The sequence below is a fragment of the Nicotiana tomentosiformis genome, chromosome 11, assembly GCF_000390325.3.
Source record: "Nicotiana tomentosiformis chromosome 11, ASM39032v3, whole genome shotgun sequence".
NCBI lineage: Eukaryota > Viridiplantae > Streptophyta > Magnoliopsida > Solanales > Solanaceae > Nicotiana > Nicotiana tomentosiformis.
In genome coordinates this window covers 124,090,439-124,162,069 of record NC_090822.1, presented here as the reverse complement: position 1 = coordinate 124,162,069, position 71,631 = coordinate 124,090,439, and the positions used below count along the sequence as shown (strand labels likewise).

The following is a 71,631-nucleotide window of genomic DNA, read 5'->3' as shown; positions in this document are numbered from 1 at the left end:
TTTAACCTACTATAACATAATAGATCACACATATTGCGCAGAACGTTTTTACATCGTCTGTGTATATAAATTAAATCCCATGCATTGTTACCAACTAACTTGATATGTGATTGATCCAGGGACTGGTGATCATGTCAGTTACATCTTGGATTTTCTTGATAAAACCTGAAGGATGTGGAGATGGAATATTGAACTGTGTACCCCCATCTCCTCTTGGCACTGCATTATTTTACTTAGCCATTTATTTAGTAGCTCTTGGCTATGGTGGTCATCAACCTACAATTGCAACTTTTGGATCTGATCAATTTGATGAGGCAAATCCTAAAGAAAAAATCTCAAGAGCAGCTTATTTTGGTTACTTTTACTTTGCACTTAATGCTGGATCTTTAATTTCCAATACTATTTTGGTATATTATGAAGATGGTGGTAAATGGACTCTTGGTTTTTGGGCTTCTACTGCTGCTGCACTTTTGGGCTTGTTTATTTTCTTGTTGGGCACTCCTGGTTATAAGTATGTTAAATCTTTTGGTAATCCTTTGCCACGTGTCGCTCAAGTATTCGTCGCCGCGGTTCGTAAATGGCGTGTGGCTAATGTTGAAGGGGAAGAACTATATGAAGTTGATGGCTCAGAATCAAGCATTAAAGGGACTCGGAAGATCCTCCATAGTAATGATTTCAAGTGAGTAGCTCTAACCCTTCGATCCATACTGTATGTCTTTTAAGATTTTTATACCACTCGGAAAGAGTTTAAAAGCTTTCGGTATAAAGTCAGACATCTCTATAATAACATTCCTATATAACAGTCATTCACTATAAATGTCAAGTTTTTTTCTGTATCGATTTTTATGTTATGTTATAATATATGTCCTTTATTACAGTACTTCACTATATCCAACCAAAATATATCGGAACAAATGAGGTTGTTATAGAGAGTTTTGACTTTATAATATCTTCAGTGTCCAGGCTAGCTTGTGTGTGCATCGACTATTCTATCAGATACATATTATCTCCCACTAGTATTACCGAGTAACTATATTCACCAAATTCACCTTTTCTATCTTTGCTAGAATTTGAACCTCGGTCCCGTGATTTTTATCCACTTTATTGACCGTTAGACTGCGTCCTTAGGTGATTTTAATGTTTAAATAACTTCTTATTTTGCCTTGAAAATTTGTCCAGGAAACTAGATAATGCAGCAATAGTGACAGAAGAAGATAGACAAAGACCAGCATTTAACCCATGGAGATTATGCACAATCACACAAGTTGAAGAAGCAAAATGCATAATAAGAATGTGTCCAATTTGGCTATGCACAATAATGTACTCTGTTATATTTACACAAATGGCCTCTTTATTTGTTGAACAAGGTGAGGTTATGGATGCAACAATTGGCCATTTTCGCCTTCCAGCAGCAAGTATGTCAGCATTCGACATATGTAGTGTGTTAACCTGCACATTTCTGTATAGGTTTATGGTCGTACCATTAGCTGGGAAATTAAATGGTAATCCAAAAGGATTAACCGAACTTCAAAGAATGGGAGTTGGATTAATTATCGGTATGTTATCGATGATTGCAGCTGGCGTAACAGAAATTTACAGGCTTAAACACGTAATCCCTGGAAAAGAAGCAAGTTCACTAAGTATTTTTTGGCAAATTCCACAATATATTCTTGTTGGTGCCTCAGAAGTTTTTATGTATGTTGGACAACTTGAATTTTTCAATGGACAAGCACCAGATGGAATTAAAAGTTTAGGGAGTTCACTTTGTATGGCATCAATGTCACTTGGGAATTATGTTAGTAGTATGCTTGTGAATATGGTTATGACAATAACAGCAAGAGGAGAAAGACATGGTTGGATACCTGAGAATTTGAATAATGGACATATTGATAGGTTTTATTTCTTGCTATTTGGTTTGGCTTTGGTTGATTTGTTTGCATTTGTGGTGTTTGCAAAATGGTATAAAGGTATTCAACATGAAGGAAGTGATGAATCTTGCACAAAGGATGGAGAAAAGGAGAGTCAAGTGTTTGATAAAGTTTGATTATCGGAAGAAGGACATGACAGCCCGTTGCACGAAGTATTTTGCATTTTCGCAGGATTTAAGGAAGGATCGCACCTCAAGGAAGTGTGATGTAGACAGCCTACCCTAATGCAATCATCAGCGGCTGATTCCACGGTTGTCAGAAGAAAGTGATCAAGAAATTCAAGTGCTCTCATTTCTATGTTTTTTTTAAAAAAAAATTCAGAATAATGTGTTTTGTTAGTGAAATAAACTGAAGCATGATCCTCTTATGTGATTATTATAAGGACATGATTGCTTCTAATTTTCTAAATATTATTTATGCTAGAATTTTCATTTATGTGTTGGGATTTTCCATTGAAGTTCAATTCAGAAAGTGTTCACTGGTGCTGCACTTGCAATTACACGTCTTTGCTTTAATAATTTTTTATGTTTGATAAATTCTCGTTAGTTTATGTAAATTGGAAAATAAAAAGCTAAGTAATATGACCAGTTCTCACCTCCCCTAAAGCAACATTCGATTAACATCACATCACGAAGATTCTTAGGAAAATCCAATTAACATGCGACAAACAATTTATTTTTGCGGTATTTTACAAGGCTGCACTTTTTTTTAATTACATGTCTTTTGTCGAAATCATTACATAAAGTTGTATACAAAAACAAAGTTTTAAGTTTTTTTTTTTTGTAAGAGGGTAAATCCGCAGCCGCTACAATCTCTGCCCTTCAGCTGAGCACTTTGTGCGCATTGGGTAAACCTCCCCCTTGTGTAATAGTCTGCAAACCGTGCGACAAGCTCAACTCAGAAGGCATTGAGGAGGAATCGATCCCAGGTCATCCGTATGGATGACTGGATGACTGATCTCCAAACCAACTGGACAACCCGAAAGGTTTAACGAAGTTTTAAGTTGACCTATATATTCGTAGAGTGGATATCATTCTCCTTTCCCTCTCTTTTTTCATTTCTAGTTGATGGAGATGTTGTTCTGACTTGCAAATAGTAGGATGATAGTTTCCCAAAACATATTATAAACCTAGTATATGATGATTGATGACAAATGAGAAGTTGCTTGCCATATGATTATTAGCCTAATTAAATAATTCTTTTCTAAACCTTTTAGGTTTTTCTAAATTATTAATTTGTATATATTAATTAAAATTTTGACAGCATGCTTCAAATTCTGACAGGAAACTTTAAAATTCTGGCGCGGGGTTGTTTTATTAAATTTTTTCTTAACGGGATCAAAATATAAATGGTAGTTCTAAGAAGTTCCATCTAGCATAATTTCGGGGGAAAGTACACAAACGGGCATTCTTATGGCTGCTACTTAGGGATAGCCAATACTTATTTTTCTTAAAAATTTAAACTAAAAATCTTAATTTCAGGATAATTTAGGATATATGTGTCTTGAAAAGTTGAATCAAGATACATTGGCTAATTCTTAAATAGCATCCCTTTAAACGGGCTATATGGTGTCATTTCTACCATAATTTCCTGCTTTCAGATATTAAAGCCCAACAACGATCTAAGCCCAGTGATATTGTAGGCCCATAAATACGACAGCACTTCATTTCCCTCTTTAAAGACTCCAACAGACAACTACTACTACTGTTAATGCTGACTCAGTTCTTCTCCAAAGGATAGCAACAAAAACCAAAAACCCCTTATACCCACAATTCTGTCAACTATTTTCGCATTTGTTCAAGGTTCATATCTTTCTCATTACCCTCTTACAAGTTTCAGTTTTTACTGCTTATCTTTTTTTCTGGGTATTGATTTCTTGAAATTATGCTTAATTTTTTGCTGCATTTGGTATAAACATTAGTCTAAAGTTTGTGTTATGTTTTAAAGTTTTCATCTTTGAGGGTTTAATTATGTAGTAATTCAAATGTGTACAAGTTTCAGTTTTTACTGCTTATCTTTTTTTGGGTATTTGCTGCTTGAAATTATACTTAATTTTGGCTGCATTTTGAACAGAACTGAGCTTAAGAATGTGTGTTGTGTTTTCAAATTTTCATTTTTAAGGGTTTAATGATGTAGTTTCTGGGGAATGTAAGCCCTTGCCATGGGTCTGTTTTGGATGAGATACTTGTCAAGAATGTTACCGTTATTAGTATGCTTAAATATTTTTTTTTCTAGTTGTGGTCTTGGTTTTATGTTTTGACGGGTGATGGACATAGGCGGATCCAGGATTTAAATTCTATAAGTTCAACCTTTAAGGTTATTAGCATTGCACCCCTTGTATTTTTAAAGTTATGGGTTCATATCGGCTAATTGTTACACATTTAGTGAATCTTTACTCATAAATTTATGCCTGCGACGAAAATATTGGGTTCAGATGAATCTGTGAACAATATGTTGAATCCGCCTCTGGTGATGGAGGGTGGAGTGTAGGAGATGATTTGGTCACTTGTGTAGTCATTGGTGTACAATTTATAGTGTTTACTACAAGACTGAAAATACAAAAAAAAAAAAAAAAAGAGAGAGAGAACTACGATATGCATGAGATGTAGCATTTGGTTTCTAATTTGTATGCATGAGATATTGAGAAAGTTGTTGAAGTTGCTTCTCTTGAAGTAATTAAGAGAATTATTAGTTCGGTTACCTACAACGGAAAAGAAAAAAAAGAACTTTGTGATGTTGGTGTTAGCTACAATCTATTTAGGTTTATGTATCCAATTTCATCTTCTTTTCTTTAACTAAAAAAACAGAAAGATGACTAGGATATGTAACTCATGATGGCAGATGATATATATTTAGGTGTATGTATCCTGTTTCATTATTATTTTTGTTTTATTTAAGGCAAGAAAGGGGTAGTATTTGTAAGGAGTGCTAAAAACAGGACATGGGTTCAAATGAGCTGATTTTACTTTGATTTTGAGAAAAGGAGCTTAGCTTTGGGAGTTCCAGGATTTTTACTTTTTCATATTTCTGGAATTTGAAGAAATAAGGCTAGTGATTTAGCTAACTGCTATGTTTTTTTTTGGTATTTCTATCATCAAGTGAACTGACTGCTTTTAATAAAAGATTTGAAGGTGTAATGTGCTATTGATGTAAGAGAATTCAGATCAGAATTGTCCGAGACGAAAACTGCAGCTTGCTTTACATTACGTTTCTTTATAAACCTACATACAGCTTGTACATTTCTGAATTTACTTGTGAAAATATAAGGTTGTAGCTTTCTGAGTGATACCGTTATGTTTTTGTCTGCTAGAAATGGCAGCAACTGCAGCTTCAAGCTTGCAAATAACGATAGCTAGGCCATCCATATTCTCTACAAAAAGAATTTCCAGTGTCTGCTCAATAAAGTTTAGTGCTAATACTAGAAAACAGTCATGGAATAGACTTGCCAGTAGCTCTTGTGTTTCATCCATTCAAGATTTTTGGCGCAATTTCACATCGACGTCTCAAAAGTTAGAGAAAGTTGTCACCAAGGCAAAATCAGAAGCTGATGAAAGCAAGGCTGCCTCTGGTCTTCCGATTGATTTAAAAGGTCAGGTTCTTTTGAATTTTTAGTTTTCAAAAGCTTTTCTAGATTTTGTGTGGTTTTAGATCTTAGGAGTGCGTGGAAGAGATGGTGGATGTTCTCTGCCGATCGACTTATTTTTTCTCCTCCCCCCCTTTAAACTTGGGATCTCCATTTTATTGGTAAAAAATAAAACTTGAGATCTCCATTTTAAATGCTCTTTGCAGGTAAAAGGGCATTTATAGCTGGTATAGCTGATGATAATGGATACGGGTGGGCTATTGCTAAGTCCCTGGCTGCTGCAGGAGCTGAAATTCTAGTTGGAACCTGGGTTCCGGTAAGTGAAATTTACAATTTCTTGTTGGATTTTAGCTTGAAGTCTCCTTATATATATTCAAAGATTTTGATGTTTTTGCATTTCCTTGAACAGGCCTTAAACATTTTCGAAACAAGTCTGCGACGTGGGAAGTTTGATGAATCACGCATGTTAGAGTCTAAACTTGTGATTATTTTGTATCATTGCAAAAAAGGCTTTATAACTAACATCTCTCTAAATGCATCTTTGTCAGTTTGCCAGATGGCTCTTTGATGGAGATTACAAAAGTATACCCACTGGATGCTGTTTTTGACAGTCTTGAGGATGTACCTGAAGATGTAATGTCAAAGAATATGGTTACGTGAAAATTTCTTATAGTGTTCCAATTGCATCTCCCTAAAACTGTTTTTATTCTTACCTTGCAGATAAAGGCAAATAAGCGTTATGCTGGTTCTTCTAAGTGGACAGTTTCGGTATGTAGTTCTCCTCATTCACACTTCTTTGTGCATGCCGAACGAAATGTGTAACTCTTGTTGCTTTGGCTCAGCTTTCTTAAGAACTAGATTTGGACGTTCAATTAGCGTAACTACCGTGGTTATTATTAATACTTTCCTTAAACAAATTAAAAATATCCGTTTTTCTTATCTCTATATCTGGTAGTTTCATGTTTGTGTTGGTAATCATTTTAGGCTAGTATCAAGACATCTTCATCTTCCTGTTATTAATTGTTATGTCCTCTAAAGTTTGTATAACTCAGTTGCATATTTCTCTTGTTTATAGGAAGTTGCAGAATCTGTTAAGGAGGATTTTGGCAGCATTGACATTCTTGTACATTCACTTGCCAATGGGCCGGAGGTATAGCACTTTTTGAAATTGTAAACACTGCTTCTTCATATGTGATCTTTCTCATGAAATCATTCAACCATTAGGTGACTAAACCTCTTCTAGAGACATCGAGGAAAGGATACCTTGCGGCAATATCAGCATCAAGTTATTCCTATGTGTCTTTACTAAAGCATTTCCTTCCAATTATGAACCCAGGCATGTATTTTAGTTTGCCATTTCATTTATGTTTTCCTTCCATTTCTTGCTCCTTGTTTGTCCATCTATGCATTTATGTACTTCCCCAAAATGTTCCTTTTGAAATAAATGATGGTTTTATAACAGGTGGTTCCTCAATTTCTCTTACCTATATTGCGTCTGAGAGGATCATTCCAGGGTACACACTATTCTTCCCCTCTTCTTGCTTTATTGTTTTAAAATTTTATTTGTCGCTAGAGGAATCATTGGTTTGAAATATGTCATTCGCAGATATGGAGGGGGAATGAGTTCTGCCAAAGCAGCACTCGAGAGCGATACCAGAGTGAGTTGTTCTATATTCTCTGCCTGGCGGAAAAAAAAGAGAAGAGGAGAAACTATATGGTTTTCTCCCCTTGAATATCTAATATCCACCCAAATTTTATTGCATTTTATCATTGAAAGGAGTCATGCTAATGATGTAGGTGCTTGCTTTCGAGGCCGGAAGAAAAAAGAAAGTTAGGGTGAATACAATATCTGCCGGTATGTGTCCATTTATTGTCTTTTGGATTATGATTTTCTCTATATGATAACACCTCAACCAAGTTATAGAATAACCTCGGAAGTCTACCAAGAAGCAAAGCAACCACTACTCCAACTTTTTGTTCCAACTCATTTCTTTATGTAATGTTCCTTTCATGCAAATTCTTTTATTGACTAGAGAAACATATCTCTATCCAGGCCCATTAAGAAGTCGAGCCGCAAAAGCAATTGGTTTCATAGATATGATGATTGAGTACTCCATAGCCAATGCACCTCTACAGAAAGAATTATCAGCAGGTAAATCATCCGCAGAAGTTATTTCTTACTAAAAATGTTTTCTTTACCGCCTCTCCCTCGGCTGTTGTTAATATGCTTTCTGGAAAAACTTCTTCTTGTATAGATGAAGTAGGAAATACGGCTGCATTCCTAGCATCGCCTCTGGCTTCAGCGATTACTGGTGCTGTTTTATACGTTGACAACGGTTTGAACGCAATGGGTGTGGGAATCGACAGTCCTTTATTTAAAGACCTCAACATTCCCAAGAACGAGGGATAGAAGATATTCCTTCTAGGTGAATTTGTATTTGTGTACAAGTCATTATGTTTTTTTTAAACTTGTTATGGTCAGAGCCAAGAATGGCTAGGCCAGCGGCCTCCACGAAATCATCTATTGTTGTATGATTGATATTTTATAGAGTAAATAGAAGTAATGAGTTTCCAGTAATCTTCTTTCACTAGGTCCCTAACCTGAAGGGGAGTCTTGGCGTAACTGATAAAGTTGCTGCCATGTGACCATGAGGTTACGGGTTCAAGCCGTGGAAACAACCTCTTGCAGAAATACAGGGTAAGGCTGCGTACAATAGACCTTTGTGGTCCGGCTCTTCCCGGACCCCACACATAGCGGGAGCTTAGTGCACCGGGCTGCCTTTTTTTTTTAGGTCCCTAACCATGTTTGCTGAAACAAAACTTTATTCTCCTTTTCTTTTGTTGATAACTTGGCATTATGTCCTAGTTGCTCCTTCTGTAGGCACATTCTAATCCACATTGAGGCTTGAAACAAATAATATATTGTGTAGGCACATTCTAATCCACATTGAGACTTGAAAAGGTAATATATTTTGTCTAGGATGATTCAGCCAAAAATAGTAATAACAATTTGAAGCAGAGTATGTGTTTACGTTTGCGCCAAGGCTTTGGTTCAGTGGTAGTACATTGTGATATGTGAATTTAGCGCCCGTCACAAGTTTGAACTCTGCCTCGGGACAAGCCTAGTATTTAAGTGGAGAAAGGGTTATGGATTAGTCCATTATCCTCTGAGTTTCAAATCGTGCACCAATCGGCCCTTGGGGATTTCTCGATGGTAATTTATCGGTTATCAAAAAGAAAAGAAAAAACATGTGCATACTTTTTTGCCATTGTAACTTCATATTTTGGGCAAAATTTAACTATATTGTTCTAATGAGCTCAAAGCTATTGGGTCCTCTCAGTACTTCATAGCTAATTAGCTTTCAGCTTTTTAGGGGCCTTTATTTGCAGCTACTTTCAAATGCTTGTTAAAGAAATAAGAACCATATGAACTAAAAATTTCATATGAAAAGTGCAATTATTTTCAATTTTCTCAAATATTAATTATATGGTACAAAATGGAAAGAAAGTAACGAGAGATGGCAGAAAGTTCAAAATAAAACAATAAAAGAAATACTACTATGATTAGAAAGGGTTAATGATTTAAGAACTTTTAACAAGAAAATATTGATCAGTCCCTGTGATATGAAAGCCTCGGATCCAGCAGCTTTACATCCAAAAGAAACCACTCATTAACTAACTCTACCTTACCAGAGAACAAGGCAGCTAAAATTGATCCTAAGCAAATTAATGAGGTCTGCATTTCTTATGTACACCAAAAATAGCCTATTTGGTATATACAGAGATATCTCCAACCTCATAGCAACTTCCTCTTCAGGCTGACATTGCAAATGTTTGCATCACCAATTTCAGGGGAATCATCAACTTCTGAAGTTTTGCGTAAAACATTGCCACGGTTCCTTGAAAATTTCTTGACCCAAGTGACATTTAAAATTGGTTTGGAATTGTCGATTAGAACTGGTTTAGCTTCAGTAATGCCTGGATTCGCCGATATGTCCCTGTTTAGCATCAGCTCTTCTCCTTCTGCTACTGCATTCTTCATCAGCTGCATGCACATGCAATTTTGACACAATGTCAAACCGAGAGTTGCTCGAGTAACAAAGAAATCAATCTGGAAGCTTTCAAATGCACGCCATAGAAAATGCTAGGATCCTACTCTCTAAGTACCTAATATGGACACAGAAATATGATTTAGATATAATTCCCTACCTCCCAATCAGCAAAATCCAATCTGAAGACAAAGTGGTTGTATTTAACTTCACCAGACTTAACTGCAGTGGCATCGGGACCGTTCCTAGGAGCTGAGAAGGGAAAAACATTAGAAAGGAGAAACACACTATAGACCTAGAGGAATCAAGAAAGAGAAGGACAAATATAAAAGGAACTCTCAAAAAAAGATTCAGAAAGGTATCTTACAGACAAAATGAGATCCACTTTCATCCACGTCTATGAAAACCCGTCCATCTTTCACTAGAAAAGATAGTGCAAATAAATTCTCAATGCTTTGCGCAAAGGATTTTCTGTTCATTATGAGACTCTCAAGCTTAACTTGCTTCTTCTTCCTAAGGATCTGAAACATTGTTGATATGTTCTTGTCTGTATCTGTTTTCTCCTCAGCGTTAACTTCAAGCTGTGACAAAAGCAGATTATTGCATCACATTGGAATGTCATAGTAGCAACAAGCTAAATGAAATGCAAAATCAAGAAGTATTAGCCTTATTTCAGCTCCATTTACTAGATTCGATTTTATTTCATCTTTCTGTTATTCCTACTTGTTACAATTACCTTTTCTTTTTCGGTCGTTCTCTAGCCGAGGGTCTATCGGAAACAGACTCTCTGCCCTTCCAGGGGTAAGGGTAAGGCTACATACATCTTACCATCCCCAGACCCCACACGTGGAAAACTACTGGGTTTGTTGTTGTTGTTGTTATTTACTATATTACCATATATATCGACAAGCTCTACACATGAGAGCTTTAGGAGATACTCATAGTATATCGAGTATCTACATGTATAAATCATGGAGTCCAGCTATGAATATCAAGTAAGGAAATTTTCTGAATGCACTCTAGTGTCGATATCATAAAACCTACTTTAACTCTTGCCTGCACATGTCTGCAATGTTAACTGCATTTAAACACAAGTCATGAGATAGTTACACATACCTCCTTTGGACGAGCACGTGAGTGCACCTTTGTCCGTGGTCTACGTGTAACCTTCCGTTGCTTAACTTCACAGTTCATCGGTCCGAGCCTTCAGAAAAAGCAGAAAAGAACAGCACATAAGAATGCAAGAGCGTCTCATGCAACCGAGTAGTGTGCAGATTGTAAGAATTAGAAGTTACAAAGGAAAGCTTACATAGTGAGGCAACCTCCGGCGTTCCTAAAAATTGGTGAAACAGCAAGCCCAATATGTTTCCAAAGTGTATTAGCATTCAAAGAACGACCTTTTGAACCTTGACTCCCAAAAACATCAAGCAAAGAGGAAATGAATATATAAGGTGTAACACCAGTGGAATGTGATCTAACAGAAGCCGCCAAAGTTTTGGTGAGATCAAACAATGCCTCTGCATCTGCAACTTGCTCTCTTGGCTTTTTCACTAGCAATCAACACAACAAATAAAATTAATAATCCATCCCAAAAATAAGTTTGCAAACAAACGTTCAACAAGAACTATTCAATTCAGCCTTCTAATGTTGTAAACTATACAAACTCTAGCTTATAAGTTTAAGGCCTCTCAAGGATACAATATTAAACAAGATAGTAGCACCAATCAATACTTCATTTAAAAAACTTGAACTTGAATTTTTCATGCTCGATTATATATAGGTAAAGCACCCTACATTGACAAACACTAGAAACATAACCGATTATATTTACCAAAATTTAGCTTTAGCTCCAGACTGCAAAAGGGAAAAAAAGAAACATGAACAAAGAAATAGTCTTAAATGTTAAGGACACACTTTTAAATTTTCGCAATTTTATTGAACGGTACCTCATACCACCAAAAAAAAAAATATGACAAGCAGTGGCGGAGCCAGAATTGTCATTAAGGGGAGTCAAAACATAAAGAAATAAACTCATCAAGAAGTCAAGGGGTGTCATTATATAATATATATATATATATATATATATATATATACATATTTTTTTAAAAATTACCTAGCTCTACGGTGTAATTTTCCGGCGAAGGGGTGTTGGTTGACACCCCTTTGGTGTATGTGGCTCCGCCACTGATGACAAGGTAAAAAACAAGTAGCCCTGATATCTAAGAGTTTCACTTTGAATATTCTTGAAATATGTAATCCTACTACGAACTCCATCACCTCCTTATAAGGAAAGCTAAAAGTTGTAATATTGAAGCGAGGACTTCCAAAAATCTCGATGCTTCCTTACCTACTGCGACATGTCAAGATTTTGTGTAACCTTTTTAGTTATTAATTTGAAGATGTACTTAGGAGACACTTTAAAGATTCTTCCAATGCCTTCAACTAGTAGCTCGCCATCCACCATGCCGGCGAATCCAGGATTTGAAGTTTATGGGTTCCTATTGTAATCTCAAATTAATATACAATAATAACTGAGTTGACAATTATATATTTATAGATATTTAATGAATTTTTTAATAAAAATACAGGGTCTCCGCAAAAGTTACTGAATTCTTGGGAACCCAGTAACTATACTCTACATCCGCCACTAATGCCATCAGCTCCTACCCTCCCCCCTCCAAGAAACAAAAAATCCAATCCCTCATCCTAAAGGACAATGTTTTAACTTTTAAGTATGAACAAAGGCGGATGTGATGCATAAGGTACGGGTTAATCCAAAACTAGAAACTTTGGCTCAGATCAAAGTATGTGCGTTAAAAAGTATGCTAAATAAGAAGGAAAAAAAACAATAAATCAAATGGAATGTAGTAGAATCCCAAACTCAAACTCTTAATGTTCAAAACATCGATCGGCCTCTAAGTATGAGAACCATTGCATCTATATTCAGTATGAACACTAAACATCAATTTTTTCCTTTTTTAAAAATAAAGTTTACATATTTAAGCTACATTAAAATCACTACTACAATTGACCCCCAAAAAAAGTCACTACCATAAATCACAAAAAGAATTCCTGTTAAGATATTTAACATGTTTGTGACAGAAGAAAAAACTCTTTTACTCTCAAGATTGTAATAATGACATTCTTTTTTTTCTTTTTGCATGGCAGCGTAATCTTTATGGACAATGTTACAATGGTGGCTAACTACCGCACAATCACACACGAAACAAATAGAAAAAAACATAACAAGATTCGGATTTTGAGTCACACCACATGCTTATTAGGGTCAATCACAGTTTATATTTACTAGAATTCAAGATACAAATTTTTTTTTTTTTTTGGACCCCCAAGAAAACTCGCAGCCGCCACAGCCTATGTCACAACCTCTGCCCTTCGGGTGAGCACTCTGTGCGATATAAACGGCACTAGGCAAACCCCGTGCGACAGGCTCAGACCCAGAGGGCATTAAGGGGAATCAAACCCGCATCGCCCGTGTGGACAACACCCTCTAAACCAACTGGGCCGTCCCTTCGGTACAAGATACAAAGTTAACAGACAACATTCTAAGTTTTTTAGCAGTGTTACCATAACTGCAACAAATGTAACTTAAGTTAAAACTTACTAGTTACTACTATTGTTTTCTTAAAATAAAACTTTCAAGCATATATATGCAAAATCTTGTCAATATTCAACGTAAAGATAAAACCTTTAACATCTAAATATCACACACACTCAATACATAATCATAATACAAAAAAAAAAAAAAAAAAAAAAAAAAAAACTATCCATAATTATAGTAAACAAAAACATAGAGTAAAAAGGAAAACCAAAAATACCTTCATAATGAGAGTTTTCAATATCTTTCATAATTTCCTTAAACTTCTCAGAATCAACATTCCCTATTTCATCTTTTCCCTCTGCATAAAAATAAAAAACAATATTGTTTATATAAAGAGAAAAACAAACAGAGCAAAACAAAATAAAAAAACAAGAAAACTTTTCAAAAAAATTACCACAAATACGGTTTTGAATATCAGAGTATTTGGAGCGAACTCCTCTTGCTTCTGAAGTTGGTTGTTGAGTCAACTCGTTCAACTCATCATCATGTACAACAGTTTTTGCTGTATGTACTTCTTGATTTTTCTCTATTTGCTTCGCCATTGTTTTTGCTGAGAGAATTTGATCAACAAATTGTGGTGGCTTTTTAAAGGGAAACTTGAGAGTCGTTTGGTTTACCTTCTCAAGGAAGTTTATTTTAACAATCCAACTTCTTAAGCAAGTTTGGGAATAGTAAAAAATCGGGGGGAGAATTTCCCGCTTGTTTGTATATTTACCACACGTCCACAAAAACCGCCAAGGTAAATTTTGTAGAAATTTTTACTGCCTCGTCTTATTTTAGGTTTTCTCCTTTTCTTGTTTCTTCAAGTATTTGTAACCCTAACCCTTTACGAAGAATTAACCCCCCGCCTACCCAATTTTCTTAAATTAAAATAGCCGATATAATATATATATATATATATATATATATAACTATGTATAATCTATGAATACCGAATAAAAAAAGTAAATAGTAAATTTGACCGATTATTTGTGTAACAATCCCTAATTAAATTTATCCAACAAAACTATGAAATAATGGTTTAGATATTTTTCCACATCCCTAATTAACATATTTGTATAGTTTTTTGAATAACCAAATTTTAATTTTAAAATATTGAATTTATCTAATCCAAAATGTTTCTACTCAATGTGAAGAAAAGGCTATGTTTAGGAGTAGATATATATTAAGTAAAGGGTTATCAAATGTTTGATCATATACTACTTATATTAGCTCTCTTGGTCAAAACAAAAGAGAGGTTACGTTTATGCAAAAGTTTAGGCAACTATACACTACTAAAAAAACAGCTCTTTTCCGATTAAAAAACGACCGAATGCGATCGATTTTGAACGATTATTGACCAAAAATCAATCGAATCAGATGGGTCCGAAAACTATTAGTCGGTAGTAAAAATCAACCGAACTCGATCAGTCAATTAAATTTCACAATCGGCTAAAAGAAACACCAAAAAAGCAAAAAATACTCCACTCTTTAACAACGGTTGAATTGAAAGAAAGCAACAAAAGAAAGAAATGTCTTCTAGGTCGAGCTAGCCTGTCGCACATGGCTTGTCTAATGCAGTTTACATCCTCTGTATGATTTGCAAGTTATTATACAGTAGGGGTTTACCTAGTGCGCACAAAGTACTGATCACCACATGGTGCTCACCAAAAAGGCAGAGTTTGTGACAGAGAGTGCATGCATCGACTACTAGTTTTCTTGTAGTTCCAAAGTAAAACAAAAAACAAAGTAATTTTATATGGTTGGAGCATTACACAAGGAAGCTCCACTATTTCTCTAATCCTTTTTATTCATATTTTCTCTTATCCTCCTTGATCTCCTTGGCCCTCTACAATCATAATATTCATAATCAGGATCATTCTTCATTTCCCAATCCATACTTCTCACTCTCTCGCTTCTCCTGACTGATTCATCAGTTTCTCGAGCTCTCAACTTGTACCTTTTGCGCATCCTTTTCTCTGTCTTTTCTTTGACCAACATTGTGTTACCTTCTGCAGGTAATCCACACACAATAATGTCGCGACAAAATAAGGGTTTGGCATTCATTTCTCTGCGGACAATGTCTCTAAGTTCAAGTGCAGCAGAATGTTGAAGAGTTTCTTTTGGATAGTAAACTATGGCGTTGTTGAACATCAAAAGAAGATCTCTAAAGAAGGCAATTTCAAAGTTTGAATAAACAGCTTGTTCTAACTTGCTTTGAATGATTTGTAAATCCATATGTTGTCTAATTTGTTCAGTATAGTCTTTATTTCCCTGAAAAACAAACAAACACTTATAATAAGGAATAACCTACGTTTATGAAATTGTGTATTGTTTAAGCTATCAATGCATGAAATTGCATGGTATATATACTTATAGTTATAAATGTAACGACACTTATTTCCTAGCGCTAAAATGTTATTCAATAAATATTTATCTGCACGCGATGTTTTAAAATAAATAGAAAATTAAATAAGGAAAAAGAGTTACCTGACTGCGGAGGCGAGATTCAAAAAGACAACAATGCTTGTGAGATCCAAGCAAATCGAGGATTTTTGTTAAGCCTTCATCAATATTATTGGATTTTCTTTGAATTTCCTCCATTTTGTTAGATTTATCACCATCTTCTTCCTCCTTTAACTCTATTCTTTCTTCTGCTTCCAATTGGAACAACAGGAGATAATTTTTTCTACATAAACATGCATAAGTAGAGAATTATTAGTCTTCACTGTGTAAACGAGGATAAAACAAAGAAATTTGAAGGAAAAAAGAGGGCAAATGCATCATTTTACGGGGCTATTGATGGGTGACAATTAAAGTTGTAGAGACGATAAATCTAATAGCCACTATAATTTTATAAAATCGGAGCCTAGAACCAATGTTGCTCCGACTCTTTAGAAGCCGGATGCATGTCGAATCCTTCAAAAGTAGTGTATTTTTGGAGAATTTGGTACAGCTGCGGAAGCCCAGTTTTAAAGAGTTCCAGTAACATAGCTAGAATATTTTCGCAGAGAACACTTTTTGAAAAGAAAATGCCATTGATTTAGTAGTAGATTGCACCAAAAATGAAAGGACATTCAAATGAAAACTTTATTTATTGGACATACAGAACTAACAGAAGTTATAAATAATCTTGCATAAGAGTACCCATCTCGATATATATATATATATATGAAAATTTCCAAAATTTTGATCTGGTACTTTGTTTAGTCATGTGAAAGAAGAACTAAACTAATCCTTAATATTAGCAATTGATCATAAATTAACAAGAACATGAAGACAACAATTCTTCAAGCTTCACACACACACACAACTCCAAAAAGAAAAAGAGGAAATTCTTTTCTTTTTTTTTGGGGCGGGGGGGGGGGGGGGGGGTTGAAATTAAAAGTGCAACTATTTCAAATAATAAAAATAAAAAGATTAATCATACTGAATTGAAGCAGTTCTGAGTTTCACGTCCTCTCTCAAAGCAACTATATAAGTCTTTGTAAGTTTATCCACCATAAACTTTACTATCACACTCTCATCATCTTCTTTATAATCCATTTGATGAATACTCATAAAACGGTCTCGTAAATCTTGATACATAACCTGACATTCTGTAGGTGACAAGTCAAGAATACAACGACGACGATGAAAAACAGCGTCAGAAAACTCAACAGCCACCATTTCCCAATTGTTTAATCCATGGCGTTGCACTGAGCATGCTAGCCATAAATCATCTTGAAGTTTCTCCATTTTTTTTAAAGAAAAAAAATGTTTTTTTGATTGTGTTTTAGGAAAGTATTTCTTGGTGAAATTTCATGATTAATTTTCTACTTAAAAAGGTGATGATTTCTTGTATTAATGAGTAATGGTTAGATTTTGTGAATCTGATTTTACTCATATATGAATGAATCAAGGCCAGCTAATACAAATGTGAAAAGAAATAAGTGCTTTATTTTTTCTTTGTTTTCTTCTAAGAAATATATAATCGTCTAGATATATACTTTACCGTTCTTTTTTCTAATCTTATTAAATATTTTGTTCTTATTAAATGTGAGAGTAGAGGTTAGATTTTTGTGAATCTAATGAAGAATTTATGGATATAAGACAACTAATTAGTGGGGATGAAACTTCTTTTGACCTTTTTTTTAAAAATTTTAAATGAAATTTTTTTAACTGCACCTATCAATATTAGACAAGATAGGAGGATGTACTTTTAAGTTTCAACACAATCTACAAACACCTACCAAATACAAATTTTGAAATTCTTTTTTACGAGGAAAAATTCTCGAAATTTAAAGGTGCAAGGTTAGATTTTGGTGGATAACTAGCTTTTGTCTATATTAATGTTGTAACTTGTGAGTTGTGACGCACGGAGATTAAATATTTAAAATATTAAAAATTAATTTATGTGCCAAAGGTCTCTCGAACCTTTTTTTCACAAATCAAACAACAACAAAAATCACCCTATCTTTCCCTTTCTTTTCCTTTCACTCCTATCTTCCTCACTTCCTAAACAAAGACTAAAAGATTATCAAACAATTATATACATGTATCTTTATAGCAGTCCCTATATAAGAACATTACGATAACGGTTAAGTTCTTTGTCGAACAGAATTTTTATGTTATATTATAATATATATTCTTTATAATAGCACTTCATTACAGCAGCTAATAAATGTCGGACAAACGAGGCAGTTATAGAGTAAACAAACAAGGTTATTATAAAGAAGTTACCATCCCTGGGGAGCATATAGCGCCATACGCTACAAAACTCGAGCACAACTAAGGTGCAATAAATGGCCTGCATATCGGGAGCCATCCTGCTCATATAACACCACAAACTATACGGGATCTCAATACGAGTGCGAATAATCAAACTGCCTCACAACCCACATAGCACAATAGAGACTAGACGGAAAGGCCGACAACAGAAATATCATCCAAGGCCCAAAGACCACTCCGAAAACAACGCTATGCTGAAATGAACACATTCGGCCTGATATAGAGCCCACATTCACATTTAGATCCATCCACGGACCTCAAGCTGATTCTGATCGTACCGCACCGTGCTAATAACCTTTCAAGGATCCACAATAACCCTCGTTCCCCCGACACACAAGAACAATCGTCAAATCCGGAACAAACTTCCACAGTCCGCAACCAAATGAACCAAGCGCCCTTCAGGCATAAATTCTCACATTAGCGATAGTACCATAATCTCCATACTTGGTTTTAAATCTTTAATCAATCTAGTGACTACAGGTCACACGTATACCGTCTTCCCGTAGGATACACTCCCATGACCTTCCGCGCCAGGTAACAAGTCTGCACATCCATACCACCGGCCACACTAATGTTGTAAAGCAAATCAAGAAGCCACAAATTAGTACACGAAGCCTCTTACATAGGACAACGATCTCAGGTGACGCTAAAGACAATACCAGCTGATTCTAACCATCTGAATTCTTCCCTGATCATCCGAGCTCGTGACATTCTTGTCAACACCGAACCACAACCTTGATCCTCAGCTTCCAATTTCCCATGCCGCTCACTGCACCTAACATGCCAATACGTGAGAGTACTAGAATTCCATAATAACCCCTGATCCACTAATAGGATAAACACTTCATCATATAGAAACCTTTTACTTAGCTCATTTCAGAAGAACCAATGTAATACGCAACTAAATTTCAAAACCGCAGAAAATACAATTTCTAGTCGTAATCTAAACTGCCATAACTCTTCCGGAAATCCCTTTACACAACAAAGCCATACGAATCGAATACCTCCTAAATCAACCAAGATGTGGTGGTGCTCAAGCCCAAGTGTACAACCACAAACTACATGTATAACTTCACGCTGGAGAAACTGGCCGCTGCCATAACCGTGTTGATTCAACCATTACCAACCGAGCCACTTCTTTTAATTTACTCGGGACTTGCCCTAGAAATAATAATAGCTCCATTCAAAACATCATGAACCCAAATCCGCACTCATCCTGAGTGATCTTATTTCACGAGACCACGTTATCTCCAAAACCCATGAACTATCTCATACCCTCCTTATGCGCATATTCGCATCTTCAACTAGTACACCCATTCTAAAAATCCCTCTATGAATCCGAAGTTATTTTCTCCCATTCCTCAAATGCCACACCGCATACCGAAGAAACGTAGAACACTCCAAGCTACTTTTCATAATCCACTGCAAAGTTCAATACTTAACCATACTACTGGCTCGAAATTCTTAGGCACCGCACTTTGAATCTTTGAACCCGCTAGAACCATTATTGAGAGTCACCCACTCTGACTTGTTCCCAATTATGATCAAACTCCAAGGCCATGCTAGCACATGAACACCTTCTCAAAGAAGTACTCGGCTGACTCACTTTCCTTGTACATTACATCTATACGAAGCATAAACTCCGAGTCTTCCCAAAGTCTGAACATGAATCGATAAGGCCAATCGTAGCACACATTCCTCAAATCCTTGGCTCAAATCACCACTAATTTTCTCTTTCCTTAGTCATAACAACCCACCAATATGCTGATAACCAGAAACCTCACAAGTAGACAACCATGCAATCCAATCGTAGGCAGTGGGGCTCTCCCACTTAAGCTTGAAGCTACCATTATATGACCCTGGAACCTACCAAGATTCCTTCTCCCTTACCGACATGACATTACGCAATCAACCTGCCAAATTCCTCGAAATCCTTATGTTAACCATTTCATGAATGCTCTGAATCACTAGCCATATTTGCATATTCAACCTCTTACCAGATAGCCAGTAAAATTCTTCGTAGAAGCTTCATCAATACCACGCAATAGTTAACCTGCTCGTCGAAAATAACCCACATGTGGAAATTCTATGCCGACATCTTCCAACAACGCTGCACCGAATACAATTACTACGAAATCAATAAACCATCCTGAGCCCGTGCTCGTTCACCAGTTGTATAAGTCCGTTCACTCCTCATGAACATCAACTAAAGGTGCGGCAATACATTCCAATCCAAAGTCATGTTGTATCCTTCTTCATACCATGCAATGCCTTTCCGTCGTATCCAACCTCTCTCTGTATAGCAGCCAATATTCCAAATTAAGTTCGTAGGCTTAGTCACTGTCCACCATAAATCCCAAATCACTCTAACTTTCCCCCAGGGCATGTGTCTACCCCACCACAGAACCCGTATGTTGCTCTACCGCTCTCCCACTTTGGTCGAGTTTTATAGATCGAAGGCTACAACGAACAAGAGGCAGCTACAACCGGGACGCATGTACATCTTCAATCCAACTCCCATCGAACACAGCAACATCAATAGCCAACATCTTCATGCAAGGTGCGTAAGTGTAGTATGAGTACAACCGACCACATGTACTCATTAAGTAACAAACCTAACCTTAGGTTGGAAGTAGTGACGAGCTAACAGAAAGGTCGTATCCAACACCAATATTCCATAACAGTTCATAACAGTATAGTACAATAACAAAAGAAGAATCTCAGAAATAAAAGGCTCAGTTCATTCACAGTTCCAGAAAAATAGGCATTTCTTTTCAAGTATCTTAGTGAAAATCCAAATCTTTTACCGAAAAGCCAATATACGAGTAAGTTTGAAAACTGTGATTTTTTCTTAAAATTTCTTTCAACAAATAGTAAGATGTTTCATTCTCATATAGCATGGGGAAGGTACTTCTCTATGCCTACATGTCAAGATACAGGTAAAATCATAAATGTCCCCAAAACTGGGCAGCAGAAGGAAATGCACCTCTATGCATGTATCTCAAGTACGCATGTCAAATGCAATGCATCTCGATGATGAGCTCATGTACTCATACTCTCAGAGTACTCAATCTCATTGTCTCGCATTCTCTCTCACTATGCTCAACACACTCACTCAGTGTTGTACCATACCCGCTGCGGCGTGCAGCCCGATCCCTATTTATAGTCGACTGCGCTCACCGGGGGTGTGCAGACTCCAGAGGAGCTCCTTTCAGCCCAAACGTTATAATATGCACGGACAACTCACGTGTTTCACGGACAACTCATGTGCCATAATATCAATATCTAGAATCGCACGGACAACCCACGTGCTATAATATCAACATCCTCACAAACAGGCCCCCGGCCTTACTAAGTCATCAATCTCTCCAGTCTCACTCATGGGCTCACAATGTCATGAAACTAGCACGACCACAATAATATGATGTATCAATAAATAACTGAGACTGAGATATGATATAAATGTATGATTATGATTGAGTACGAAATATCAATTAAATCAGTGAGATGACAGTAAGAAACAACCACTATGGGTCCAAACAATATCGCTATAATGCCTAAACATGATATCTAGCATGATTGACCACTTAACTACTTTATCACATGGTGAAAACACGGATATCAACAAAGTAAGACCACTATATTGTGCCATGGAAACAACAGAGTCCCAATTCACATGGTGCACGCCCACACGCCCTTCACCTAGCATATGTGTCACCTCAATACCAATCACATAATACGTATTTCGGTGTTTCATACCCTCATCACTAAGATTAGAAAAGTTACTTACCTCGAACAAGCCAATTCCAACACCGAGCAAGCCAAGCGATGCTCCAAATGCCATACCGCGCGTTCCGACCTCCTAACAGCTCGAAACTAACCAAAAATAACTCAAATACATAAACAATGCTAAAGGAACCAATCCCGATCGAAAAAGATTAAATCTTGAATCCAAAGCCCAAAATCGGCCAAAAGCCCAACCCGGGCCCGCACCTCGGAACCAAACAAAATTTATAGACCCGATAACTCATTCAATTACGAGTCCAACCATACTAGTTTCACTAAACTCCGACTCCAATTCGATATTCAAAACTCAAAAATTCATATTATGAAACTTTAGGCCAAAACCCCCAAATTTCTCTTTAAAATTCATAATCCAATTACCAAAAACGAAGGTAGATTCATGAAATATAACCAAAATCGAGTAGAGAACACTTACCCCGATCCTTGTGATAAAAATTGCTCCGACAATCGCCTTCATCCGAGCTTGAAAATGTAAAAATGAAGCCAAAATCGTGAACCCTTGTATATAACATTCTGCCCAGCACTTCCGCATTTGCGGACAATTCGTCGCACCTGCGACCACCGCTTTTGCGGAAACACTTCGCACCTGCGTTTCCCGGCTTCCTCACCATTTTTGCTTCTGCGACTCCCTACCCACATATGCACAATCGTAGGTGCGAAAATCCCATCGCACCTGCAACCTCTGCTGACACCCTACAACTCTGCACCTGCGCTCGAGCTGTCGCACCTGCGGCATCGTATATGCGCCCAAATCTCCGCTTCTGCGGTCTTCATCATCCAGCTCTCATCTCGCATCTACAATGCCTTTGTCGCTTTTGCGGCCATCGCACCTGCGCAAACCAACCGCATGTGCGATCATACCAGAACCAGCAGCCTTCACCTTTGCACATGAAGTGAAAATAATCTGAACCTCGTCCAAAACTCATCCGGGCCATTCGGGACCCCGTCCGAATATACTAACAAGTCCAATAACATAACACGGACCTATTCGAGGACTCAAATCATGCATAACAACATCGAAACGACGAATCACACCTCAAATTGAAATCTATGAACTTTGAAACTTCAATTTCCATAACCAATGCCGAAACCTATCAAATTACGTCCGATTGACCTCAAATTCTGCACACACGTCATATTTCACATTACAGACCTATTCAAATTTCCAGAATCGGATTCCGACCTCGATATCAAATAGTCAACCTCCGGTCAAACTTCCCAAAAATTCAACTTTCGCCATTTCAAGAATTCCACTACGGACCTCCGAATCACAATTCTGACGCACTCCTAAGTCCAAAATCACCCAATAGAGCTAACAGAACCATCAAAACTCCATTTCGGGTTCAAATTCACAAAAAGTCAAACTTGGTCAACTCTCCCAATTTAAAGCTTCGACAATGAAATCCATTCTTCCAATTGGATTTCGAATAACCTAAAAATCAAAACCGACGATTCACATAAGTCATAATGCATCATATGGAGCTACTCATGCTCATAAACTATCGAGCGAAGTGCAAATGCTCAAAATGACCGATTGGGTCGTTACATTCTCCCCCACTTAAACATACATTCGTCCTCGAACGTGCCAGGAATTGTTTCCAAGCCACTACATCACTATTTCATCTTACCACACACGTACCCGGGGGTGACCCCACGTCACCCTATCCCATATAGGCCTGATAACACCACATAATTGAAATTTTTTAATTCAACATAGCCCACAAGCCTTAGAATCCAATTTCCAACATCCGGAATTTCTTATAAGATCTGAAGCCCATAACCTACACACTGTATAAGTCTGAACAACCTATACTAAAAATCGTAACCATAACTCAAATACTCAAAACTCAAATACCATATAGCTCAAATGCTCGAAGCAATGATTTCTAATCACAGTAGCTGCTCAAAACAACCCAATGTCGGTAATAAACCTCATATCAAACAAGACTTCATTCAAAAAACTTCGTACACTGCCAATGATGAAAGAAACATACATAACTCATAACCATTGATGAGATCAACAAGTCATGGTACTCTGTCTCCTTTGACAAGAATTATAGCAAATTTCTAAGCTGACTTTCGACATTATCCTTCCAACCATCCTGTAATCAATTCTGATAGTATCCTTTCTAGGTGTGACGACTTCATCTTATCAAATACCAGCTACTCTACTGACATGCTACACCAATACTATCTAAAGCCATAACCCGTGCAAGTCATGCACCAATAAGCAACATTCCAAATGTACTCAGTCATGGAAAAATGACTCAGACAAGAGAACCGTTCCGCAAGCTCGACGGTTACCACCCCAACGCAATGCTAAGAGCCCATCACATACCGTAGAACTATAACACACGAATCTAACACAAGGGATCATATCTCAACATAACTCCGTTGTAATGCGTGACCCCATCCAAACACTGATCCATATGAAACACCTCAGCTACAGCGCTCAAAATTAATAACCACGCACAATCCGACATCAAGTACTCAAAGTGCACTATCATAACTATGGAGAAGCAAATGACACAATGTCACACAAACCCGAAAGAACATAACCAATGCGCAATCAATCATGCATCACCCAAATACCCATCTCGCGTAAATTCCGCCATAAGGCCCCAATAAAACTGCACCGGTGTGCTTATAACCAACGAATCACAACTCCTCGTAGCATAGAAGAGTAACTCATAGATCATTTCAGGACACGAATAAGCTCAGCAACAACCGAATGACACATCCCTCAACAATAACATTATGGAGCCAACCAATCCAACTCGGTGTAGAATACACACCCTAATTGGGACTACCAATGAACCCCCAAATCAACTCCGGGAACCCATAAATAGATGAATAAACCTCTAAAAGCCTACAATTGACTGAATCATAACACATACTATCATCTGTCTAGCTTCGGCTACAACTTCACAGTCCACAACCATGAAACAGTCTGCTCCTGAGAACTCCAGTCTCCAAATCTATAGAATACGCGAATTACCATATCTGATCCCAACTCCACCGCCAGAATGTCTAATTCATCTCTCATACACGATCATCCCACAAGGAATACTTCTAAAATTCTTCCGTGCCATATAGCAAAATTTTAATATCAACAACCGATTAACCAGGAGAGTGACGCAGTACCAGTGAAGTATTCATAAATCAAAACACATTGCCCCTTCTGAAATGTATACTCTCATCAGGCCATACCGATTAGTAATATCATTTGCCTAGTCATCTGAAACCGTCCATGCTGCCTGTGAATTTATGTGCTTCCCTTCAAAACTGAACTGTGACCTTGCACATTCAAATCTCAATTCTATGCAATACACCGCGTCTACCATGCCATCCTGCGAAGAGTACAAAAATTTCATAATCAACTCTGAGTCACAAGCAGAATACATACCCGATCAGTCAAAAACTTTCCATTTGATCTCAACCCCAGAGAAAATTCCAATACGCACCATATTCCCCACGCCGGTAGGAAATATACCCCTCGAACCATGATAAAAACCATTGAGAGCTCTTCGAAACCCATTTGCACACAACCAAGATATCAGAATCAAATCTCTTTAACTCAATCCAGCCACGCAGGTCGCAAAAACCCAAGAGCATTGCCATGAATCACCTGTGGAGGCTAGCCACATCATAAGTACCCAAAGAACCGATTATACCCGTTACTGTGCTGATCCAACCTTCCACCACGCTATCCTATTTCTCTAAGTCCCTTCCAAATTGCCTTCAAATTGATACTTCTCGTTGCTGGAACACCACGATCCTTAACCAAAATTCACCACACAAGAGACCTTAGTATAAAACCACAACGCCCTAAGGCCCATAAGCCGTTGACTTCCCTCTTAAGTACCCCAAAACACCACAACCGCGACACCCACTTTAAAGAGACCTAATGTGAACATAAATCTGCTTCGTTTACCTTCTTGATGCTGAAAAGCATAATCCACAATGGTATAAAAATGCCACAAGTATCGATACCATCCAATGTAACTCTCAGTTTCTAGCCATATACAATTCTTGAAAAATTCAAATCGCTACATATAAATCTTGAATCCATTAGAGCCATTCTCAAGAGTCATCCACTCTAATCAAATCTCAATTAAACCGACCAAACGACTTGTGCCCCATTAGCACAACAATACCCAAAGAAGTAACACTGCCTTAATACCACCGATTGAATTCATACTCCGTGTACACTACATCCTTCGCGAATAATCACTCAATTGTTTTATGATTCCCATGATTTTCATATACTCCTAAAGTGACATAACCCGCATCCAGAAATTTTCTTACTCGAGTCATTCTCGAACTCAACCTCTGTAAGTCATAACTAATCCACAAGTATACCTCAGACCAAAATTAAAATTTAACACATAACCATAAAATCAAATTGTCAATAGCAGGCTCCCTCACTTGGCTCAAAGCCATAAATTAAAACACTCTATAACTCACAATACCCATACTCTATTACTGTCATAATACCGTAGTCAGTACAATAAAAATTCTTTTCAAGCTCATACAACGCCAACTATAAAGATACCTCAATCGACCGTTAAGCTCGCATTCATTCTCTTAACACTCAGGTTAACTTTCTCAACCAGATTCAAATTCAAATCCCAACACATACGCCCTATCGGCAGAAAAGAAACTCTCTACTCACATTATAAGGAATACACATAGGGGATAACCCACCTACTTAACCTTAAATCGGTATCTTGCTAAACCCTTTTGCAGTTACGATTACTATGAAATCACTTAATCTTTCTGAGTCTAACTCATTAACCAGACATGAGAATTTAATTTGCCCCAAAATTTAACAACGTGAAAGATCCTTCAAAGCATTAATACTCAAGACTGTACGTCACATCAAAACGAAAATCAAACACCCAATGGCCTTTCCTTTACATTTCAAATAAATCCTTCTCGTCACATTCAAATAATCTGAACACATCTCGCAGTCACATCACACTCACCACATAGTCATTCCACCGCTCATCGAGCCACAAATTCAACTCGTAGGGACATTACCGGACATATGAGTCTAATTATACAAGTTACCACTGAGGCAACCGAGCTCAAGCTGCGGTCTAACCATGGCCTCAAGTCCTCTAGACTGGCCCTTCACCAAAACACAGAATACACATCTCGAACCTCGTTCATAGAATCACAAGCCACCGACGCACAACCGATACTGAGCGCTCACATGCGCATACGAATGCGTGGAAGGAATTCAAAGAGTTACGCTTCAAGCTAAATCAAGGCCGCACGATAAGGAAATAAAGATGGGAAGTATATCCTAAATATCCTGTAGCCTCTCGAAGATAGGTATGGACGTCATCAAACCGATCCGCAAGACTCTACTAGACACTTGCTCATGACTTGTAGAACCTATAAACCTAGAGCTCTGATACCATCTTGTCACGACCCAAAATCCAACTAGTCGTGATGGCACCTAACCCAACTCGCTAGATAAGCTACTTAACTACTAAACAATTCTAATAACAATAAATAAAGCAATTAAGTAAAGAAATTATCTGAATCTTATACATTCCCCAAGAACTGGTAGTACAAATCATGAGCTTCTAAGAATAGAGTTTACAAAGCGGAAATGCAATAAATACATCGTCTGTTTGAAAAGTACATAAACAGAGTTTTATAGATCTAAGGCTACCACGAACAAGAGGCAACTGCAACCAGGACACAGGTACATCTTCAATCCAGCTCCCATCGAACACAGCAACATCAACAGTCAATATCTGCACGCAAGGTGCATAAGTGTAGTGTGAGTACAACCGACCACATGTACTCATTAAGTAACAAACCTAACCTTACGTTGAAAGTAGTGACGAGCTAACAGAAAGGTCGGGTCCAGCACCAATATTCCATAATAATTCATAACAGCATAGTACAATAACAAAAGAAGAATCTCATAAATAAAAGGCTCAGTTCGTTCACAGTTCCAGAAAAATAGGCATTTCTTTTCAAGTATCTCAGTGAAAATCCAAATCTTTTACCGAAAAGCCAATATACGAGTAAGTTTGAAAACTGTGATTTTTCCCAAAACTTCTTTCAACAAATAGTAAGATGTTTCATTATCAGATAGCATGAGGAAGGTACTTCTCTATGCCTACATGTCAAGATACAGGTAAAATCATAAACGTCCCCAAAACTGTGCAGTAGAAGGAAATGCACCTCTATGCATGTATCTCAAGTACGCATGTCATATGCAATGCATCTCGATGATGAACTCATACTCTCAGAGTACTCAATCTCACTGTCTCGCATTCTCTCTCACTATGCTCAACACACTTAAATACTCAGCGTTGTACCATACCCGCTGCGGCGTACAGCCCGATCCCTATTTATAGTTGACTGCGCTCACTGGGGTGTGCAGACTCCGGAGGGGATCCTTTCAGCCCAAGCGCTATAATCCGTACAGACAACTCACGTGCTGCACGAACAGCTCACGCGCCATAATATCAATATCTGGAATCGCACGGATAACTCACGTGCTATAATATCAACATCCTCACAAACAGGCCCCCGGTCTCACTAAGTCATCAATCTCTCCAGTCTCACTCACGGGCTCACAATGTCATGAAACTAGCCCGACCACAATGATATGATGTATCAATAAATAACTGAGACTGAGATATGATATAGATGCATGATTATGATTGAGTACGAAATATCAATGAAATCGGTGAGATGGCAGTAAGAAATGACCACTATGGGTCCAAACAAAATCGGCATAATGCCTAATATGATATCTAGCATGATTGACAACTTAACTACTTTATCACATGGTGAAAACACAGATATCAACAAAGTAGGACCACTATACTGTGCCATGGAAACAACAGAGTCCCAATTCACATGGTGCACATCCACACACCTGTCACCTAACATGTGCGTCACCTCAATACCAATCACATAACATGTATTTCGGGGTTTCATACCCTCATCACTAAGAGTAGAAGAGTAACCTCGAACAAACCAATTCCAACACCGAGCAAGCCAATAGATGCTCCATATGCTATCCCGCGCGTTCCTACCTCCGAACGGCTCGAAACTAACCAAAAACAACTAGAATACATCAAACAATCTAAGGGAACCAATCCCGATCGAAAAAGATCAAATTTTGAATCAAAAGCCCAAAATCGGCCAAAAGCTCAACTCGGGCCCGCACCTCGGAACCCGACAAAATTTACAGAATCCGACAAACCCATTCAATTACGAGTCCAACCATATTAGTTTCACTCAACTTCGACTCCAATTCGATGTTCAAAACTCGAAAATTCATATTATGAAACTTTAGGCCAAAACCCCCAAATTTCTCTTGAAAATTCACAATCCAATTACCAAAAACGAAGGTAGATTCATGAAATATAACCAAAACCGAGTAGAGAATATTTACCCCAATCCTTGTGATGAAAATTTCTCCAACAATCGCCTCCATCCGAGCTTGAAAATGTAAAAATGAAGCCAAAATCGCGAACCCTTGTATATAACATTCTGCCCAGCACTTCCGCATTTGCGGACAATTCGTTGCACCTGCGACCACCGCTTTTGCGGAAACACTTCACACCTGCGCTGCCCGACTTCCTCACCATTTCCGCTTCTGCGACCTCTGCTGACACCCTCCAACTCCGCACCTGCGCTCGAGCTGCCGCACATGCGGCATCGCATATGCGCCCAAATCTCCGCTTCTGTGGTCTTCCTCATCCAGCTCTCATCTCGCATCTGCGATGCCTTTATCGCTTCTGCAGCCATCGCACCCGCACAAACAAACCGCAGGTGCGATCATACCAGAACCAGTAGCCTTCAGCTTTGCACATGAAGTGAAAATGATCCGAACCTCGTCCAAAACTCATCCGGGCCATTCAGGACCCCGTTCGAATATACTAACAAGTCCAATAACATAACACGAACCTACTCGAGGCCTCAAATCACGCATAACAATATCGATACGACGAATCGCACCTCAAATCGAAATCTATGAACTTTGAAACTTCAACTTCCACAACTGATGCCGAAACCTATCGAATTACGTTCGATTGACCTCAAATTTTGCACACATGTCACATTTCACATTACGGACCTATTCTAATTTCCAGAATCGGATTCCGATCCCGATATCAAAAAGTCAATCCCCGCTCAAACTTCCCAAAAAATCAACTTTCGCCATTTCAAGCCAAATTCCAATACGGACCTCTGAATCACAATCCGGACGCGCACCTAAGTCCAAAATCATCCAAGAGAGCTAACAGAACCATCAAAACTCTGTTCCGGGTTCAAATTCACAAAAAGTCAAACTTGGTCAACTTTTCTAATTTAAAGCTTCGACAATGAAATCCATTCTTCTAATTCGATTAACCTGAAAATCTAAATCGACGATTCACATAAGTGATAATGTATCATACGGAGTTACTCATGCCCGTAAACTAACGAGCGAAGGACAAATACTCAAAACAACCGGTTGGGTCGTTACAATTCGCCACATGTATAAACTTTCAAGGTCTAAGTTTCACTTTCTCAAACCAAAGTGCTAAACTTAACCTTTCATAAGTGAGCAATCTTAGAAAAGTTGCAAAAGTGATCCTTCACTTTTCCATTTCTTCATTTTCACCCCCAAACTAAACATCCAATACCTGTCCCCAGATTCTTCCCATTCTCCCAAGTCATCAAAAAATGTCTGCAAATCCAACCATAGATTCTTGTACAGTTGAAACCAGTGATGGGATCAAACTCCATACCACAATCTTCAAACCAAACCAATATGAAGAAGAAGAAGAAGAAGAAAACTCATGGGGTGTGATTTTGGTGCACCCATATTCAATATTAGGGGGTAGTCAAGGTTTATTAAGAGGAATAGCAAATGGGTTGTCAAGAAAAGGGTTTAAAGCTGTGACCTTTGATATGAGAGGTGTGGGGAGATCAACTGGGAAACCTTCTATTTTTGGTTTTAAGGAAATTAAGGATGTGGTTGCTGTTTGTAAATGGTCACTTGAAAATCTGTCTGTGAATAAGATTTTGTTGGTGGGTTCTTCTGCAGGTATTCTTTTCTTGCACTTTTGAAGTTTGGAGTTTTTTAGAGTTATTGTTTTGTGTTGACAGTATAAAGAGTTTTTACTTAAGTTAGACATATAATGATAATCTGAACATAGAGTTATAACTTGCTATAGATGGTTCTTTGGAGTTATGGGGTTTGCCTCTAAATTGACCTGTTTGATTAATATGTTTGATGTTTTTCATTGTGATATTTGTATTGTTCCAAGTAAAGAGTGCAATAGGGCTAGTTCACTTTATTTTAGATGCATTTCCTAATATTTTTAATAGAATTACTGAACTTTTTCTAGTAGACTTAATTGTTATCTGAATTCTCCAGTTTAGTGTAGTAGCATAAAAACAGCTAGATGCATTGAATTTTTTGGTTACAAGGATATATTAGGTGATTACTCTAAGTTGGGTGCATATATGTTAGTTCTTGAGTTGCATTTGATAGGAAACTGCTTCATGGTTTCAGTAGTGGGGATAAATTTTCATCCTTTTCCTAGTGGCCTAAAGATTAAGGATATTGTAGCCTTGAGTTTGTCGATGTTATTTGCCTATAAAGGGAGAGCTTTCTTCATTTCAACATGTATGTTGCTTGTTGCCGATGGATTCCCTAGAGAGCTTTTTCTGAGGTTCTATGTTTTTCTGCCTTTTCGCTGGAAACTTATTCTCCACGTTCCCTTTCTAGCAAAAAAGCGGCACATGGCATTAATAGAAAAGCTACAAACAAAAATTCTTACAAATAATGCAGCCGTAGCAAAGCAGCCAACGTCATTAATAACTAAAATGAAAGAGCTAATAGAAGATATTAATGGTTTAATTGGTGTCAACGACATAATAGTAATAACTAAAATGATGAATCTGATCAAGATATTAATGGTTTAAATTGGTATGGACCTCAAATATTAAGACCTTAATTTGCATGGATAAAGAGGAGACAAAAAAAAAAAAAGAATGTCACTGGAGGCCAGAAAAAGGCAAGACACTTTGTGCATTTTATATTTCCTGGTTCTAGTTGATTCATGCTGCATTGCCCGGAAAGTGGTTTCTGCTAAGGAAATGCCATTGCTTTGCATATGAAAGATGATTTCTGTTTACCAATGTTGCCTGTTCTGCTGTTCATGTGTTAAAAAGATATTTTCTGAATAATTTTTGATAGTTCAGAAATATTTGCTTATGTTTTGGCAGTGTTATGAAATTCTGTAGAGAAGCCAAGCGCCTGACATTCCTTAAAGAAGTGTTGGCTGCGAAGGTTTATAAGCCTGGTACGGGATAAGACCTCATCACCAACGTTTGTGCTGCAATCCATTAGAAAATCATGCAGTTCTAAAGGGCTTAAGTTTTAAGTAAAGGATTATTTTTGGCATTCCTGATGTATAGAAATGCATGTGATGTTGTTAAGTGAGAATTTCCACCCAGGGGTGTCAAAATATAAAAAATTAGATATACACTGAAAAGTCAAAGGGAACCAACGTATAGTAAAACAAAAAAAGTTATCTAGCAATATGGTGTAATTTTCCGGCGAAGAGGTGTCGATTGACACCCTTGGGTTGAATATGGCTCCGCCACTGATGTTGTTAAAATACTTCACGTAGTTCTACTATGGCCATAGTTAAACTTACAGGGCAAAGTACTTGTTTCCTTCCAACTTTAATTGTTGTCCCAGGGTCTTACACCATATTGGTGGCTGAAAATCTTGATTACTTAAGCAAGATTCTGGTTAAGCTAAAAGCAAGTACATTTATGTTATTTCTCCCTAAATAATTTCCTATTCTAATTTGTTCACAAGAAGGTTGAGAGCTCCATGCCATTATCAAAGAAAAAGGTTGAGAGCTCCATGCCATTATCAAAAAAAAAGGTTGAGAGCTCCATGCCATTATCAAAGAAAAAGGTTGAGAGCTCCATGCTGCAGATACGTAGTGTCTTTGACATCTATGCTTTACGGATTACTGCTGCTCAAGTTCCATAATTGTTTTCTGTTGCTGCCACTATTATCGCCGTAGATGTTGGATGTTTTACACTCCCCCCCCCCCCCTCCCCAGGGCCATGAAGTATACCTCAAACATTTTAAGTTAAAATTAAGGAGGTGCCATAAGTGGAAAAGTACACTATTAATCATGTTGTTTTTTGCGGAAAGAAATGTTACCATAAAACAATCAAATTGATGAATTATGGGATTGAGCTTCAAACTAGTTTCACTGTTACTTTATCTCTGATTCTGTATGCAGCATCATTACTCAACTGAACTGAAGTAATTCTCAAGTATGTTATGAGTCCAAAAGCACGTGTCTGAACAAGTTGAGTCATAACATTCCCCACGTGGTAAATTCAATTATGCCAATGAATTATTTGTAGAAAGTTGTTCCTTTTAACTACTTGTCTGCTCCATGCCTCCAGAAATGCATGCAATAGAAGTAATTGTTATGTCAGAAATTATTTAGTTGTCCTTCCCTATTTCCTTTTGGTGTTGATGGATTTCCTTTTTTTTTTTTTTTTTTTTGCCTTTTGATGATTCATACTGTTTCCTCTTCTTTCCTTTTCTGTTGGAAGAAGGGAAGTTTCTTAAACTCACTGCTTTCCAATCCTCTCATATTATTCTCTCTGTAATCTCCTCATATTGAACTATGTTCATTGCCTTTTCTGGATAGTGGAATCAAGGTGAGTATCCAACTAAGTTTGAACATATCTAGAACAAACGCTTTGGTCCTTTCTAGTATTTTCAGGCCTCTTGATGTAGGACAGTGTAAGAATATGCAGTATGGGATTAAAGTTGTCTTTTTAAGTAATGGAAGACGGAAAGAAGAATGGAGGATAGAGTAAGACCACCTTTTTAGGTTAAGTCAACCACCCCTTAGTTTAACTGCTAGGAATAAGAAGAGTTGAAGAGAGCGAGCGATTGTCTGATATATGTAAGTGCTTGTTGCATTGCTTTAGTAAGCAATAACATCACATCGCTCTATCATATTCTCCAGCATACCATGTCAAATGCTATTTGACTATTTGAGCAGATTACCTGGCTACTAATAAATCTGTTCTTTCAAAAAATTTGTTCCTTAGGTTAGCTGTAACATCAGTTTTTTTTTTATAAGATAAGCTAAAAGGTTAGCTGTAGCAAAACATTTTTGGATGTGATACAATTCCTTAGAAATTTCGGGACTTCTATTTTGCCTGATTAGAAAGAATCTTCGGGTTAGTTAGGAGGATGGTATGACCATTTGTTTACTTTTGTCTCACTGTTTTATGTTGCATTACCATTTGTTGGAAGGATGGACTCTGAAAATTTATTTGTTGCTTGTCGAAAAGAAACAGAGGAAATAAGATTTGCATGTTTGATGTTCAACTTTCCCTTTATGACATATTTACCTGATAATGGTGGTGTAACCATTTCCCATCAATTTATCTCATTTTTTATATACGTTTTTAACAGGTGCACCAATAGCAGGATCTGCAGTAGAACAGGTTGAACAGATTGTAGGTTATGTAAGTATTGGGTACCCTTTTGGTTTAATGGCCTCAATCCTCTTTGGTCGACATCACAAAAACATATTAAAATCACCCAAATCAAAGCTCTTCATCATGGGCACACAAGACGGATTCACCAGCATTAAGCAGCTAAACAACAAGCTTAGATGTGCCGCAGGACGTGTAGAGAAACATCTTATCGAAGGTATTGGCCACTTTGAGTTGGAAGGGCCTGCCTATGATTCTCACATGGTAAATCTTATTGTAGAATTCATCGACAGTTTATAGAGTTTCTACCTGGTGTTGCATGGGAAGTGTTAGGCATTGTCACAAAATGGTGCTTTCTGGCTAGTCTTCTGATGGCCTTCCACTGAGCGGATATGTGGATGTACGCTATGATGATCCAGAGAAACGTGTGGTTTCTGAACCCATTGAGATGACGGCCCATGTTAAATTTCCGACACCTGATTCTTACAAGAGATATGGAATTGAGGGCTCTTTTTGTGGTTTTGGTAAAGGGTGGCTACTGCTTCCATGATCCTAACTTGTGTATTTTAGTTGCATTATTTTTTTTTTTCCTATGCAGATTAGGACTTGTATTTTTGGTGTTTTCTTTCAATCATCTTGTATGAGCTATAATAGTGTGTGCATTTAGAACAGCCTGCACAGCTTGGCAAGAAAAGGAATATCTTTCTTTGTTCTTTCTTTTTCCTTTTTGTAGAAGAGAATGAGTATAGTTAATCTCAACTAGTTTGGGATTGAGGCGTAGTTGTTATTGCTTTAACTGTTTTTTTCTCAGAAAAATGATACTCCCTCTGTTTCAATTTATGCGAGCCTATTTTCTTTTTAGTCCGTGCAAAAAAGAATGACCCCAATCCTTATTTGGAAACAATTTACCTTATGCAACGATTTATACTCACACAAAATATCTGTGTCTTATTTTACATCACACGTTCAAAATGTATTCTCTTTTTTTGAACTCCGTGCCCAGTCAAATAGGTTCACATAAATTAAAACGGAGAAAGTATTTTATGTTTTTGCTTCCGGAGATATTTTGTAACTTGTTTAAAACTGAAACATAGTTATTATTATTGTTTTTTTTTTTTTATTTTTTTTAATAATCCTAATATAGGTATTACTATGTGAACTAATCTTAACTTTGACGTGAGTAATTTTATTCTGCGGAAACATTAGTGAGGAGACAAGACTAGAGAGAAAAAATTCTCGCTAATAGGATATAAGTCTCAAACAAAAAAGCCTAGAGCATGCTAGCGAAATAGTCACAAAATTACAGTGGTACAAAAGTAGTGGAAATTATTATTTTACCTAAAAGATAAATACTTAACTTGCTATAATAAGTTAACGTACACTAATATAAAAAAAAATATTTATTCTGTGAACATATATTAGTTAAATCCTTTTATTTTTTATTAATTAACTCAGTGCTCTCACGTGCTTACCACTCGCTTGGGAGTAGTTTTTCTGGGGTTAAAAAAACAAAAATACTAATACATAAGTTGAAAATTAACATCACATTTATTTATGTATGGTCAAAAACATATAATCTAATTTTTCTATTCCTTTTTCCCTCACCCAAAAACCAATCTAATAAAACATTTCAGCCTCATATTTACAGACTTCAGCAAACACAGAGCACACTCTCATGGCGTCCAATCCAATTCCTCCTCCATCATTCAGACCACCAAGAACCGACCCATTAACCCAAAAAAATCTCATCATACCCGGGTCCAAATCCATTGACCCGAATTCTTCACTGAATCTTGAGAAGCTAAAGGAGAAAGAAGCAAAAGAGAGAAAAGAAGAAACCAATAAAAAGATAGCTTCACAAAAAGCCATATCCATAATTCTACGTAGAGAAGCTACAAAAGCAGTTATTGAGTATAAGAAGAAAAAGGGGAATTCTAAGAAGCTTTTGCCACGTACTGTTCTTGAAGCTCTTCACGAACGTATTACTGCTTTGCGTTGGGAATCTGCTCTCAAGGTTCGTGTTTTTTTTTTGTATAGTTATTTTGAGTTTTTATTCTGAATTTTGCAACCCAAGTTGGAATTTTTCTGGGAACTGATAATTGTAGTGCAAACTTTCGTCTGGACTGAGGAAGGTACAATCATAACTGTATATGGTACAATTGCTGAAGCACATGTTGAGTTTTTAATTTTGGAGCCAAAGTTGGAATTATTCTGCGAATTGATAATCATTGTGCGTTTTTTGTTTGAGTGGTGCAATGTTTTGTTTGGACTGAGGAAGGTACTATTATAACTGGCTATTGTACAACACATTGGAAGCACTTGTTGATTTTTCTTATATCCTAATCTTGGAATCCAAGTTGGAATTTTTCTGGGAATTGATAATTATGGTGCATTTTTTTTGTCTGGACTGAGGGGTACTATTATAACTGCATATTGTACAACACATTTGATGCACGTATTGAGTTTTTACTTTTTAATGCTCTTTTTGTTTCTTCACTTTGGAAGCCAAGTTGGATATTTTTTACTGGGAACTGATTATGATGGTGCAGTTTTGTTTGGACTGAGAAATGTAGAATCATAAGTTTGTAACGTTTTCCTTTGTTCAAGTTGATTCATGCTGCATTGCTAGGAGAGTGGTTTCTACGAACCAAATGCCATTGCTGAGCATATGAAAGATGATTTCTGTTTACTGATTTTTTATGTTCATGTGTTACCAGACCCCACTTGTGGGAACTCACTGGGTTGTTATTGTATGTTTATGTGTTAGAGGAAACATTTGGTTATGTTTTGGCGGTGATTAAATTCTGTAGAGGTACCCAAAGCATTATCATGATTCCCTTTTGGGCTTTCAGGTCTTTGAACTCCTCCAGGAGCAGCTGTGGTACAGGCCCAACGCGGGTATTTATATCAAATTAATCGTCATGCTTGGGAAATGTAAGCAACCCGAAAAAGCTCAATCCCTATTTGAGATGATGGTGGAAGAAGGCTGTGTCGTGAATCAAGAAGCTTACACTGCTCTTTTGTCTGCCTATAGCCGCAGTGGTCTTTTTCACAAAGCTTTTTCTATCCTAGAAGAGATGAAGAACACTCCAAACTGCCAACCCGATGTCTTCACATATACCATCCTGATGAAGTCCTGCCTTCAGGTTTATGACTTCGATAAAGTGCAAATCCTGCTTTCGGACATGGATTTTATGGGAACTAAACCCAATACAGTAACATATAATACACTCATTGATTCCTATGGCAAAGCAAAAAGGTTTGGTTACTTTTCAGCGTTATAGTTCTATTTCTGATTTTCCACCTTAGCTGACAAGAAAGTTTTAATTATGCACAACTGGAACTTGAGTTTTCTACCTAGTTGTGAAATGAGCTCCACGACGCTATCTAACTTTTGGCTTTGTGCTATCTTTGCTTACTAAAATGTTTTATACCGTTGATATCATTTTCTCAGACACAAGTGTGGGCATTAGTTTGTATTGATAGGGAAATTGATTCGGTTATTCTTTTAATTGCCAAAGGTTCAAAGAGATGGAATCCACACTTGTTGAAATGCTGCGGCGAAGAGACTGCAAGCCAGATGTGTGGACCATGAACTCAACATTGAGAGCATTTGGTGGCAGTGGGCAAATAGAAATTATGGAAAAATGCTACGAGAAGTTTCAGAGTGCTGGAATTGAACCAAGCATTAAGACATTTAACATACTCTTAGATTCATATGGGAAAACAGAAAATTATGAGAAAATGAGTGCTGTAATGGAGTTTATGCAGAAATACCATTTTTCATGGACGATAGTTACCTATAATATCGTAATAGATGCATTTGGAAGGGCTGGGGATTTAAAGCAGATGGAATTTCTTTTTAGGCTGATGCAGTCTGAGAGGATAAAACCAAACTGTGTTACTCTTTGTTCACTTGTAAGAGCATATGGGAAGGCTGGTAAAGCTGAAAAAGTCGGAGCTATTTTGCGATTCATTGAGAATTCTGACGTGGCGCTTGACACAGTGTTTTTTAACTGCCTAGTGGATGCGTATGGGATGATGGGATGCTTTGTGGAGATGAAAGGGGTACTTGAGATGATGGAAAGAAGCGGATGTAAGCCCGATAAGATAACGTACAGAAGTATGATTAAAGCCTATTCAGTAAATGGAATGAGTAGCAAAGCGACGGAGATGCGAAACCTACTTGCCTCATTGGAAAAGGCGCGATAGCTTCTTAGTTCAAAGGGCTAGGAATTCCAATGGACAAGAAGGTGTTTTTACGATCACATGCCTTTGGTACGATAACTTCTGAGATGCCGTTGTTGTGGCTTCAGATAGAGGTGCAAGAGTTCTCAGTCGCCTCAGTGTTGAACTGAATACTGTCAGCTAAGGAAAAGGATTGTCACTAAACAGCTTAATTTGCCAATGAACACAATCAGGTAAATTATTCAAAGTGCCTTGAAGATATACAACCAGGTCTGGTGTACCCTCTCTTTTGCCCTTTCAATCCCATAGGATTCAGTGCCTAAAATCTTGTTTTTTCCTGCATAAAATTTATCCCACACCATCATAGATTGTCCAATATAAGACACTGTAGTATGGTTGTTGTTAGATCTGTATGTAAATCGTCTAATGGTAATTTTTCCCATTGATCTTTTACCTGGAAATTTGTACTGACAAATAGGGGAGACGGACAAAATACCTTTTTCGACTTATATATGGATTCCCATGAACTCATTTTGATTTGCAGTTATTTGTCCATCAGCTTTGGTATTTATGCTGAGGTAAATCATGGTTCCATTGCTCTGCTCATTATTTGTGTTAGTTTTTGTGAAAATCTACCCGTGCGTTGTTCTTGGTCTATGGAAAGCATTTTGATTCATTTTCTGGAAACCAAAGAGCTTTAATAAACGAGCCCTATTGCTCCCATTTTATCAGTTTGTTGTTGCCATGTTAAGTGCAAAAGTTGGTTTTCCATACTATGAGAGAACCTGTACTACTTTTTTTAGCATTTGACCTCTGTGTTTTGATGTCTCTGAAATGTGTATTTAATGATCTTGTCAGCTGGAACTGGACTGTGGTTGAGAGGAGCAGTCAATGCAGCTTAGACCACCAACACAGAATCAGTTTTCCAAGGCCAAGATTATGCTAACTTAGGCTTCCATCCGTCTCTTGAGGCTCAATTGAAGCAGCAGTCAAACAATTGTCTTTCTCAAATGTGCCTAAGAAATATTCACTATGACAAACAACCACAAACCGAGTGAGGTAAGGTAGTGCTTACGCAGACCTTACTGTCATCATGTGAAGGCGGAGAAGTTGTTTCTGATAGACGCTGAATCAGGAAAAGCATAGTCACAACATTGTTGAACTATTCACTATGGCAAAATCATAGTTATATCTTTGAATGATTACATATCTAATTGGAAGGGAGCCTTGGCGTAACTGGTAAAGTTGCTGCCATGTGACCAGGGGTCACGGTTTCTAGCTGTGGAAATAACCTCTTGCATTGCAGAAATGCAGGGTAAAGTTGCGTACAATAGACCCTTGTGGTCCAGTCCTTTCCCCCGGACTCCGTGCATAGCGGGAGCTTAATTCACCGTGCTACCCTTTTATTACATATCTAATTGGACCATGATTTTGTCTTTGCTATTAACTTTCTTTGTTTTAAGAAAATTGTAAATGGCTTGGTGGTTGTTTTCAGCACGTATCTAGTCAATTCTAATCACTAATCCCTTGGAATATTCGTCATTAAAATCAAAATTATGTCAAACTAGGTAATGTAAAATGGGAAGAATTTTCAAACAGTAGCATCAATGGATTACCTGATGGGTACATTTACATATATAAAAATTATTAAAATTGTCCTAGCATTCCATCTCATTAAACAATGACAAGATGTCAAAGTTCCAAACAAAGAAAGAGAAAAAGATACAATGACTGTATAAAACCAAATTCTCACGAAACATAAAAGAGAAAATTGCAATTTTGGCTCCCTACCTATAGATAATCTCTAAATTTGGTCTTCATCTTATCGATTGAGCACACAACACATTTCCTTTTTGTAATTTCTTGAATTTAATCATTGACACCAACGTCTGAGTTAGTAACATCCTAATTAGCGGTATTATTACTTTTAGTCCGCATTAGAAACTAATTATATTTGGTAGCCGAAAAGTGTATAAAATTTGTATAATTTTTGTATATAATATACAAAATGTATATATATACAAATAATATACAAATTTATATATTTTATACAATGTCATTTTTCCTCCTAATTATGCATCACTTTTGCTATTAAGTTTTAACAAACAAACGTGTAAGGAGATTTAGAGCTGGACATAAGAATTGTAAGAATTGTAAAATTCAAAAATATGGTGTAAGAATTGTAAGAGAATGAAGTAGTTTTTCACATGCACATGTACCATTTCATCAAATCAATGCATAATATTAAAAAGGGAAAAAAAGCTTATATGCTCAAATAGATTAAGGAGGTCCTTAATTAGACAACCTAATCATTAAGAGGCAACAATACTAATCGTATTGTCAATGGTTTATCTCAAAGTTTAAGAGTTTTATTTCTTTCTTCAAGCATTCGCCATTCAGAACCCTCTAATTCGACTAATTTGAATTTGTACCATCGATAACTAGCTATCGACCTTTTATGATTCCCTATTAACCCTATAAATATATATAACCTTAGGTAGAAAGAGACAAAGTGGATTTTAACAAACTGAGGGACCAAAGTATCAATACTTTCACATAAAAAGAGTCATAGTTCTGGTTTGTCAAACAACTAGTGATAAGTACCTTACATTCTTAATTAAATATTTCTAATTTGAGCTTTGGGTGTAGAGTCGCATTTGGAAGGAAGCTTATTTTTGACCTCCAAAATATAATTTTTTAGCGCGAGTCGAATTTGTTAAGTTTCAAAGCGAATACAAGTATGAGTTATAAACCAAAAAAAAAAAGAAAAAAAGAATTAACTTAAACATCCACTCACGTAACTACTTAAACTAAAAATGGTTGGCAGACATATAATATATGTATCATTTATGAATAGTATGTCAAACCTCTCAATTACAACCTCGTTTGCTATGATATTTTTTTGCTTATATAATGAACAGGGGCGGATCCAACCTATTACATGTGGGTTCCCGGGAACCCAGTAGCTTTTGTATATACCTTGTATATATATTACAAAATTCGCTAAATATCCATAAATATTTGATTGTGAACCCATTTACTTATTGTATATTTATTTAAGGTCGCTATAGGAATCCATAAACTTTAAATCCTGGATCCGCCTCTGATAATGAAGTGATGTTACTGAGAACATCTATTATAACATAATATGAAAAATTAGTTTCAGAAAAATATGGTTGCTATATTGAAATCCTAATATAGAAAATGACTGTTATAATAAAGAGAATTTTGTATAATAATGTATACTGAATAGGAGAATTAAACTGGAATTCAACTGTTATTTGTGTAAAGATACAACCAAAAAAAAAGTAATACGTACTACTACTACTACTATTTCAATTATGTCCCCTTTTTAAGATTAAAACACAGACAAGTATGCAAATGCTTTCTCGCATTTCAGCTTCATCCACCGCTCTCTTCCACCTCCGTTCTTCTCTTCTCCGACCCAGATTTTCTTTTCACCCAAACAACCCCTTTTCACTCCCAATTCAACCCCATCACCGCCGTCTATTATTTTCTTCATCTATGGACTCAGCTACTGCTTCCACCGTTGATTCAGTTGCTGACAATTTCAAGAAACAAAGTTTAGAAAATAATGATAGCAGCAATAGCAAACGTTTGTTGAAACTAGAAGAGCTTAATTGGGATCATTCTTTTGTTCGTGAACTTCCTGCTGATCTAAGAACCGATACCATCCCAAGAGAGGTCTTTTCTATTTTTGTGAAATCTTGATTGTTTTTTTTTTTAATTGAAGCTGTGATCTTTATTGAATTGTTGATTTGATTTGAAACTGGAAAGTTCCCTTATGTATTAGAACTAATTGTAATTTCGTTAACTTTTTATTGGCAATTGTTGAAAATGATTACAATTGAGAGAGTTAATAAGAGGGTGTTTGGCACCCAAGGGTGTGACCAGTGGTCAGCAAAGGTGTGACCCAGTGGTCAGTCAAGTGGCTTACAACCATGAGACCTAGGTTAGAACCATGAGGTCTCAGGTTCAACTCCCAGAGACAAAAAACACTAGGGGATTCTTTCAATCTTTTTTCCGAGGCTTGGTGGATAGAGTTATCTGGTACCTCATGCTGGTGGGAGTTATTAGGTATCCCGTAGAATTAGTCAAGGTGTTCACAAGCCGGCCGGACACCATGGTTATTAAAAGAAAATTAAGAGGGTCTTTGGCTAAGCTTAGTTGGTCAAGCATTTTTTTTACCGCAACATCACCTTTCTAGTTTCAACACTTTTATCTGAACACGTAACTGCTTATTTGTAAAACCATCACTTAAAAATGTTTTTAATCACTTGAAGTTTATCAGCTATTTACAATCATGTCACCCGAACGGCCTTTGAATATACTCGTGGATTATTAGCTATATGAGGAAGGTTCATCTTTTGCTAGTTTATGAGAGTTTCTTTGGCAGCATAACAAGAAAGTTGAAATATTGATGTTGGATATGTAATAAGTGCTGCATTCCCTTTCAATTATAATCTGAAGAAAATTTATTTTATTGCAAGTTATTCATGTTTGTAAAATTTGTGCTTGAAAATTGTCTTGATAGAAATTTCGTTGAAGTTTTATTCAATTGAGGTTCAGACACTAGGTGAACTTCTGTGAGTTTTCATTTGGCAATATTGAAATGGTTCACAAGTTTGATATTTTATAGACTTGTTTCATGGTAGTAGCCGGATGAGGAAGATTAAAATCTCTACTCGTAGTGTGTCTGCATAGCAAGAAATTTGAAATCCTGATGTTTCATATGTATTAAGTGCTGCAGTCCCCTATGAATTTTTCTATGATGTAATATGATGTTGATTTTGTTGCATAGGATGGAAATTGTGTTGCAAGTTAGTTAGCCGAGTCAAATATTGTGCTTATGTAGGTATTGCATGCTTGCTATACAAAAGTGTTGCCTTCTGTAGAGGTGGAGAATCCCCAGCTCGTTGTGTGGTCAGAATCAGTAGCAGAGTTACTTGAGTTGGATCCTAAAGAGTGAGGTTTTAATGCTTGCTGAAGATTGTCCTTTCTAATTGTGTTGTGACGGAAGTGACACTGAATTCTTTTTAACCTTTCAGATTTGAGAGGCCTGGTTTTCCACTTCTGTTCTCAGGGGCATCACCTTTAGTGGGAGCGTAAGTGTCGCTTCTCTAGTTTGGATCTGCTTAAACTTTTTAAGTCTTATAGCATGTTATGTTATATTTGCTTGTTCAGTGTGCCTTATGCCCAGAACTATGGAGGACATCAGTTTGGGACGTGGGCCGGTCAGCTAGGTGATGGTCGAGCAATAACTCTTGGAGAGGTTTTGAATTCAAAATCCGAAAGGTGGGAGCTGCAGCTAAAGGGTGCTGGGAAGACCCCATATAGCCGTTTTGCTGATGGTCTCGCAGTGCTTCGGAGTAGTATTCGGGAATTCCTCTGCAGTGAAGCAATGCACAGCCTTGGAATCCCAACTACAAGAGCACTCTGTCTTGTAACGACAGGAAAAGATGTCACTAGGGACATGTTTTATGAGTATGTTAGTTACTCTTACAGTTTTGGTGCCATTTAATCTGCCAGGATACATTGAGACTTTTGTTGCATTCTCTCTCTCTCTCTCTCTCTCTCTCTCTCTCTGTATATATATAGTTAAATTCACAGTATGTCTATCATTTTTGTTTTAAAATATTTTTGAGTCCAAGACTCTTTCGAAGAATGATATAAACACAGTTTTTACATTAAAATTGATGAGAACCACTTGTGAACTTTTTTCACTGAAGACTTGGAGTCTGAAAAGGGATCCATGTTATAGGATTATGCTCGGGATAGTTGGTCTTTTTGGTCCATTCAAGTGTGTTTTTGTTTCCGCTGTTGATGACTCCGTTTTTCCTCATGCAGTGGGAACCCGAAGGATGAGCCTGGTGCAATTGTCTGTAGAGTTGCTCAATCCTTCCTGCGTTTTGGTTCTTACCAACTACATGCCTCTAGGGGTAAAAAGGATCTTGAGATTGTGCGTACTTTAGCAGACTATGCCATTAGATATCACTTCCCCCATCTAGAGAACATGAGCAAGAGTGAAAGCATATCATTCAGCACAGGCGAAGAAGATGATTCGGCTGTGGATTTAACTTCAAACAAATATGCAGGTAAATATGTTGATCGTGTTGAAGTGGATATTGGGGTGGATTGTATCTGTCTTTGCTATATTTGATCTCCTTTTTAATACTGGATTGAGTGTGGCCGAAGAGTGTTCGTAATTGCCTCTTGATGAGCAGTCCTTGTCTCAACATTGCCATTGTCAGCAAAACTCTTAATGATCTTCTCATCTTTATGCGTCTGTGCCAGTTCTCCTTAATGTACTTCTATGTAAGTGGAAAAGGGATAATATAATGCGTTTTTGTGGCCATTTGTACGGGTTTGGTAATGATCTGCCAGGCTTCTGCAATCCAGCTAATGATTAGTTTGAGGCAAACTTCTATTTTCAGACTCCAAAATACTTAATATCGAGAAAAAGTAGTACTTTTTGTCATTAAAAGATACTACTTATCGATTACCTTACTATGTGTTAATATTTGTTATCTTGAAATAGATATAGGTGGATTGCCTCTTGATGCCTGTTCTAAATTCGAGTGATGGTAATTGCCTCTTGATGAGTAGTCCGTGGTCTCAATATTTCCATTCTCAGCAAACTCTTAATGATCTTCTCATTTTCCGTGTCACGTGGAAAGGGATAGTACTATTCTTTTTATTGGCCATTTGTGCAGTCTTGGTGATGATCTGCTAGGCTCTACCATCCAGATAAAATAGGACTTGGAGTTTATACATGCATTCTCGTCATAGTCCTAACTTCATTTTCATTATGTTCTGTGCCATTTGTTGTGTGTTCTTGTTACAGACTTGAAAAAATATATTTTTAGCTGCATACTTTGACTCCTTCACAAATTACTTTCCTCACATGCATTATGTATGGCACATTTTTTCAGCATGGGCAGTGGAAGTTGCTGAGCGGACTGCTTCTATGATTGCAAGGTGGCAAGGTGTTGGGTTCACACACGGAGTGATGAATACTGATAACATGAGTGTGTTAGGCCTCACCATTGATTACGGCCCTTTTGGATTCTTAGATGCGTTTGATCCGAGTTACACGCCAAATACCACTGATCTACCTTACAGAAGATACTGTTTTGCAAATCAGCCGGATATAGGTTTATGGAATGTTGCTCAGTTTGCTAAAACTCTATCTACTGCAGAGTTGCTAAATGATAAGGAGTCAAATTATGTCATGGAGAGGTGACATGAAATACTACCATCGCTTGTCGTTATCTTTTTTACTGTTGACTGACATTTTATCTATTGATTTTTTTAGGTATGGCATCAAATTTATGGACGACTATCAAGCTATCATGATGAAAAAGCTTGGTTTGGCTAAGTACAATAAACAAATGATTGGTGATCTACTTAAGAATATGGCTGTTGATAAAGTTGATTACACCAACTTCTTCCGATTGCTATCAAACGTCAAGGCCGATCCTACAATTCCAGCAGAACAGTTACTGATTCCTCTGAAAGCTGCTCTTTTGGATATTGGTATGGAACGCAAGGAAGCTTGGACAAGCTGGGTGAAATCCTACATACAGGAGGTACGCATAATTAACTTATTTTCTTTGAATCAGGAATTATCTTCTGCTTGAGCTCAGTCATAGTACATTTGTAAATCATGGCGACAAAGTCATATAATCTTTTTTTTAATTGTGCTCTGTTTTGTGTTTCTGTTTACTTGTATACTGTGTTCCTGTTCATAAGGATCTAGAGTGCTATTTTATTATGCTTTTAAATTTTGTAGAATAACTTCTTACTCACCTGCACTGTTTCCCGTAGAGGCGTAGACACGGGGCTGCTGTTGGTGGAAATGCCAAATTTCTCTCCAAGAAGATAACCTGCTTCATCTGTAAATCTATGTTATTTTTAGGGCTTCACTATCTCCGCGTCCCACCCCCTTACTCTCCCCAACCTCATACAGGATCTAAAGTCACTTAGTTTAGGATGTGTTTGATCTTATTATATTTATACTTTTAATTTTTTTTTTCTATATGTATACATAGTTCGAGTCAAAAGCAATAGGTACAGTTGAACTACTGAAGGCCCCCTAATGATGCAAAAACATAAAAAGAGTAAGGGAAAAATGGAGCCAAAAGTTTAAAGTAAGAAGAAGAGAAAAAAGTCGGATGTAGGAACTATAGCTTAAAGTAAATGTACAAGTAACGGTTGTATTATTGCTGCAGTCGACGATGATACTGGCACGAAACCGTTATCCTTGCTTACAATATGTGCTCAATTTACTCTATTTGGTTCAACTTTTCTCTACTATGTACATCTTTCTTGCTGCAAGATGCTTAACTAGCCACTATTCTACTCTACAGCTGTCTACTAGTGGTGTATCGGACCAGGAGAGAAAGGCCTCCATGAATTCTGTAAATCCAAAGTACATCCTTAGAAACTACCTATGCCAAAGCGCGATTGATGCAGCTGAACAAGGCGACTTTGGGGAGGCCCGACGACTACTGAAAGTTATGCAATATCCATTTGATGAACAACCTGGCATGGAGAAGTACGCTCGTCTGCCTCCAGCTTGGGCTTATCGTCCAGGCGTAGGCATGCTTTCTTGTTCCTCATGAGTTGATCTATCTACTATGGAATACAAGATATTAACTTGTATATGTAATAGAAATTTTTAGTCTACGTTCTTGTAGTAATATGTAAAAGGTGTAGCTCTTTGTTCTTTATTGTCCTAGCCTATTTGGCCTTGTTTCTGGCCTTCTGGGTTATAAAGTCTGTAGCATTTCCACTCTTATTTTTGTGCTGGAAAATGCGTTTTTTTTCCGTCTCATGTTACGGAAATGAAACTATTAAAGTAAGATGCCGGAACTCTTGCTTTCGTCTTGTCTTTACTCTTTCCCATCTTCCCGTCGCCTGTCGACTCAACTCTGATACCCGAATCTCCTTTTGTTTGAAGTTTATTGGACATGAATGAACCCGAACAGATGTACCCGCCGCTTCTTCTTTCTGCCGTATGGGTTCAGTTTCATAATGTTATTATCGGACTCCATTTATTAAATTTGGTCTAACTATATTACAAATTTATGTTTTTACTATCTTAATCTTATTATAGTAGACAAACTATTTTAATCTTATTATAGTAGACAACCGACTTTTTTAATAAAGAGAAGTAAACCTTTGATGAGTTTGTTTACTTTGAATAAAGAGAAGTTGGGACATACTAAACCTTTGATGAGTTTGTTTACTTTGAGCGTTGATGTAAGATCTGATTATTACAACAGTAAATGTCTTTTCTTTATATGCTAAACTTTTGACCTTCTTATTTTGCTTTTTTTTTTGGGGTGAGTGAATGAGAGGACTAGGTGCAATATATTATTGTGCAGTCCTGCTTTTACAAAGACTTTAGAGCTAACGTAAAGCAGAGATGGGAAGAAGGTGCTTTTGCATCTATACCCGATTTTGGGGTCACAATTGAACATATATTCACTTTATAAAAAAGTTTGCAAGTGTACCCATTTTATCATTAACTTCAAACTTATCGGGTCTGAAGTTAAAAAAAATTAGTCTGAAGTGAAAATTGCACTTCAAATACATCAAGGTCAAATAGGTCTGAAGTGCAACCAATTGTTTTATGCACTTAAAACTAATAAGTCTGAAGTGAAAAATTGCACTTTAGATGCACTTAAGGCCAAAAGGTCTGAAGTGCAACAAACATTTTGTTGCTCTTAAGGGCAATAAGTTTGAAGTGAAATATTGCACTTCAGATGCACTTAAGGCCAAAAGGTCTAAAGTGCAACCAACATTTTTATGCACTTAAGGCCAAATAGGTCTGAAGTGCAAATTGCCCAGAAACAGAAATTTGTTCTTCGAATTATAACAATCCAATATACGATTTAACACCTAAATATACTCCAAATGAGCTAAAATTTGAAACATAATCTCCAAATATCATCAGGAACAAACCCCAATCATCAATTTGTCAAAATAACAATAAATCTAATGAACCCATTTTGCAATTAAGAAAAAGAAGAAGAAGAAACCCTAAGCAATAGAAAATAATAAAAGTGTCATAACATCTCACCGTTGTAAAACATCATAAACTACATTGAAATATGTTCACAACTGTCACGACCCAAACCAATGGGCCGCGACAGGCACCCAGTGCCTTACCTAACCGAGCACCAACGTAACGTATCTTTCTTATCATACCATCATGGGTAAATGGACCAGCAGTGACGTCATGAGATAACCAGAATAAAACATAAGAGAATACTAGACACTACTAAAAATCGGCCCATTTCCGATCGAAATATTCCGACCGAAAAAAGTAGTCGGAAATTTTCGACGGAATCGGTCGGAAATGGCATAAAAATATATTTTTCAAATTTTATTAATGTTTACGGCGGATATTCCGTCTACACCTGTCGCAAAATTTGGCGAAAAATAACGCAAAAGCATTTGCGACCGATTCAATCGAAAAAATAATAAATAAATAAAATAAAAATAGATTGCAACCGATTAGGTCGAAAAAATTTTAAAAACCGATTCTGTCGGAAAAATAAAAAAATAAAAAAGTTGCGACCGATTCGACTGCAAAAATTTATTAAAATGAGGTCTTACTTCGTTGACCTCATTTGCGACCAAATCAGTCGATTTTTTTTTTAAAACTTTCCGACCGATTCAGTCGGTTAGTTTTTAAAACCCCTCGACCCCTTTCTTTTTTTTAATCTCTTTTTTTCCTTCTCTCCTCGCTGAAAACCCCCTCCCCCAGGCATCACGGTGCTCCGGCGACAGACCTCTTTCTCCGGCGACACCTCTCTCTCTCCCCTTTCGCGGTCAGTTTTCCCATATCCCTCGATTTGTTCTTCTTTGTTTCCATTTAATGCTAAGCCTCATAGAGAAAAACACACTGTTTGCTGAAATTGATGTTTGTAATTTTCGTTTTTTCACAGTATCTTTGTTATCAAAACTCGAAAAGTCACAAAGAATTAATAGTAGAACAGGTTTGGGATGATTTACTAAGATTAAAATATCTACATTGAAATATGTTCATAAATGTCACGACCCAAACCGATGGGCCGCGACGGGCACCCGGTACCTTACCTAACTGAGCACCAACGCAACGTATTTTTCTTATCATACCATCATAGGTAAATGGGCCAGAAGTGACGTCATAAGATAACTAGAATAAAACATAAGGGAATACTAGAACATAGGACGACCCAACATGATATAGAAACTTATACATGTGACATACGGGCCTATAAGGCCGATATGATTTGTACACTCAAAACATAGGCCGATAAGGCCATACAAGTATCCATAAATATGACATCTATCTACAAGCCTCTAAGAGTGCATAAATATCATAAAGGTCGGGACACGGTCCCACCATACCAACTAATACATGTCCAAATCATACTACTAAGTAGGCAACTTCGGAGCAAGTGGAGTGCACCAACACTTTCCGCTGAGCTGATAGCCTACTAGGAGGACTCTCAACATGTCTATCGGAACCTAAGTGCATGAAACGCAGCGTCCCCAGGCAAAAAGGACGTCAGTAAAAATAAAGTACCGAGTATGTAAGGCATGAAAGCAGTATATACAAGACATGAAAGAAACAAGGAGTAAAGAACTCAACCTGTAAGTCTGAATAGCTATGTGAATCATGAAACATTTATAATGTCATGCATATGCGTATAAATGTCACATCATGCATATGTATGTGTGTACATAACATCATTAAGCCTCTGAGGGCATCCCATCATATCATCTTGGCCTCTGTGGGTGAAATCATCAATGTAGACCAGCTGATCAGGTGGTGGTGCGTATATAACGGCATCTGGTCATGGGTCAATATACATGTATAAATGAATGCAATGCATAATGAAGTAAGTCAATAAAATTTCTCGAAATGTCATGAGATCAATATGCCTTCGGTTAATATCATGAAATAAATTTTATCAACTTACGTACTTTTCGAGACCCATGAAAAGACGATAGAATAATAGGACACATGGGTAATCAAGAACATAGGCACCCCTAATACTTCTAAGAATAGAATCATTCGTGAAAGTTGCGTGCTTGCTCGTTTCGTTACATCATATGGATCATGCCAAATAGAAAGAAGGGATAGCCTTAACATACCTTAACTCCATTGAGTCCTTAATACCTTCCAAACAATTCTTCAAACAACTCAACTCAATCTACCATAGCATAAAGAGATTCAAAATGAGTGTTGAGTAAAGACTAAGTCCGCAACTTAAACTAGTAGCTCGCTTATGTAAATTTGGGAAGTATCTCCCCTGTAACAAGAGCCTCCTCCAATACAATATACAAAAAACAATGACCAGAGCAATCTAGCAATACATAATTATCAATAACAAGACATCATATAACAATAACAAGTCACAACTACTTCACGACGAGCGACAAGCTCCGATTGAAACCTATATACCCCATATCACCCCTTATAGACTTCTTAGTTTAACTTAAAAGTATCATTAACATGATAATTAAGTCATTCATCAATGATTCCAGCCTTATACCATATATTTATAACAAAGAAACTAATCTATAACTCCAACTATCCTCAATTAGCAACTTTATTCACTAGTTGATGTCTAGCCCGTCCATTTAACTTAATCAACATCAAGATAACCTTAAGCACATGCAATAACACAATATAATTACCTCCTAAAGTGGATTAAAGTCTAAATTTATGTTATATTTAGCTTACAATAGCCCAACACACCTCAATCACTCCATACCCAAAACGACAACTATAGTAGTGTCAAACACCCCGAAAATATTACAAAGAATGAATAATCCACCATTTCGCCATTATGTGGTGTTTCTCCACACCATTTCTCCTCCAAAACTCCATTAAAAAGTAGCAAAATAGACAACCCCAAAATAATATGAAACAACTCACAAAACAGTCCACTACAAGTCGAATAACTCGAACTCACAGTTTTTGATCACCGTCCCGTGAGTTCTAACTATTAGGAAATGAATTTATCAACCTTCCTTGATATTTAAAATCTTAAATAGAGAAAGTAGGCATTTTCTTGACTATTAAATACATTCCAAAACTCAAACTACAAAGAAAAAGAGAGATGATATAGCGATACTTACGTCGTAGGGATCGTTCTAATGTTATCACTTCTTGATTTCGTACCCGGGATGTTATTCTTCTTTGAAACACTTGTAGAGATCTTAAGGGTAAGTTTATGGGTCTTATTTGGTCGTGGTTTCTAGAAAAATGAAGAAAGAGACGACATAAGGGATATAAATATCCATTTTGTTGAAAAGTAAAAAAGGTGCCACTTGGCACCCTAGCATTGGCCCTTCTTCCAATGCTTATATCTTTTTATCCGTATGTCGTATGAACGAACGGTTAAAAGATTTGAAAACTAAATTTTAAGACATTCAATTTTGTATATAATATGTCCCAAAAAGACCTCATATAACACACGAAAGGTATTGCTAAAAAATCTTTAGTGACCCATCTACTTGTCACCTATGCAGTCTGTGCAGTCTCGTGAAACTGCAAATATCTCTCTACTCCGAAGTCGTATCGACGAAAGGTTTAATGCGTTAGAAACTAGACTCGTAGATCCTCAATCTAATATATGGATCATTATGTAATTCTAAGTATATTAGGAGAATTCTACATTTGACCTAATATTCAGCACATTATGAATGTAACTTGTGATGACCTTTGCCAACTTTTGTTCCAAAACTCGCTTGACTTCAAAATGTAACACACGACTATCATACGACTAAAATAACTCATAAAATAACCTCCTTATCATGTTAAGAACCCTAGTATCACCCCAAAAGTATATGTTATAACATTCCCAACTTGTCGACATTCGACGAAACTTATTTTCTTCAATTTGCTTAGCTCCTAAGTCTTTCAACCCTCTTGGTTGTTGTTATCCATGATCTTAAAGATTTGTAACCTCCAAGGTAAGATGATTAACTTAATTTATGTACTTTCAAATACGATCTTATTTTTGAGCTTACATCGGTTGACTTATGATATACTATCAGGTACAAAAATATGGGGTGTAACAACAACCACCATATAAAATTATTGTCATCCGAAGAAGAAGGAGGAGGAGGAGGAGAAAGAGGTATATAATTGTTTAAAAAGTAGGTACAAGTTAAAACTTTTTAAAAAGTGGGTATAGATTAAATGGGGGCGACCAAATAGGGCGCCCCGTACAATTTTTATGGCAAAGTTGCATGTTGTTCATAATGGAAAGAAAGATCTTTTTACTTTATCTCCGTTGATTGAAGCTCTCCTAAGGCTACTATTTTTCCCTGATCGATTAAAATCACTTGATGGACGTTGCATATGATACGACCAATTCAATTTATCCTAATAAAAGACGTATCTAAAGGGTAATTCGGTGAACATCGCTGTCATACCCCTTTTCTACCCCCAAAAAGATAATGTGTGTTGATTGTGGGTTAAAGAGTTTTTCCAATTAAAGTGACAAACTTGAGTAGGGATTATTTTATTGTTCAGAGTCGCCACTTGGAATTGATTTTTTTTTGGGTGTTCCAAGTCACCTTTTATTTGAATCCCTAGTCAAAGGAAGGTTTGACTCTATTATTATTGGTTTGCGAAAATAAAGTTCAGGTAAGGAATTTTGTTGACCGGGGAGAAGGTGTAAGGCATTCCCCGAGTCCCGTGGTTCTAGCACGGTCGCTTTACTGACTTAAAACTTGGCTTGAATTAATTTTGGACAAACGGTGATTTATATAATTTTCATGTTTTACCTATCCGCTTTTAATACTTGCTTTATTAGAATTGATAAAGAATAACAAGGTATCGTAACCACACTACGCAAGCGAATGCGTAGTCATGACAAGGATTATTAGCACACTATGACTTTTGGAAAATTACTACATTTGAGAAAATTACTTTTTTTTGAAATTTATTAAAAGTTAACTATCGCGCTACGCAAGCGAATCAGCGATTTTAGGAAAGAATTAACTAAAACTAATGGTTATGGTGTGAGGTTATTGAACTAATTTATTGAATGTTAAACTTCACGCTACGCAAGCGATTCCGTGAAGTTAAAAACATACCTATTAATTGCCTAGCGTTTAAATTAATTTATTTGTTAAAAGTATTTATTTAATAAAGAAAACTAGTGTTTAAAAGACTGAGTCAAAACTTGTTTACTACTTTAAACTTGACAAATTCAAATTTTCCAGTAGCCTTGATGTTAAAAAAAAATGGTCAGCAAATTTAAACCAAAGGTGATAGTGGCCTAAAATATTCTTAAAATTAATGTAAACCCAACTAGGACATGTAACTAAAAATAATGCATTAATGAACATGGATTTCTAGACATATAACTGAGAAACAAACATATGCATCAAGCTCAACCAAACAGAAGTTCAAAATAGCAATAACATATTTAAGAAATTCTTTCACTGGTTCTCTCCTCTCTCCCGCACACTCTTCACATACTATTCCCCAACTTTATTTCAACTTAACCAAGAAGAGAAGTATTACTATCAATTATTTTTAGCACTAAGAGAAAAATTAAAATAACAAAACTACAAATACATAAAACCAAGGCAAAAGAAAACTAAACTCTACATAATAATTCTATGAGATGTTTCTTTTCCTTAACTAGATACACTTAACATAATGTTATTTGAGTTACACATGTAAAGAAAAACGGAAGATCAACCAAATATTACAGATGTACATGTTGAAATATGACTATATGAATAACATACTAAACATTCATTTATTCCAGTAAAGCACATCAAGCGTATCCATAGAGCTGAAAAAGAGTCATATCCTCATCCATTGAATATAAAAATCTGCATTGCAAAGTTTAAGAAAATACATGGATTGCAGAAAATAAATACAGCAGTGAATAAATAGAGCTCAGCAGGAAAAAAAAAAGCAGCAAACACAAGCAGAAAATAGCAGCAGTTTCATTTTTAAACAGCCCGAAAACCTTAGAAGAAACCCAAAACCAGCTCTAAAGAAGACTTATACTTTTCTAAAAGTTTGCACTCTAAAATTTACTCACAAAGCTCACCATTTCAGCTTACTAAAGGGTGCTTTAGTTGCTGATTTTTTACTCTCCAAGTTGTATTTTTAGGGTGTGAAGACTGCCCAATAAATATGTGATCCCCGTCCTCAAGTAAGGAAATAACAGTCCCTTAAATAGGCAAATAAAGTCCCTTTTTTGGGATAGATTTTGGTTCACCAAAAATCTGTCCAAAAGACTGACTTTGTGTGCTAAACACTATTCAAGATCTGTCCCAAAGATGAAAGGACAGTCTGAAAATCTGCTGTGTCAGAAGTAAGGAGAAAAAATATCATTTCAGCCACCCTACTAGTAAAAGTAAGCTACTATTACCCTATTTTATGATAAAATAAATTAAACTTCAGATTTTAACCATCAACAACAAACTACTTGCTCAACACAAATCAAACTTGAACAACTATGAACTGACAAAGCATAGACGTGACTAAAAACATAATTGAACTAAGTATTCAAACCAACTTGATGGGAATGAATTCGATTTGTGCAAACTAATTACTAAACAAAAAACTAAATTCACAAACTAATGCTCAAAACAGAAGGAGAATCGTTAACAATCGGACAACGACTAACAACAACTAAATAATCGACTAACTAAGTGAACGATTTAGCTAATACACTAAAGATCATGTTTAAATCAATAACAAATCTAACAAACCACTAAACTAAATAGAGATAACTAATTAAATAAACCTAACTTGAAACTTTAATTAACAAGAAACAACCAAAATAGAAAAATCAAAAATCAGAAACTAATCTACTAATATACAAAATCAGAAATTAATTAAAGAGATGACGATTATACCTAACAAGTATGCTTGAAGCTGTTCGAGCCACGAGAAGACGCAGGAGATGCTAAAAGGTGATTGCCCGACTCCGAAACGCACATTTCTTTTAGGTAGATGCTAGAACGAAATGAGTTTCAGCATCTCGCCAAAAGAAATGAGTGTATTTGAGTCAAAAAATAGCTAAGATGGGAGTTCAGGGCATTTTGGCGGTGGTGAGGCAGTGGAGCCGCGGCGGCAGTGAGGAGCGGGCCGGTGACGACGAGGATTTTGGGGGTGAAATGGATAGGAAAAGATAGATCTCGTGGAGCTCTATCCATTCATGTATGTGTTGTAGGGTGGTGTTATCCGGAGCTTCAAGAATTTGGACCAAAAAGTGGCGGCTAAAGTTTCCTAGATCTAAAATTCAAGGAGTTTGAGGGGTTTTTGAAGGAATTGGTTTGGAGATATGGGAAGAGGAGGTTGTGGAGATTACATGGTGTTAATTTGTAGGTGTTTGGAGGTGGTCCGCCGCCGATGGGTGATTTCCGCCGGCGGCGGCGGCGGCGGAGAGAAGAGAGAGAAAGAGAAGAGAGAAAGAGTTATGGGGAAATGAGGAAATTTTTCAGATTTTTGAAGCTTTGAATACCTCTTGAGAGATCAAATATGGACCATTAGATCAAGGGGTGATCAATGGGTGAGATTTGATCTTGGGTCACTTAATGAAACGACGTAGTTTTGAGGCAAAACTACGTCGTTTCAGGCCCTTTCAAGGGCAGCCCCTTATCTTGCACTTTTGGCCACTTTTGCTTTCAAATTTGGCCCAATTTCTTTCTTAATCCTACTTATTAAACTAAATTTACACAAATAAATAAATTAATTAAGTAACTTATTCAAATGATCAATTAACTAGATTAATTCACCAATTGAATAGTTAGTTAAAATGCACAAATAAAGAAAGAACTATTTTTTGGTATTTTTATGATAGGAAATATGCAATCAGAGACACTAAAATTAGAAAAAATAATTAAAGCAACAAAACACTAATGACTTTAGGAGGTGTTAAAACAATACAAAAATTAGGTATTCACAGCTGCCCCTCTTTGCTCGAGAATATGAAGAGTTTCCGTGCAAAGAAACATGAATGCCATGGCTAATTTTTGCTCACATATCACTCCAATGAAAGCATTTTTTAAAAAAAATGGTGACCGAACCCTTCTTCCGAGGTTACCTACATATCCTTGTTTAGAGGATCAAGTCAGTGTAGTTCTCGAAAAATTTGGTAGTTGGGACTACCCGACACTAGATTTAAGACTGTTGTTGCTGCTGTTGTTGCTGTTACTGTTACTTGCTGCTTACATCAAAAGGAAAAGAGAAAGAACTACATATGTCTGCAAACTAAGAGTTACAAAATTCCTAATCTATGTGTCTTGTGGAGTCAAATCTTGATTCTTGACATGCTCGCTTGTGTTGACCTTAGATTGGATCTTGATGCTCTTTGAGGAAAATATCATGGCTCATTCTCGATTGCTTGCTTTTCGGATCAGAATTCGAGAAAATGAAACTCGAGAAGCTGGGCTGCTGATACATTATCCATGCTAACTCCAACTATCTTGTGACCGAAAAACTTCTTTATTCTGATGAGAAAGATGAAACTGCAAGCTTTAATCATCACTTCTGCTTAGGCGGCGGGGCCTACAAAGCCATCAAAGACGAACAAAACGAATAAAATTTTTCTGCCCCAGTTTGGCACTAGGAAAATTTTGTGAGTTAGAGAAAGCTAAAGTATCTAATTTGTTGAAATGAAGACAACGGGAGTAGTATAAACTAACTATGTGAGGATATGCAACCACGAGGGGAAGTAACTTATGTTACCAAAGGAAATGGAATTAGAGGATGATACCCTGTATTACTGAAAAGGAATGTAACTAGAGGTTGGTACCCCATATTACCGAAATGAGTATAACCAGGGGTTGGTACCCAGTATTACCGAAATGAGTATAATCAGGGATTGGTACCCTGTATTACCGAAAGGAGTGTAACCAGGGGTTGGTACCCTGTATTACAGAAAGGAGTGTAACCAGGGGTTGGCACCCTGTATTACTGAAATGAGTGTAACTAGGGGTTGACACCATGTATTAATGAAAGAAGTGTAACCAGGGGTTGGCACCCTGTATTACCGAGAAGGAATGTAACCAGGGGTTGGTACCCTGTATTACATAAAGGAGTGTAACTAGAGGTTGACACCATGTATTACTGAAAGGAGTGTAACCAGGGGTTGGTATCCTGTATTACTTAAAGAAGTGTAACAGAGGCTGGCAACCTGTATTACTGAAAGAAGTGTAACCAGGGGTTGGCACCCTGTATTACTGAGAAGGAATGTAACCAAGGGTTGGTACCCTGCATTACTGAAAGAAGTATAACCAGGGGTTGACACCCTGTATTACTGAGAAGGAATGTAACCAGGGGTTGGTACCCTATATTACTGAAAGGGAATGTAATCGGGGGTTGGTACCCTGTATTACCGAAAGGAAATATAACCAGGGGTTGGTACCCTATATTACCCAAATGAGTGTAACCAGGGGTTGGTACCCTGTATTACCAAAAGCAGTGTAACCAGGGGTTGGTACCCTGTATTACAGAAATGAGTGTAACCAGGGGTTGGCACCCTGTATTACTGAAAGGAGTGTAACCAGGGGCTGGCACCCTGTATTACTGTAAGAAGTGTAACCAGGGATTGGCACCTTGTATTACCGATAAGGAATGTAACCAGGGGTTGGTACCCTGTATTACTGAAAGAAGTGTAACCAGGAGTTAGCACCCTGTATTACTGAGAGGGAATGTAACCAGGGGTTATACCCTGTATTACCGAAAGGATGTTGAATCCCCTGGGCGAAAAGGTTCTACCTAGGTTAAACTACGAAAAGCAAACCTGGGCGAAGAGTACTTCTACCCGAAAACATGAGATGGAACCCCTAGGCAAAAAAGTTCTACCTAGGTTATGCTACGTATAACAGTCTGAGCGAAGATTACTTCTACCCGAAAATATGAGCTGGATCCCCCTAGGCGAAATGGTTCTACCTGAGTTAAGCTACTATAAAACATCTGAGCGAAGAGTATTTCTACCCAGAACTATGAGCTGAATCCCCCCTAGGCGAAAAGGTTCTACCTGGGTTAAGCTACGAAAAGCAAGCATGGGCAAAGAGTACTTCTCCCCGGAAATATGAGCTGGATCCCCCTAAGCGAAAAAGGTTCTACCTGGGTTAAGCTATGTGAAACATCCTGAGCGAAGAGTACTTCTACCCGAAACTATGAGCTGGATCCCCCTATGTAAAAAGGTTCTACCTGGGTTAAGCTACGAAAAATAACCTGAGCGAAGAGTACTTCTACCCGGAACTATGAGCTGGATCCTCCTAGGCGAAAATGTTCTACCTGGGTTAAGCTACGAAAAACAAGCCTGGGCGAAGAGTACTTCTACCCAGAACTATGAGCTGGATCCCCTTAGGCGAAAAGGTTCTACCTGGTTTAAGCTACGAAAATGGGAGGTATGGACAGTAATGATGCATGCTGCAAATAAAAGAAAGTGAAAATTTTGAGAAAACTTACCTTTGGTGACATTCGCCCTTTGAGAATCACCATTCTGCACTGCTTTGATCCTGCTTCAAATAAAGAAAAATTTGTGAGTTTTTAATGTGGTGGTCGGTTTGTGGCCTTGATGCCCTGAGTAGTTTGAATTCACCCCTCCGCTGTCGAAGAACTGATTTTGTTAGTGTGGTACCGAGGTTCCCGGATACTTTGTATCGCTTTCTATAGACATTGTCTTTCTAACGTTGCCCCTGGCTATTTTATACCCGGATGTCCATGGTACCGCTAATCCTTGTCCCTAAGGCAAGGCAATTTTCCTTTAAAATCAAACTTAGTTGTCTTGCACCCAGAATCAATTTCTGTCTGTAGTGCTTATCAACTTTTCCCATGAAGCAAGTCTTGCTTAGGCGACCTTTTCAGTTTCTTTGAGACACTTTGTCCGCCTTATCAAAAGAGATCACAAATGGATTCCTGCCTTCGTCGATGCCGTATATGCTCCAAATTGTGCTCAGTATTACAGGGAAACTGTAGCCAGTTTTCCAGCCATTTTTTGCTTTGCTTTTGATGCAAGATTAGACCGAAAGGGAATCTAAGAAAAATTATGAAAAAGAATAGAAGAGCAATTGGAAGTGAAAAAAGGAATTGTGTCTAAATAAAAGGTGTCCCTTTCGGGGAGAGAAATAAGGAGACTTATCTGGAGATATGTGCCGACTTCAATGAATCATGACATGCATTTTGGACTGGACGCCTGATCTGACTGAGCTGTCCAATTCTCAAAATACTTCGCAAATGTTCATCTTGAAACTGTCTTGGTTGTGCTCATGCCGGAGCATCAAAGACCCTCATTCGGCTAGTAGCGCCCTTTGCGGGTTTTCGCTAACTGACCTCTCTAATTTCTCTAATCACTGTCGCTTTATGGTGCCCATCTGATTTTCACCAATAAGACTCTCGCATTTCTCTGCTCATTGTCACCTTACAGTGCCCTTACGGGTTTTCACCGATAAGACTCTCTCATTTCTTCTTCTTTTTTTTTTTTTTTTTTTACTAAGATACGACATGCGAAAAGTTGGCCAATGCCCTTGGCATGGGGACTTCAATTATTCTCAAAGATCGATCAGAAGTTCTTAACAGAAAAAGGCAAAAAAAAAAAAAAAACTTGAACTGAATTATAACTTTTGGAACTGTTTCTACAGAAAAAACCGTAAGATAAAAACAAAATTCTGCCCCAATTTTGGAGTATTGGGAATATGGATTTCTTGTTGCGATGGGATCGAACCCAGGGTAAGGCTGCCTACGTATTCTTTCGGAATCAGGTCGGAAGTAGTTCAATGACTCAGAAAATTTGTTGTTTGATTTTTTTTGTTGTTGTTGTAAGTACACAGGTTCCAAAAAGTGGAAAACAAGGAAGAAAAATACAGCTTAAAAGGGGTAACAAAAGAGTGACACTTGTTTGGAATAGCGAGCAATGGTAGGCTTCGTCATCTCGATCTAAGAAAATCATGCGTGAAAGTTCTACAGTGGGTATATATCAGACATAATATCTTTTGACTGCATCTGCATTAATAGTCATGTCTGGTACCCGTCCTTCTTTATCTACCAAGTGCAAGGTCCCTTTTGGTAACACTTTCTTGATGATGTAGGGTCCTTTCCAGTTTGGGGCGAACTTTCCTTTAGCTTCTACTTGGTGTGGAAGAACGCGCTTCAGAATGAGTTGGCCTACCTCGAAGTGCCTTGGACGCACTTTCTTGTTGTAAGCACGTGCCATTCTTTGCTGGTATAACTGGCCAAAGCACACTGCTGGTAGCCGTTTTTCATCAATCAGCATTAGTTGTTCTAATCGGGTCTTTACCCATTCTGTATCTTCAATCTCTGACTCCACAATGATCCAAAGAGAGGGAATTTCGACTTCAGCCAGTATTACAACTTCCGTTCCATATACCAACAGATATGGAGTTGCACCAACAGATGTTCGAGTAGTCGTGCGGTATCCCAAAAGAGCAAAAGGCAACTTTTCATGCCATTGTGTGGAACCTTGGATCATTTTCCTAAGAATCTTCTTGATGTTCTTGTTCGCCGCTTCAACGGCTCCATTGGCTTTTGGCCGGTAAGGGGTAGAATGGCGATGCATAATTTTAAATTGCTCGCATACCTCCTTCATCAAATGACTATTGAGATTGGCTGCATTGTCAGTGATAATGGTATTTGGGATACCAAAGCGGCAGATGATGTTGGAATGAACAAAGTCTACCACTGCTTTCTTGGTGACTGCTTTGAAAGTGAAGGCCTCCACCCACTTGGTGAAGTAATCAATTGCAACCAAAATGAATCTATGCCCATTTGAAACCTTTGGCTCAATTGGCCCAATAACATCCATTCCCAAGCAATGAAAGGCCAAGGAGAGGACATGGGATGCAACTCCGAAGGTGGCGAGTAAATCAGGTCACCATGAATCTGGCATTGGTGACACTTGCGAACAAAACTGAAGCAATCTCGCTCCATTGTAAGCCAATAATACCCTGCCCATAGAATCTTCTTCGCCAAAACATATCCATTCATGTGAGGTCCGCATACCCCCAAATGCACTTCACTCATGATCCGCTCAGCTTCTATGGCATCTACGCATCTCAACAAGTTCAAATCTGGGGTCCTTTTGTACAAAATTTCCCCATTCAGGAAGAAACCGTTGGCGAGCCGCCTTATAGTTCTTTTTTGATCTCCCTTGGCATGCTCTGGGTATTCTCTTGTTTTTAGGAATCGTTTTATGTCATGATACCATGGTTCACCATCTGGTTCTGTCTCAATTGTATTACAGTAACCGTTTTGATTCCTAACTTGGATTTCTAGTGGATCGATATGAGTGTTTCCCAGATAAGGGGGCATCAAGGCTAAAGTAGCCAAAGCATCGGCTAGCTCGTTGTGAAACCTGGGAATGTACCTGAACTCGATGGATTTGAATCTTTTGATCAAATCTTGTACACATTGTCTGTATGGAATAAGCTTGATGTCTCGAGTCTCCCATTCGCCTTGGGCTTGCCGGATAAGTAAGTCAGAATCTCCCATAACTAATAGTTCATGCACATCCAGATCGAGGGCCATTTTCAAACCCATGATACAAGCTTCGTATTCTGCCATATTATTGGTACAGAAGAACCGAAGTCGAGCCATTGCAGGGTAATACTGTCCAATAGGTGAGATGAGGATTGCCTTGATCCCAACTCCTTTGATATTGACAACTCCATCAAAATACATTTTCCATACATGGTTGTCGTCTGGAACCACTTCCTCTATCGAGTTGACCTCTTCGTCTAGGAAGTATGTGGTAAGTGGAATGTACTCATCATCAACTGGATTCTCTGCCAAATGATCGGCCAAAGCCTGTGCTTTCATCGCGGTGCGAGTGACATAGACGATGTCGAACTCTGTGAGCAGGATTTTCCATTTTGCGAGCCTGCCACTGGGTATTGGCTTTTGGAAGATATACTTCAGAGGATCCATTCTGGATATGAGGTAAGTAGTATAGTCCTAAAGATAATGTCTCAACTTCTGAGCAACCCAAGTCAAGGTACGACATATCCTTTCTAAAAAGGTGTACTTAACCTCATAATTGGTGAACTTCTTGCTCAAATAATATATTGCTTGTTCCTTTTTACCAGTTGCATCATGTTTCCCCAGAACGCATCCAAAGGAATTATCCATCACTGATAGATATAAAAACAAAGGCCTACCAGGTTTAGGTGGGACCAGTACAGGGGGCTTTGATAGATAATCTTTTATCCTGTCAAAAGCATTTTGGCAATCGTCCGTCCACTTGATTGCAGCATCCTTTTTCAGCAACTTAAAGATGGGCTCGCACGTGGTTGTGAGCTGAGCAATGAACCTACTGATGTAGTTCAACCTCCAGAGCAAACCCATGACTTTCTTTTTGTTCTTCGGGGGTGGCAGATCTCGAATGGACTTTATCTTAGATGGATCCAATTCGATGCCTCTCCGACTGACTATAAAACCGAGGAGTTTCCCAGATGGAACCACAAATGCACACTTGGTTGGATTAAGTTTAAGGTCATACCTTCGAAGCCGTTCAAAGAACTTTTTCAAATCGCGCACGTGATCAGCCTGTGTCTTTGATTTTATGATGACATCATCGACAAATACTTCAATCTCTTTGTGCATCATGTCGTGGAAAATGGTAGTCATGGCTCTCATGTAAGTTGCACCTACATTCTTCAAACCGAATAGCATGACCCTGTAACAATAAGTACCCCTTGGAGTGGTGAAAGCGGTCTTTTCTGCATCATCCTCATCCATTAGAATCTGGTGATACCCAGCATAGCAATCCATGAACGACTGTATCTCATGCTTTGCACAATTCTCTACAAGTATGTGGATGTTTGGTAAAGGAAACCGATCCTTTGGGCTTGCTTTGTTCAGGTCCCTGTAGTCAACACAGATTCTAGTTTTTCCATCTTTCTTTGTCACATGCATAACATTTGCCACCCATGTGGTGTATCGTACGGCTCTGACAACATTGGCACTCAATTGCTTCATTATTTCCTCTTTGATTTTATCTTTCATGTCCGTTTTGATTTTTTGTTGCTTCTGTTGGACTGGTGGAAAATCAGGATACATGGGAAGCTTATGAATCACTAAATCGGCACTTAAACCCAGCATATCATCATAAGACCAAGCAAACACATCTCTGTACTCAAATAAAAGTTGAATCAAGGCATCTCTGGTTTTTGGGTCAGTGTGAATGCTTATCTTTGTTTCTCTGACTTCTTCATGACCTCCGATATTAATTGGCTCAGTTTCATTGAGGTTGGGCCTAGGCTTGTTTTCAAATTGTTCCAACTCTCTTTTTATTTCCTCAAAAACCTTATCTTCATCATATTCGACCTCTTGATGCATTATTTTGAAATTAGACAGCCTTTTGAGATCTGGGCGTGAATTCCGCATGCATGTCATGTTATTAAAGCCGACATTAACAAAACTGAAATGGAAATAAAATGGCAGGAATTAGGAAAATGAAGAGATACAAAACTTAATACGAAACTGAACTGCATTTCACTGAATTTGAAAGGATAGAAGGGTTAACATCAAATTAAATAATCTTACTAAGATGTTTGGATTACAACCCTGAAAGTAACCCAAAGTACAAAAGAAAGAAGCTGCAAAAGCAAACTACCAAGACTCCTTCCTTGTGGGGAGAGGAGTTGCTTCCCAGTTGTTGAGCATGGTGTCCGGGCCAATTAGTTGCATATCGGCACGACTAGTGCCTTCACCAGCCTGGATCATATTCACTTCAGAAAACATCTGGCTGAGGCAATGGCAAATTTCATCAATGTTTGCCTGTGTTGAGGAATTTTGACCCTCTTTGAGTCGTGGCTTGACAAAAGTGTAGAAAATGTGAGGGATAGGTTGCTGCAAGACCCACCCGTGCTTTTTGCGGTGCTTGGATTTGTCTTCGTCTGCTTGTGTTGGCCTGAAGCCTAAACCAAAAGTACCCCTGTTACTGAACGGAGAAATGGGTTCTGAAATTCCTTGCAATGATGCCCCCAAGCCTTTTCCTGTCTAATAACCTTGTCTCATCATAAGTGCATCCACCATTACAGATGTGGCAGAGAGACGAGGATGCAGAATGAGCTTTCCTTCCTCAACATGGTCCACAACAACCACTTCGAAAGCCTGATAGACAATAGACTCACATCCTTCCTTGGCCTCAATACATGGGATTAACAGGTCTTTATAAATGGATGACTCGTCTTCTCCGTGACCAATAATTTCTTGCCTATCATGCTCTAATTTGAGCATCTGATGCAAGGTGGATGGCACGGCTCTGGCCATATGGATCCATGGTTTTCCAAGAAGAAAGTTATAAGAAGTTTCCATGTCCACTACTTGGAAGACAATTTCAAAATCAACAGGCCCAATCATTATGGTGAGGTTGATCTCCCCAGTGGTATCTCTCGCTGAGCCATCAAAATCCCGGATGCGAACATTGCTGGGTCGGATTTTTTCCGTGTTGATCTTCATGCTCTGCAAGGTAGAGAGAGGGCATACATCTGCACTCGAGCCTTCATCAACCATGACTCACTTTATATAATGCCCCTCACATTTGATAATCAGGTGCAAAGCCATATTATGCCCAGCTCCCTCCTCGGGAAGTTCATCATCAGCAAAGGAGATTTTGTTCACCTCAAAAAATCTATTGGTCATCTTCTCTAACTGATTCACGGTGGTCTTCTCTGATACATGTGCCTCGTTCAGGATTTTGATTAGTACACGAGCATGTTCTTCTGAGTGTATGAGCAAAGATAATAGAGAGATTTGGGCAGGAGTCTTTCTCAGCTGGTCAATGATTGAGTAATCCTAAACTTTCATCTTTTTCAAAAACTCCTCCGCCTCTTCTTCAGTGACCAGTTTCTTTATTGGTATTTGGCCTTCTCTGATTTGCTTAGCCTTCCTCAACTCTTCTGGAGAGTAACACCTCCCTGATCGAGTCAAACCTCCAGTTTTCCCCACTTCTTCTATGGTTTCCTTGCCTTTGTATGTTACTACAATTTTGTTGTAGTTCCAAGGGATGGTTTTCGTATTTGTTACACGGGGTTGTGTGGCAGGCTTGATTATGATTGGCTCTATTATACCCGTCGTACCGCCCTGATTATGCTTTGTGATGGGGTAACCTCCAAGGTCGTATAACTTTGGGCTTGGAACATTGGAGCGAACTTCCAACCTCGATCTTTTTGGAACAAATAAAGTTGCCCTCTCTGAGCTCTAGGCATCTTTCACAATCAACAGTGCATCTCGGCTTGGACTTACTTCCAGTTTGGTTCCCTCTTAAATCGTTACCACTGTCATTTTTGCTCGACCAAATGGCTTGTATTCACGATCTCAGCCAATCATTCCCACAAAATGAACATCATTGTGTACCGGCAACAGGTTATTGGTCACATTAGGAGGGTCCTCGCCATTCGTGACTACAATCAATTTTTCAACAATGAGTCTTTCTATGGCTCTTTTCAGTGTCCAACAATCATCAGTGCTATGCCTTGGAGCACCTGAATGATATTCACATCTAGCATTTTCTTGATATCCATGTGAATCGGTATGCATATGGTAGGGAGCGATGAGTCCAATCACGCCCATCTGCTTCAACTTCTGGAACAAACTAGAGTATGATTCGGCCAATGGAGTAAATATTTCCACCGGCCTCTACTCTCGACCATAATCCTGCCTAAGACGAGCATTGTAGGGTGCCCGAAACTTTTGCTGCTGAGGTCGGGAGAATCTTGGAGCTAGTGCCCATACCTGTTGATTGGGAGGACACGCATAGGATTGAGCATTAAACACTGTATACTGTGGCGGTCCCATAGAGTACTGAGGAATTGGCGGGGGATAGTAATATTGAGGGTAGCTGGATTGCCATTGCTGAACTTGCATGTAAGGGAGCAATGTCCCTCTTTGAACTTTCCTGGATCCCGAAGTCATCATGGACCCTTCATCTTTCTTCTTTCTATTTGGAAAACTTCCCAACCCATTTTGGATAGCTTGGGTGGTGGCTTTGAGAGCAGCTTGACTTACAATTCTGCCAGTCTTGAGGCCATTTTCGACCATTTCTCCTATTTTGATCGCTTCCACAAAAGGTCTGCCCATTGCGGACATCATGTTCTGAAAGTAATCAGGCTCTTGGGCATCCAGAAAAAAATAGTGATCAACTCGTGGTTATCCATGGGTGTCTTAACTCTAGCCGCTTACTCCCTTCACTTGATTGCATACTCCCTAAATCTTTCAGTCGGCTTTTTCTTCATATTGGACAGGGAATTGTGATCCGGCGCAATATCAATGTTGTATTAAAATTTTTTGACGAAGGCCTGGGCCATGTCATCCCAGACATGCCAGTGAGAGATATCTTGGTTAATGAACCATTCGGAGGCTACCCCACAAGACTTTCCCCAAAATAAGCCATTAGCAATTCTTCTTTTCCACCTGTACCCCTCAGCTGGTTGCAGTACCTTTTCAAATGGGCGATAGGGTCACCTTGTCCATCATACTTCTCAAATTTTGGGGTCTTGAACCCTGGTGGCAAATGGATATGAGGGAACATGCATAAATCACTGAACAAAATACTTTTGTGACCACCTAGTCCCTGTATGTTCTTTATGTTCTGTTCAATACTTTTCATTTTCCTGGCCATCTCATTCGGCTCAACAGTCTTGGCAGGCTTTTCATTTTCCACTGGTGACTCGTACTGAGGAGTTTGATTATATGGAGCAGAGACCCCGAAAGCCATATTTGGAGAGTAGTATTGGCCATCATAAACATGATATGGTGGCTCATTGATTGGCCTCGTCGCAGGAGGTAGAAGAGGGATTATGTATACCAGTGCACCAGACACGACTAGAGGAGTGTTCCTGACCGGTGCGACTGGAGGTCGCACATTAGAGGTACCAGGAGCATCGTGGAAGCTGTAGTTTGGCACATACCCTGGTGGTAGAATGTACTCGCTCGTTGTATGGAGCGGTGGTTGAGTAGCCAGGGGTATAGTGGAAGTTCCCTCTGAGGGACCCCAGGGTGGAGGTTGACCAGACACCCAATCTTGATATACATCAGACAATTGCTGTCTCAATTTTCTTATTTCCTCTGACTCTTGTTCAACTGACTGACCCTGGGGGTCGTCACGGATCAGCTCGATCTCATCATCGTTGGCCATTACTACTGTTCCCTTAGATCTAGTGAAGTAATGGTGTGTTGCCAGTTTCACCACAAACCAACCACCTTAAGCTTACTATATAAGAGACAACAAACGTGTTAGGGTTAAGCATTTTATAGATATAAATCACACGTAATGTGCCATGCTTATATCATTGTCACTATTTCTAACATGCTTTTGGAGGCTTCATGTTTCATTCCAGCTTATGAGGTTGCTTCTTATTAATGCTCTTATCTTCTTCTCTCCTTTTCTTTTCTTTTCACTCGCGCCTCATTTTTATCCCTCATCTTAGAATCATTGAAAAATATTTTAATCGAACCTTTTGTGGGTTGCCTACGTATCATGTTGCCGCATGAATCAGATCATTACGTAGTTCAGGAACGTAATAAATAAAATAGATAAACTAAATCTTTTTTTTCATATACAATTAATCCGACAAAATCTCCTAGCAATGAAAATATTTTTAATTTTGTTTTTGGGAATTGGTGAAAGAAAGACTTCTAAACAAGAAAGAAAATATTTTTGGATTTTAATTTTTTTGTTTTTTTTTAAAAGGAAGAAAATATTTTTGGATTTTTGGATTTGACATTTCAAAGAAACACTTCTAAAGAAGGAATTAAAGGAAAATATCTTTTTAGATTTTTTGAAAATTGGGGGCCGGAACAAATGAAGTTTGCCTATGTATCTCACATCCGGTGAGAATCAGACTCGCGTAGTTCGATTAAAATTGACTATGTTATTATTATTATTATTTTTTTTTTTGAAAATTAATCTTTAAAAACCATATGCACTAGATCACATCATTTTTTCTCTGTTCGTTCAACTGATTTATGCTAAAGTCGGTCGACATGCAAGCCTCTCAAATAATGCAACAAGTAGCACATAACATGACATAATGGTCTCAACAAAGCATGTCCTAAAATAGAACTCGGCCCCTGTGTCGAGCGCTGCTAAGTCAAATGCACATGATGCAAATAAAGCGTAGCCTACTAGGGATATTCATTTCTTGTGGCTTGCTCTTCTAAGTTTGTAAATTCTAAAGGAGATGGTATCTAGACCTGGCTTACCCGGACGGACAACCCAAGCCGAGGAGCGTCAAGCATCACCAGTAGTAGAACAACACTGGCTAGCTAACGGCTCTCCCGCCTAAACATGTGTGACTAAATCCTTCACCAGAAGCTGGTAGGCTAACTAACTTTATCTCAAGACAGAAATTTTGTGATGCTGGTAGACAAACACAGCATAACTAATTATCAGAAGACTCAGAGGGATGCGAGAGAAGATACAATTTATATGTACAGTTCAACAATATCAAAGCGGTAAAAAGCGAACAAATAGCACATTAGGCCCAAATAAATCACAGTATATACAAAAATTAATAAAGCCAAATAAAGTAAATGTACAAGCTCGAATTCTTGAGACTCCCCAGCAGAGTCGCCAGAGGTGTCACATCCCTTTTCTACCCCCAAAAAGATAATGTGTGTTGATTGTGGGTTAAAGAGTTTTTCCAATTAAAGTGACAAACTTGAGTAGGGATTATTTTATTGTTCAGAGTCGCCACTTGAAATTAATTTTTTTTGGGTGTTCCAAGTCACCTTTTATTTGAATCCCTAGTCAAAGGAAGGTTTGACTCTATTGTTATTGGTCTGCGAAAATAAAGTTCAGGTAAGGAATTCTGTTGACCGGGGAGAAGGTGTAAGACATTCCCCGAGTCCCGTGGTTCTAGCACGGTCGCTTACTGACTTAAAACTTGGCTTGAATTAATTTTGGACAAACTGTGATTTATATAATTTTCATGTTTTACCTATCCGCTTTTAATACTTGCTTTATTAGAATTGATAAAGAATAACAAGATATCGTAACCACACTACGCAAGCGAATGCGTAGTCATGACAAGGATTATTAGCACACTATGACTTTTGGAAAAATTACTACATTTGAGAAAATTAATTTTTTTTTGAAATTTATTAAAAGTTAACTGTCGCGTTACGCAAGCGAATCAACGATTTTAGCCAAGAATTAACTAAAACTAATGGTTATGGTGTGAGTTTATTGAACTAATTTATTGAATATTAAACTTCACGCTACGCAAGCGATTCCGTGAAGTTAAAAACACGCTTACTAATTGACTAGCGTTTAAATTAATTTATTTGTTAAAACTATTTATTTAATAAAGAAACTTAGTGTTTAAAAGACTGAGTCAAAACTTGTTTACTACTTTAAACTTGATAAATTCAAATTTTCCAGTAGCCTTGATGTTTAAAAAAGGCCAACAAATTTAAACCAAAGGTGATTGTGGCCTAAAATATTCTTAAAATTAATGTAAATCCAACTAGGACATGTAGCTAAAAGTAATGCATTAATGAACATAGATTTCTAGACATATAACTGAGAAACAAACATATGCATCAAGCTCAACCAAACAGAAGTTCAAAATAGCAATAACACATTTAAGAAATTCTTCACTGGTTCTCTCCTCTCTCCCGCACACTCATCACATACTATTCCCCAACTTCATTTCAACTTAATCAAGAAGAGAAGTATTACTATCAGTTATTTTTAGCACTAAGAGAAAAATTAAAATAACAAAACTACAAATACATAAAACCAAGGCAAAAGGAAACTAAACTCTACATAATAATTCTAAAAGATGTTTCTTTTCCTTAACTAGATACACTTAACATAATGTTATTTGAGCTATACATGTGAAAAAAAATGGAAGATCAACCAAATATTATAGATGTACATGCTGAAATATGACTATATGAATAACATGCTAAACATTCATTTTTTCCAGTAAAACACATCAAGCGTATCCATAGAGCTGAAAAAGAGCCATATCCTCTTCCATTGAATATAAAAATCTGCATTGCAAAGTTTAAGAAAATACACAGCAGTGAAGAAATAGAGCTCAGCACGAAAAAAAAATAGCAGCAAACACAAGCAGAAAACAATAGCAGTTTCATTTTTAAACAGCCCGAAAACCTTAGAAGAAACCCAGAACCAGCTCTAAAGAAGATTTATACTTTTCTAAAGGTTTGCACTCTAAAATTTACTCACAAAGCTCACCATTTCAGCTTACTAAAGGGTGCTTTAGTTGTTAATTTTTTACTCTCCAAGTTGTATTTTTAGGGTATAAAGACTGCCCAACAAATGTGTGATCCTCGTCCTCAAGTGAGGAAATAAAAGCCCCTTAAATAGGCAAATAAAGTCCCTTTTTGGGACAGATTTTGGTTCACCAAAAATCTATCCAAAAGACTGACTTTGTGTGCTAAACACTGTTCAAGATCTGTCCCAAAGATGAAAGGACAGCCTGAAAATCTGCTATGTCAGAAGTAAGGAGAAAAAATATCATTTCAGCCACCCTACTAGTAAAAGTAAGCTACTATTACCCTATTTTGTGATAAAATAAACTAAATTTCAGATTTTAACCATCAACAACAAACTACTTACTCAACACAAATCAAACTTGAACAACTATGAACTGACAAAGCATAGACGAGACTAAAAACGTAATTTAACTAAGTATTCAAACCAACTTGATGGGAATGAATTCGATTTGTGCAAACTAATTACTAAACAAACAACTAAATTCACAAACTAATGCTCAAACAGAACGAGCATCATTAACAATCGGACAACGACTAACAACAACTAAATAATCGACTAACTAAGTGAACGATTTAACTAATACACTAAAGATCATGTTTAAATCAATAACAAATCTAACAAACCACTAAACTAAATAGAGATAACTAATTAAATAAACCTAACTTGAAACTCTAATTAACAAGAAACAACCAAAATAGAAAAATCAAAAATCAGAAACTAATCTACTAATATAAAAAAATCAGAAATTAATTAAAGAGATGACGATTATACCTAACAAGTATGCTTGAAGCTGTTCGAGCCACGAGAAGATGCATGAGATGCTAAAAGGCGACTGTCCGACTCCAAAACGCACGTTTCTTTCAGGTAAATGCTAGAACGAAATGAGTTTCAGCATCTCGCCAAAAGAAAC

The 71,631-nt window shown here is 37.6% G+C and overlaps 6 protein-coding genes across 7 annotated transcripts in view; 5 read left to right on the top strand and 1 right to left on the bottom strand.

The window, feature by feature from the left end:
* The window catches only part of LOC104110524 (protein NRT1/ PTR FAMILY 7.1), a 6,452-nt gene extending 4,025 nt beyond the window's left edge, over positions 1–2,427 (top strand). Inside the window, exons 5-6 of the mRNA XM_009620042.4 lie at positions 120–679; positions 1,180–2,427. Coding sequence (XP_009618337.1) covers positions 120–679; positions 1,180–2,044 — 1,425 coding nt within the window. The 3' untranslated portion in view covers positions 2,045–2,427. The remainder of the gene's footprint in view (positions 1–119; positions 680–1,179) is intronic.
* Positions 2,428–3,613: 1,186 nt separating this feature from the next.
* Positions 3,614–8,089, top strand: LOC104110523 (enoyl-[acyl-carrier-protein] reductase [NADH], chloroplastic-like). Its single transcript, XM_009620041.4, has 13 exons — positions 3,614–3,730; positions 5,239–5,517; positions 5,718–5,827; positions 5,921–5,976; positions 6,060–6,144; positions 6,232–6,279; positions 6,587–6,661; positions 6,736–6,847; positions 6,974–7,025; positions 7,118–7,169; positions 7,309–7,366; positions 7,565–7,663; positions 7,767–8,089. Exons 2-13 carry the CDS (start codon positions 5,241–5,243, stop codon positions 7,919–7,921), a joined length of 1,179 nt encoding a protein of 392 aa, XP_009618336.1. The 5' UTR covers positions 3,614–3,730; positions 5,239–5,240; the 3' UTR covers positions 7,922–8,089.
* Positions 8,090–9,055: 966 nt separating this feature from the next.
* LOC104110522 (non-structural maintenance of chromosomes element 4 homolog A-like) lies at positions 9,056–13,874 on the bottom strand. Its single transcript, XM_009620040.4, has 7 exons — positions 13,574–13,874; positions 13,397–13,477; positions 10,870–11,110; positions 10,677–10,764; positions 9,928–10,141; positions 9,721–9,812; positions 9,056–9,556 (listed from the first exon to the last, which is right to left on the bottom strand). The coding sequence occupies exons 1-7, from the start codon at positions 13,719–13,721 to the stop codon at positions 9,308–9,310; spliced, it is 1,113 nt and encodes a 370-aa protein (XP_009618335.1). The 5' UTR covers positions 13,722–13,874; the 3' UTR covers positions 9,056–9,307.
* A 16,477-nt stretch (positions 13,875–30,351) lies between these two features.
* LOC104110520 (uncharacterized) lies at positions 30,352–35,047 on the top strand. The gene is made up of 2 exons (XM_009620039.4): positions 30,352–30,802; positions 34,229–35,047. Exons 1-2 carry the CDS (start codon positions 30,439–30,441, stop codon positions 34,549–34,551), a joined length of 687 nt encoding a protein of 228 aa, XP_009618334.1. The 5' UTR covers positions 30,352–30,438; the 3' UTR covers positions 34,552–35,047.
* An 808-nt stretch (positions 35,048–35,855) lies between these two features.
* Positions 35,856–39,641, top strand: LOC104110519 (pentatricopeptide repeat-containing protein At5g48730, chloroplastic). 2 transcript variants are annotated; one of them, XM_009620037.4, is made up of 4 exons: positions 35,856–36,265; positions 37,104–37,510; positions 37,773–38,672; positions 39,298–39,641. In XM_009620037.4, the coding sequence occupies exons 1-3, from the start codon at positions 35,927–35,929 to the stop codon at positions 38,461–38,463; spliced, it is 1,437 nt and encodes a 478-aa protein (XP_009618332.1). In that variant the 5' UTR covers positions 35,856–35,926; the 3' UTR covers positions 38,464–38,672; positions 39,298–39,641. The 2 variants fall into 2 exon arrangements, with proteins under 2 accessions (XP_009618332.1, XP_033515680.1); XM_033659789.2 differs by having other exon boundaries at positions 37,773–38,709.
* Positions 39,642–41,786: 2,145 nt separating this feature from the next.
* LOC104110518 (uncharacterized) lies at positions 41,787–47,344 on the top strand. The gene is made up of 8 exons (XM_009620036.3): positions 41,787–42,144; positions 43,316–43,425; positions 43,509–43,565; positions 43,645–43,944; positions 44,308–44,555; positions 45,393–45,699; positions 45,776–46,049; positions 46,830–47,344. The coding sequence occupies exons 1-8, from the start codon at positions 41,815–41,817 to the stop codon at positions 47,082–47,084; spliced, it is 1,881 nt and encodes a 626-aa protein (XP_009618331.1). The 5' UTR covers positions 41,787–41,814; the 3' UTR covers positions 47,085–47,344.
* The last annotated feature ends 24,287 nt before the right edge of the window (positions 47,345–71,631 follow it).

Excerpts from the sequence above, each read along its gene's own strand:
- LOC104110520 (XM_009620039.4), top strand. The coding sequence starts at position 30,439 with ATGTCTGCAAATCCAACCATAGATTCTTGTACAGTTGAAACCAGTGAT. Across the intron at positions 30,803-34,228 it reads GTTGGTGGGTTCTTCTGCAG|GTGCACCAATAGCAGGATCT; the intron begins GTATTCTTTTCT and ends CGTTTTTAACAG.
- LOC104110523 (XM_009620041.4), top strand. The coding sequence starts at position 5,241 with ATGGCAGCAACTGCAGCTTCAAGCTTGCAAATAACGATAGCTAGGCCA. Across the intron at positions 6,848-6,973 it reads CCTTCCAATTATGAACCCAG|GTGGTTCCTCAATTTCTCTT; the intron begins GCATGTATTTTA and ends GTTTTATAACAG. Across the intron at positions 7,026-7,117 it reads TCTGAGAGGATCATTCCAGG|ATATGGAGGGGGAATGAGTT; the intron begins GTACACACTATT and ends TGTCATTCGCAG.
- LOC104110518 (XM_009620036.3), top strand. The coding sequence starts at position 41,815 with ATGCAAATGCTTTCTCGCATTTCAGCTTCATCCACCGCTCTCTTCCAC. Across the intron at positions 43,945-44,307 it reads ACTAGGGACATGTTTTATGA|TGGGAACCCGAAGGATGAGC; the intron begins GTATGTTAGTTA and ends TTCCTCATGCAG. Across the intron at positions 46,050-46,829 it reads TGAAATCCTACATACAGGAG|CTGTCTACTAGTGGTGTATC; the intron begins GTACGCATAATT and ends TCTACTCTACAG.
- LOC104110519 (XM_009620037.4), top strand. The coding sequence starts at position 35,927 with ATGGCGTCCAATCCAATTCCTCCTCCATCATTCAGACCACCAAGAACC. Across the intron at positions 36,266-37,103 it reads GTTGGGAATCTGCTCTCAAG|GTCTTTGAACTCCTCCAGGA; the intron begins GTTCGTGTTTTT and ends TTGGGCTTTCAG. Across the intron at positions 37,511-37,772 it reads TCCTATGGCAAAGCAAAAAG|GTTCAAAGAGATGGAATCCA; the intron begins GTTTGGTTACTT and ends TAATTGCCAAAG.
- LOC104110522 (XM_009620040.4), bottom strand. The coding sequence starts at position 13,721 with ATGGCGAAGCAAATAGAGAAAAATCAAGAAGTACATACAGCAAAAACT. Across the intron at positions 11,111-13,396 it reads TGAAAACTCTCATTATGAAG|TGAAAAAGCCAAGAGAGCAA; the intron begins GTATTTTTGGTT and ends GTTGATTGCTAG. Across the intron at positions 9,813-9,927 it reads AAGTGGATCTCATTTTGTCT|CTCCTAGGAACGGTCCCGAT; the intron begins GTAAGATACCTT and ends TTCCCTTCTCAG.